Raw genomic sequence first — 70,673 nt, forward strand, 5'->3', positions numbered from 1 at the left:
GGAGGGAGGAGAAGCAGGCCAGGCTCCACACGGCCAGCGCTACGACGTGCGCCTGCTGCACGGTTCTCCTTTGCGAGCGAATAGGGTGGACGATGGCGTGGTACCGGTCCAAACTCATGCAGGTGATGAAAAATATACTCGCAAACATGTTCAGGCACAGGATGGAGCTGGAGATTTTGCACATGAGAGATCCGAAGAGCCAGTTGTATCCGTGTGCGTAATAGGCGGCCCAGAAGGGCAGGGTGACAAGGCACAGCAAGTCTGCCACGGCCAGGTTGAAAATGTAGATATTTGCAACCGTTTTGGGGCCGCTCTGACGGCAGAGGACCGCCACCACCACGCTGTTGCCAACCAACCCCAGGACAAAAACTACAGAGAAGAGTGTGGGGATTAAGGAGAATTGGTAGGCGGAGGAGGTGAGTGGGCAGGGAGGTGGCACGTGTAGGGTCCCCGATGCGTTGGTCAACGCTGCGTAGGGCACCTGGAGGGTCTCACCAGCGCTGAGGACCAGGGAGTGGTTGCTCCGCATGGTGGCACCGGCGGCAAGGAACGTCCCGCTGGGAATCGCCGCGCTAGCAGCGCTCTTCCATCGCGTCCCGCCTGCGGAGCACAAACCACGCGTTAGAGACGCACACAAACAGTGTCTTAGGTCTGGCCCCGCACTGCCCCGAGGCAATAAAATCACTTAAAACGATGCTGGTAACGGGGGCTGCAATAGCGGACGCTCACGCGTCCCTCCGTCCTGCTGGCAGGACACGTCTAGCCCCAGGGAGGTCACGGCAGGGTTTAATTAGCCTGGCAGAGCAGCGAGCGCCCGGGCTCTAGTAATTTCTGTGGGCAGCAGAGCAGAAAGATTATCCATCCAGGAAGGGCAGATTCCTCAAGGGGCTGCTGAGACCCAAAGGCAACACCTGGGCTCCCCACGAGCCTTTTTCTCAGCTTTCTCAGCCTATTTCCAGCATTCTTTGTGGTCAAAATAAAGCAGAGGCAGCACTTGCCAGCAGGGATCAAGCACTTCACACCCTCAGATCTCCTGGCACTTCATAGGCACCAACATAACCTTTTAATAGGGCTATTAGGAAGCAAGCTGTGGCTTCTTTAATTCACGGGGCTGGACACAGAGACACTGAACAGTCTTTGCACGATATCACTCCTGGACCAATTTCTTCTCAAAGCAACCTGCATTTCCTGCCCTCTTAATGGCTTTTAATCAGAAGAGCAAAATATTTTTTTTTTCAATGTAGATATAAGCATCAAATGCTCATCTACCTCATCCTTGCAGGGGCTGGTTTTACCAGTGGTATTTGTCATCCACTTGGAAAGATCAGGAGTTGGCTTCAATACGGGGAAATACAGCAACCTTACAGCACAAAAAAGACGGTCCTTGGTCACTTTGTTCCATTGCTCAGCACTCGAAGCTGAGATTTTTTCAAACTTCCAGACTTTATAGCTAATAAAAAAGACAGCATATCCAAATATTTCATTGTAAGCAACGGAAAGGCAATTCCTTTTTAATTAGGTCCTTATGGCACCAGCTTGTCTTTTAAGCATTCTCAGGGGACTCTAAAACAGCAGGAATTTTGACCAAGTAAAGACAGCAACGTTGAGGAACGCTCCCTCGTTTAACAGAGGGCAACTGATCATTTCAGAAGTATTTTTCTGTATTAACAGTTTAGTGTACAATCTCTTACCGTCTGCTCCGTGCAAAATACTCCTCACACGGCTTTGAATAGCGTGATAAAATTGAATATATGGTCTCAGCACAATGAAAATTCAAGAGGAGAATAGGAATGCACGTTTCTGCCCGTGTTTCAAGTCCCATGTACTGGATCCTAAGCCCTCCTGCTATGATTAGACAGATCTCAAACCAAAGGAAGGGTTATTTGGGGAGAAAGGAAGGGATTCCCAGGAGTATCTAGAGTCTCCTTTCTCCCTCAACTCTTATACCTTGAACCCCTCACTTTAACCACAGATGCTGAAATTTTAGAAATAATTGCAAAGTATTATGTATTTGACTTAACTCTAAATAGAGGGACCATGCTATATTTAATGCTCATTATATTCTCAGGAACTTCTCCCCTCCTCTGCACAGGAATAACGAACGCGTTAGCTTTGTATCTGCTCCCAGGAGATGGTCACACAAGTCATTTTATTACAAAGCAAAGCAGATAGAAAACCTTTAAGTCCTCACCTGTACCCGGCCAGAGTTCTGGAATTACTCGCTCCTTTTCTCTGCTTTCCTTCTAGCGAGCATCACCCCCAGCTCGCTTGCACGCTCCATTTTCCCGCTGAGAGACTTTATCCTACATAACTTGAGGGCTGAAATGTGAACGCCTGCCAGCGTCTTTTCCTTTTGGAAGCAAAGCAGTTGGAGAGCCCCCCTTCCCCAGGCCACGTGAGCACATGCGGTAAATCAGGAGAGGAACGAGACAAGCAGAAGGAGAGAAAGAAAGAGGAAATTCGCTCCAATATCACTCGGCTCCGGGGAAGCGCAGGGTTAGAGCCCGTGCTCTCCGGCTGACATCCCGTTTGCAGGGCTGAGCTTTTCCATCTGCTGCCCCGGCTGCAGCCTTCCTCCCTCACACTCCTCCTCCTCCTCCTCCTCTTGGGCTGAGCTGCTGCCTTGCCCGGGGGCTGCTGCAGAGCAGTTGCTGGTGCAAAGAAGCAGCAGACCCTGTGCCTGCCCTTGCTCTGGGGTCTGTGACCTGCGCTAGCCTTAACGCATCCCTTGGTGGCCAGCACCCCTGGGCTCTCCACGCAGCCCAGGATGGCAGTTCCTGCTCCCACTTGCAGCCTTCAACTTTTTATTAAGAAACTGCAAGGAGCCGTGCCCAGACAGGAGCTCTTGCTGCTGGCTTTGCATGCAGATGGCTGCATCAAGGATACTGCTCCATCCTTCACCAAATGCCCAGGATGCTCCCTAAGCAGGGAAAAGGGTCAAGAGCATGAGAATGTTTATTTTGCAATGATAACAAACGCAAACTGTTGTTTAGATTTGAAGTTTTCCCTTCCGGATGCACTTCTGAGCCTTATGGATGCTTGTGGTAGCTACTCTGCTCCGGCAGCGCCCGAGAGCTGCTCAGATCCTCGTGCTGGCTCCATGTCTCCTGGCAGGAGAGATGGACCCAGTGCAGTGAGACAAGTGTCACACCTTGGGCTGATCCCCTTCTCCCTGACGGACTCTAGTGCCAATTCCCTATCTCATCCCATGTTCTCACTCCAAAGCCCCAGTTAACCATGTACAGATATTTTCCCCCTCCTATTTCCATTGGCACGTTGTCAGCATGGAAAATGGCTGGGAAATGGAAGCCAACACGGATGCCCAAGCTGTCCATGCACGAGCCTCCTCATGCTGCACGCCGCTGCTGCTGCGCTATTGCCCTGGTTTGTCCTGTTTCCAGTGCCCGACTCCGAAATCCAACAAATCCACCGTGCATTTGCTGCATCGGGGCAGACGTTGCACAGAAACAGGATCCTCAGGCTTTTTACAGTTGCTCTGCTTGGGACTTTTCTCTGCAAAAAGATGCGATGGGTGTTAAACTGGGATGAGGTGCTGCTTTCTGGGATGCACATATTTAGAGAGGGATTTTATGCATGTCTTTTATACTCCCACTGGAGTGCTGGTGCCAAGGCATTGCCTTGGTGTGCTGGGGTCTTCACAGCATCCCACAGACCTCTGTGCACCATCAGTTTTGACAGCGGGTCTCTTTATCAGCCAAATGTTGCAACCAGGACACAGAACTGTTGGGATTTCCCAGCTATTTTGCCTTCTTTCCTGGATCCATGATTTCAGCTGGAAGCAGCTATGGGGGATCCCTGGTTTTCCACCCTGGGGTGCAGAGCAGGGCAGAGGGATGTCCCGTCCGCATACAGCGCAGAGCAGAGGTTTTCCAAGGCATTTACTTTACAAGTTGTTTTTGCCGAGCTGACAGCACTGCCAAGACCGTGATTATCCGCCACAACGTCACTTGTTCAAATAATTGGCCTTAAGCATTTTACAAGTTACTAAAAGTAGTAAGGGAAACAAGAGCATAAAGTGACTCGGGAAGTGTTCTGCGCACGCTGCTATTAAAGCACCCAGCGCCTCCGACATCTGTGGCACTCAGCCCAATCCTGGTGGAAAACCAGCAGGCATCAGGGCTCTTCCTGCAGTGGATGCACAGGGTTTCCAGCACTTGAAACCTCCTTTTGATGCACAACACGAATCACATTCAGTTTTCATGAGAGTTTCCTTTCTTGCCCGCCACGGGACCGTGCTCCAGGGAGCAGCTGGACTTGCCAAGCCTACAATAAGCTGTAAAAATCTGACCGGTTTGGTACTTCCAGGCTCTTGGCCCTACAGGACATACTGAACCAAGGAGACACTGAGCAGCTGCGCGTTCGTGCTGCACCGCTGCGTTTCGGGGATGTTGAGCAATATCTGGCAACAAGAAATTCTGCGAACCGCAGGCTTTTGGTCTCTGGAAGTCTCCAGGGTGAAACCAGCTGCAAACCAAGCAGAATTAGTGACAGAGCTGGGCTGAAACATGGCACTGCTGCTGGATTTATGGCTATAAATAAAGCTTGCTTTGGACAAAAATGACAAGAGAGCAAGCAATCTGTCTTCTTCAGGCTGAGCTCTGGAGGTTTAGCTAGAAGAGACACAGACTGTTCCTGACGGGGGATGCGGAGCAGCTCGCTCATCCCTGCAGGGACTGGTGGAGACCAGGCTGCTCCGCAGGGACACGGGAGCAATGACAGGGAGAGCTGGTGTCCTCTGCTTGGACACAGCAGGAAGCGGTGGAGATACCAGCCATGGGAAAGGCCGCTCCAACACGGCATTCCTGGGACAACTTTCCCATCCGAGGTGGGAGCAGAGACCAGGCTTTGTGGTGGCCCCATCCTGTACATTGCCACCCTCCCTCAGGACACAAGCCACCAGCTTGCCGCCTGCCAAAGCCACAGCACTGCTGCTCTCGGGGTGACAAGCAGAGCTTGGGCCCCAGTTTCCTCGTGGCAAAGCCTGTCTAGCTAAATAAATGATGTTGTTTACAGCTGCAGGATGATCCCCGTTACACAACACTGTGGTCCCAGCCAAGCTTCCAGGGAGAAGCTATTCTTCAGGGGGTCATTGCTTGAAAAAATGAAGAGGAAAACAGAACTAGTTGAAGCCAATACAGTGATCTAACGGCACAGGAAAACCCAAGCTGCTTTTGCAGAGAAAACAATGGATTTGCGAGTAAACTTGTCCAATTCTTACTTCCCTTTGGGTGCAGGGCATGTTGGCAGAACTGGCAGACAGTGCCATGGTAAGATGCAACAAGGAGGAAGAGGAAATCCAAATTTGGAAAACATTAAAAGAAAACAATGAGGTAGCACAAGAAATTAAGAGCAAGGAAATGCACTTGAAGGAGAGTCAGGGCTGGGAAAAGGTTTTTAAGACATGTGAAAAATTTGAGATCTCCAATATGGAAATGAAGGGCAGAAACAGAATGTTGAAGGGGAGGTTGGGAAAGCAAGAGCCATAACTGTGCCAGCAGTTCCTCTCATGACACATGGGCTGCAAGGGCTGGGTCTACTTCTCTTGGAGCTATAAGCAAAATAATCAGATTGCTGATTTCCAGGTACATTAGCGAGCCCAGAGGCTCCTCATACCTCGTGCAGGATGAAGGCAGTGAGGGAGCAAGGAGAGCATGGGAATCTGAGGAGGACACAGCAATGTCCTCTCATAGATCTAGTCACTTGCTCCTTTCCAGGAGGCAATACCTACATGGGAATCACAGAATCCTAGAATCCTAGAGGTTGAAAGAGACAGAGTGAATACACACTGGGTCTTGTAAATGAAAACGGATGATTTCCTTTATGCCCTAGATGTGAGATGAAAACCAAGCAGGGGACCAAGGACATGAGGGTTTAGAGCCCCAAGGCTGGCGCTGGCTGTTTGATGGCACCATCAGACCTGATGCCCGCGTGGCCCTGGTGGTCTCGTGTGCTCCGTTACTGTCGTGGGGAAGGGGATGCCTGCTTTCCCTGGATCCAAAGCCCTTCCCAAAGGAGACAGAGAGCCTGGCCTGGAGGAGCTGCCCCTGGACATTTAAAGCCCACAGACTCAGGGGAAGGTTTCTCGCCGCACACGGGAATCCTGCCGAGAATCCTGCCCGTCTCCCAGCAATGCTCTTTACAGCACAGCGGTGCTTAATCAGCTTTTATCCGCCTAAAGGCTTTATCCCCCTTGGTCTGCAGCGGATGCAACCGGCTAAACTCAACCTCCGTGTGTTAAAAACAACCCGGCTCTCCTTGCTTTGCTTGCGGCCCACCTACCCAAAAGGTAGGAGTTCTTTTTCTTGCCTCCTTCTCTAGCGCCTCTCAGGTATTAGATGTGGGCTCTGGCTCCTGGTTGGTCATGTTCCTCCTTGTTACGTTGGTATTTACCTGTGCGGCGGAGGCTGCGCTGAGCGCCAACGTCTCCTCTTCATGCCCACGCGTGTGCAAATGCGTGTCCGACACGGTGACGCGCTGCAGCCGAGCGGGGCTCAGCGCCCTGCCTGCAGAACTGGCCGCCTCCACCGTGTCCCTGAACCTCTCGCACAACCACCTGCGCGTGCTGAGCCCCAACGCCTTCGGGAACCTGACCTCCCTCCACCGCCTCTGGTTAGACGGGAACAGCCTGACGTTCCTGGCGCCGGGAACCTTCCTGGCTCTGGGGCAGCTGCGGGAGCTGCACCTCGGCGGCAACGCGCGCCTCACCTCCCTGCACCCCAACGCCTTCCGCGGGCTGCGAAACCTCACCAGCCTCGACCTGTCCCGCTGCAACATCTTCGAAATCCACCCGCTGCTCTTTTCCCACCTGCCCTCCCTGGAAAACCTCGACTTGGCCTCCAACAACATGCGCTACGTCCCGCAGGCCTTCGGGAACCTCTCCAACCTCGCCACGCTGTCGCTGGAGGGAAACCACATCGAAGCGGTGGGACGAGACTCCCTGCGGGACCTGGGCACCCTGCAGGAGCTCAACCTCAGGAGGAATCGCATCTGGACCATCCAGGCGGGCGCCTTCGCCACGCTCCTCCGGCTGGGCGTGTTGAATCTAGGCCACAACCACATCGCCCATTTGCCTAATCGGCTTTTCGACGGCTTGCTCCAGCTCAGGACCCTGCACCTGGAAGCCAACAGGCTCACGGGCATCGGCTGCGCCTTGGGCCAGCTGCCCAACCTGAGGAGCCTCTACCTCAACAACAACCAGCTCTCCTCCCTGGCCCGCTCGGCCTTCGCGCGCTCGGCCAAGCTGCACTTGCTCCACCTCAGCAAGAACAACCTCAGCTCCCTCCCCGCCGGCCTCCTGGCCAAGCTGCCGCGCTTGAAGCACCTCTTCTTGTCCCGCAACCCCTGGCGCTGCGACTGCAGCCTCTTCTGGGCCTCGCGGCGGCCCGTGGCCTCCATGGAGGGCCTGCCCTGCGCCTTCCCGCCGCCCGGCCGCCTCCGTGCCGACGGCTCCGCCGGCTGCCCCAAGCCACCGCCGCCAGAACCGGCCACCGACGACGAGTGCGGGGTGGCCAGCGGGGCCGCGGGGCCATGGGGACACCCAGCCCGGCTGCTGCCCGCCGCGCTGGCCGGCCTGGCCTGGGGCCTGGCGGGCAGGAGCGGCGCCGCGCCGGCCACGCTATGACAGCACCCGAGGGTTTGAGCGGGGTGAACCCCCTTGTTTATTTTATTGCTAAATTACTATTATTATTATTATTTTAATATGTGCATTTAGGAAGTTTGTGTAGATTTACAAATGCTTGCATTCGCACGCTTTCCTTAAGTACAAATGACAAACCTTTTCCTATTACTGAAAACAAAAGAAAAGGCAATGAAAAATCGTGAAAATTTTTTCATTTTGGCAATGAAAAATTGCTGGTAAGGCAGAATAAGAGCAACCTTTGCTGTCACTGCAAGGCTGGTGAAGAGGAACCACGAAGCCACAAACATCACGTCTTGTGCTACAAGATTTGCCATTAGGTTTGTGCCAGGCATCAAACAGGCAATGCTTTCTTTGTATACTTTTCTTTAGGCTTTATAGACTATAATACTTTCATTACATCTTATCTGTGCTGTTTCAGTCTTCATTGCATTCCCCACCAACTTTGCTTTCCTCTATCTTGAATTGCTTCAGGAAGCAGTGAAAAAAGATACCCCCCCTTCTTGCTGTCCAGTCCTCTCTTCTAGCTACTCTGTAAGAGAAAAGAAAGGCAGAAATAAAAACAAACAAAACCCACATTTGACATTTTTTTAAAGTCTCTGCAACATTGCATTTTTCCACTGAACAACACAAATTGGTGAACATTTTAAACGAAAGAGAGACTTGTCTCTACTGGAGACTTGCAGAAAATATTCCTGACATTTTTAAACCGCCACCTCATTAAACACGGAACAGGAGCATGACTCTAAATTGCTCCTTTGAGCTACGATGAAGAAGTGATTGAAAGACTTGGTGAGATGTATGCAACACACTCTGATTGCAAGAACATGTGGTTGCATTTTTTATCCACGAAAGAATGAAGCTGTTGAGGAACATGACAGAACATCCATCAAAATCCAGAGGCTCCAAAGATATTTAGACTTAAAAGATGCTTGGGAGAGATCTTGGAGACGAAGGAGAAAACACAGAACCTTTTGCAAGATGTGGACCCATACGAGGGCGGAATCACTGCAAGATGCAGAAAAGCTAAGAAGTCTTTCCACCTACTTAATAAAAAAGGTTAATTCCAAGCACAAAGATGACAAGGACTAAAATTGGGGAGAAAAATGCAGAAAGAAGCTAGTGAGGCACAACCCCATCTTCTGCCATTTCACCTTGGCAGCTGGAATTCTGCTGCAATAAAAACTGTAACCATATTTGTTGCACAAAAATTACAAAAATGCTAAGGAAAAATATTTTTATAGGAAACCTGTCAGGCAGGGGCATGCCCATTTTAAAGAAATAGAGGCAGAAATATTTTCTTCAGCCTGCAAGATTTTCATTTGCCCTCCTTTTAGAACAGGGCAAAAATGCCAGAGTATCAGAAGATGTTAATGAACATCTGCCCTTTCCCAAAATACATACGTTTTAGTTAGACTTTCGGCTGAGGTGGGGTCTCAGGAAGCGCTGGGACAATCCCGTATGACCTGCATGGACAACATATTTCTTAAATATGTTCTGCATAAGTATTAGACCACTTTTCTTATTCGGCAATTGTTAAGGGTAAGAGTTCCACCTATTTAGAGGGCAAAGGTAAAAATCAAAGTTTTTCTAAGCAGTTGGATCTCCTCGCTGTCTCGTCCCAATGTTGCAGTTCCTGGAGCACTGAGGCCCTCCAGCATTTGCAATTCCCAGGCCTCCAGTACACGACCTGCTCCAGACCCTTCCAGATGTTGAGGAGATCGCCCAAATACCAACGCGACCCATGCCCAGCTCCGGGCGATGCTCACTGCAATACCCAGCGTTTGCCCCTGGATGGCACCAAATTCCAGGCTAAGGGCTGGGATGGCGCGGAAAAGGGAGCCCTTCTGCAACTCTCCATGGCGTGAAGAGCATCCCTATGCGTTGGACACGGGGAAAATCGCCAAGCAGCAACAGCGATTCCTACCCCTCTGCACCAGGCAGGCCGCCAGCACCTCGGGGCTCCGGAGGGAGCCTGCGGATAGCGGAGTCAAGGCACGTTCCTCACCAGCTGCTGCTCAAGAGGCTCCGTGGCCTCCAACAGCCAAGACCTGGCTCCGGTGCAGCAGGAGCTCCTGCTTTACGAGCTGCACGAGCAGCGCATCGAGGAGCAGCGGGGCTCGTGCCTGCAGCACAGGTAACTCCACGAGCGGCCACAAGATGCCTGGTATCTCCTGCCCACACCACCAAGCAAGAGCCCGATGACTGCGCCGAAATGACCGCATTCAACGACCCAAAATATCCAACGGGAGGAAAGGAAGAGGTGCGATGCTTGGCAGCAGCTCCAGCCCTTCTAGCTAACGCCTGCTTCAATGGAAAGCGTTTTCTGCTCCCGTTCCAGCTGTGGTTTCTCCTGGAGGAAAAGATCATGGAAAGAGGTGCCCCCTATTTTTTGCTGCATTAATTACTTTATTAAATCGTACGCAACACGGTTCAAGGACACCGACAGCTTCACTACCAAAAGAGAGCTCCTTCACAGCAGCAACATGGCAGGATGATCTGGAGATGGGATGGAGAAATTGGTAACTTGGTTCCTGCAATCTCCACTGAGCATTTCACCCAGAGCAGGTAAGAAGCTTCAAAATGATTGAACCTAGAGGTGCTCCACCTCTTTCACTATTGGCACGACGTTGGGCAACGTGCAACCTGCGTCAATAACCAAGCTCATCCCGGTCCTGGCAGCAGACAAGCTGCAGCCTGTCTCTTGGGCAACACACACCTACTTGTTTTCACTGCCAAAAACATCATCACTGTAGCTGCAGACAGGGCAGGAAGAGGGGGCCGACCAAGCGGTGAAGGTCACTGAGGTCTGTTTGCATGACACCAAACCCGCAGAAGTTGTCCCAATGGTCCTGTGCTTTCCAGGCACGAGGCTGAATTGCAGCTCCACGGTGCTGCAGTTTTCCCTCCTGCGCTCCCAGGTTTTGCTGCAACCAGGACACCCTCCATGGGCAACCTATGAGGCACTTGGGGACACCAACATAAGCAGCAATGACTTCAGGAAGCCGTTATAAAAGCCAGCCAAAAACACGAGCTGAGAATAACTGCACCGCAGCACCCGTTTTAATAGTCACCTTTGCAGACTACTTGTGTAACTGCAACTAGTCTGCAAAGGTGACTATTAAAAGGTGACTTGTGCATGACACAACTAGAGGCAATTACACAGCTCAGTACACCCAGTGCAAAAAAATCAAGATCAAGCCAAGTTCAGCCAAAAGCAAATGAGCTTCGACCTAGAAGTATTTGCTAAGTCAATGTAAATAAGGAGGAAAACTTGTATTTAAATGTTCTTTTATTTCAACTAATGCTTTGCCACCATATTACATCACTTGGAATAGCTCAGAATAGCAATATGATCTCAAAATATAGCAAACAGCTTGCCAAAGCAAGATAATATTAACTCCTAAGGATACAGCATCTTCCTTCTTTGGCGACAACACTTCCTTTTATCTGTAAAAATAGTCTTATGTTCCACCACATTTGCTGTTCAGTTTATTGAACCCTGCTGTTTACAACATTTGTCTCTTCCCCACACTAAACCTCCCCACAATGGATTATGGTTTTTTATCCAGCAGTATTTTAAATAAAAAAGTTATAGTTTTCATGCAGATTTTTGTAAAAATTATTTTCTAGGTGCACACAACTGAACCAAGATGCATACAAAAATGCATTCACTTCCATTCCCAGGTGCAACTGTGCCATCAGCAACATGATACCACGAGTTACCGCGAGAGGTCCAAGGATGGTGGTATTCTTGTATATAGTCTAACTTAAAAAAAATATTTTATATAAGCAGTAAGAGAAAAAAACTGCCATGCTTTATCTGTAATCAAAATAGTTAGGTTTATAAAAAAAAGCACCATGTACAGAGAATACCGTAAGAAGATCCATCTTCAAATTTATACACGCTTCTCATTTAACATCATGAGCTGGCCTGCAGGTCCCAACTGCTACTGTAGCTTTGCTTGCAAAAGTAAGGAAGTAGTCAAACCTAGACTATGCTTGAGCCATATAATACAAATTAAACTGTATTGCAGACAGAAATAAGATGTTTCCATTACAACTCATACCAACCACCTTAAAGCCCCTTCGGGGAAAAAAAAGAAACAAACAAACAAAAAAAAAACACCCACGCACCAAGCATCTGAGAAATAACAAGGTGAAAACAGCTCCAGAGCAGTACTGCAAGATGCTGGTCTGTTATGAATGCATTTCTGTGAGCTCTTGATAAGTTAAACTTTCCTTTGGGAAAAGAGCGTGTCTGTTGGTTAAAACTCCTCTCCCTGAGAATTTGATAAGAGTTTGTCTTGCAAAGCAAAACAAAGTCCTTTAAACTTCAGCAGTTCCTAGGCCAACAGCATTTCAACGTGGACACAGCTGATCTGCTACTCATGCACCCAGGGTGGCAGGTTGGGTTTTTTTGTTGCTTTTTTTTTAAAATTTTATTTTTACATGTATCAGCCCCTTTATACTCGCTTCATTCCTCTGCCCATCAAGCAGGCAAACACGGTCATGACCATCTTCGGTTTCACCTCCACGAGATCTTCTGGAAGGGCATAAACTCTGGCACCAATTCTTCTCGCCATGGACACAGCATACCTGTTTGCCATGAAAAGATGAGTGCGTCAGCGCTTGCAGACTGCTGTTTTTAAATAAAAAGTCAACTCCTCCTCTGTCCAACAGAATTTCTCTTCCCATTACTCTCTGTTAAGGCTCAGAGAAGGATTCTAGACGTGCAATAGTCCAATCACACCAAACCTATTTGTTTTATAACATATATTTTGACCCTTTGTAACGTTCTTTCCCCGAGTACAGGGAAGTGTCTTTAATAGGTGAACAAATTCACCTCTGAATGTCAAGTCCGTTTTATCAACACTTAAAAACCCTAATTAATGTTTGCTAGGGGTAATAGTTAACATGCGTAACCAAGGATTAATCAGCTAATATTTACATTTTTCACTGCTTTTTTTGGAATAATCAAGACATACTGCTATTTGCCAGAAAAAATGCTGTTATTCTGCTACTGCAGAGCAAACACAGAAAACACATACCAAAGGTCTGTTTAAATAGTCATCTTTGAAACTTAAAAGCCTGTGATGCTTCAGCAAGACAAGAGATGGACAAACCCAACTCAGGGTTCAATTTCAAAACCCCGAGCTATGGCTGAGCACTGCACACGCCAGAACAGAAAGATAAAAAGCAGAATACCATCACCAAGAACCACCTGGGCTCTTCTGCATCTCCCTCTGCAGCCTGAAGAGCACAACTACTCCCCCAGGGTTACCAACAAGGAGAGGAATTTGGTATCAAGAAGTGCTGCCTGTCTCAAAGGCACTGGCTTAACAGAGCCTGAAAGCCACAGTAATGTAGTAAAAACACCTGCAGCTTAAAGCCAGGGCACAGAAGTTACACCCTCTTGATGCAATGCAGCTTTCAAGCTAGCAGACTTACTTAGCATTATTTTGTTTGTCATCTTCTGATAGATGACCAGTCTTTACAAGGTCATAGTTGATACAACCAGGCTGTATAGCATCAATTAAATCCACAACTGCCAAGCTCGTGCTGATAGTCTTGTCCTAGAAAAAAAAAACATATACATATATAAGGAGACAAGTAAAGATACATGTCTAATCCTTAGCACACTTCTCACCTTCATCAGTCTGCTCTGGAATGTGTAATAAAGACTTAAATGAGCTGTTTCGAAGCAGTGCTGTCAGGGATTATTCCCAGCTGGACCACAGGCAAACCAAACTGCTGCTTCTCCTTCAGCAGCACTACAAGATCATTGCTCCAGCTTGTCACAAGGATTGTGAAAAGGCAAAGCAATTTGGCAGGTCTGTCCCACTGCCCAGACCCCCAGGGACTTCCCACCCACCAAGGCTCAGCAGCTCCAGCACAGCCTGATCACCCCCTCTCTGCTCTCCCCATCAGCTGGGCCACCCTGCTGCTCTTTCCCAACATGGGTGGTCCCACACATCTCTTCTGCAGTAGCTTGAAGCCACTTTGCTGCCAGCACAGGCTGAATCCTGTCTTTTTACACCCATTTCTCATGTGCTCCAGCTGCAGTGGACATGGCTGTGGGGCCTGTTCCTTGCAAATGCAAGAGGGGAACCTGCACCTTGAAGTTCTGGATGGAGGTGGACTTGCCAGCTTCTTTCAGGGTCCTGTTTACCCAGTTGACTATAATGTCATCATTTGCTTTTTGACCATCGCCGAGGTCCTCAAGCACATTCAGTGTGTACCTGAGAAGCAGAAGGCAGAAACAAGACTAGGCAGAGCTTCAAAAAGTCCTATCTAGCATGCAATAATGAACCACCGTGTGTATGTATATAATAAATATACATACATGTGCATCCTATCATAATTTTTCAGAACAACGTAAGAGAAAGGGGTATCAATTCCATGATCTTTCATTCAGTCGTTCTCCTCTCTCTCATTTCAATGGGGATGGTATTAGAAAGCCACCCTTAAATGCTTCTCTTCATAATTTCCGATTAAAACTACATAAGTTTGGCCATTTTCCTGCTTTGTGTATCAGCACAAGAATCAGCTCTGCATGGGCTGGACAGGCAGGATGTGCAGAGTGCCACAAAAGGGCTCTCCTTTTTGGAGAGTTGCTGGTCCAACTCTCACATGCAACAGGGTCATCGTAGCCAAAGTTTTGTCTGGCAAAGCCTTGGAAACACCCAAGGATGGAGGTTTTGCAGCCTCTCCAAGAGCCCTGTTCCAACACAGCACTGCAAATCTTCCCAACCATCACACTCCCTTCCCAAGTGCTGTGTGCTGGAGATGGGTCTCACCTTCTCATCAACTGCCAGACTAAGGCTAGCGTCAACGTCGGGTTTCCATCATTCAGATCCTGTCCTCCAATGCCAACCAGGGAGAATTTAGCTGGATGCCTCCCCAAATCTACAGCATAGTTGCAGTTTTCTAGCTACACAGGAAAAGAGTTCGAACAAACAAAATGTCACTGAGATACATTCATCTAGAAGTCTCAAAGAGAAATTTCTAAATACCACACATTGAGGACTTCTAAAGCCTTTTGAAGCGCTTACCTTTTTCATATTTGCACCAAGCTTAGGGTATGGAGGCTTGTTAACCTTATTCCAGTCAACGGGAACTTTAATCTTTTCGTATAATTGCAGTATTACGAGCGCATCTTGCAGATCACTAAAAAGGAAAACATCAATTAACCTTAATGTTTCAAAACATCAGTACACTTTGACTTTGTTGCTCTATGGGTAATTAATACTGTTTACAGCTGTTGCAACCTCAACAACCTCAAAAAGGACTTTTTTCAAAACGCCTTGTACCTTCTGGAGTAGAAGGACTCCGTGTTTAACATAGCTGGCTGCTAAACTAGAGCAGATTTTAGGACAGACGTCAGCAACGCAGCCAAACAACAACACGTCGCCCAAAATCCAAAGGGTGTCCATCTCTCTCCACTGACTATGGGGTTCACTTTGTACCCAGGGAGCTTTGCCTGCATATAGGAGGGCTCAGTTGAGCCCTAAAATTAGGCAACATGAAATTGAGGTTCAGTTACTCGAACAGCCATGCAAGCAGATCCTCCAGCCCCTAAAGGCCAATTGCTGTAAGGCTGCACTGCCCGAACTGGCTCAGAAACCCCTAAGCTAAAGGCTGCAGGGAAGGTGCAATAAGCTTGGCTCTCTCCCTGCTAAAAACTTCCCAAGCTCTTCCCTTGGCTGCTGTGGAATACGGGACACTCGGTCAGAAGTCATTGGGTTTCTGCAGGGAGAGGCACCTACCCATAGAGGTGATTTACGTGCGGGTTCACACCAAGGGAGTTCATCCAGTTGCGGAAGGTTCGTTCTTCCCGTGTCTCTCCTAAGGGGAAGGAAACGGGTAACGTGAACTTCCCGAAAGTCAGAGGGCTGCGTGGGGCTTTCCGCCTTGCGAGACGGATTGCTCCGAGTGGCACAGAGTCTCATTTACGTTTGCAAGAGGAAAAAGGCCCTCCTGCAAGCTCGGAGCCCACAGCAGCACTGGGGCAGCTGAACAAGCCCTCAGACACGTTATTCAGCTGCACACAGAGGGTAAACAGGCTGCCCAGAGAGGTTGTGGAGTCTCCTTCTCTGGAGATCTTCAAATCCGCTTGGACGCAGTCCTGTGCCACGTGCTCTAGGTGACCCTGCGTGTGCAGGGGTTGGACTGGATGATCCCTAGAGGTCCCTTCCAGCCTTCAGCATTCTGTAATTCTATGATTCTATGATAAACAGCCACTTCAGCCCCAACACCACACATCCCTCCAGCACAGCCTCTTGCCATACCCCCAATTTGCTAATTTTGCGACTGACACGGCCATCACCTTCCAGCAGAGTCCAGTCGATGTCCTGGTTTTCGGGCTTGGTCAGCGCCGGGTACTTGTTGAAGAGGTTGGCCACGAAGGCCAGGTTGAGCTTGGGGTTGCCGCTGACCACGTCGGCAGGCGTGACAAACTGCCGGCAGCCCAGGCGGTCGGCCTGCTGCAGCATGTACTCCGCTCTCCGCAGGTCGTCCTTCTCCTGCAGGGGACACAAAGCCATCAGGACACGGAGCAAGGAAGCTCCTGGCCTGGAGCAACATCAGCTCTGCCAAAAAAAGCTTTTTTTTTTTTTTTTTTTCTCTCCTTAATGTTGTGCTTTCAAAGCGCATAGGATGGTTGCTCAAGGGCAGAATCCTGCATGCAAAATGCAAAGGATTTCCCAACCGCGCGTGTTGTTAATTGCAACAAACGCTCGTTTAGCACATACCAAGGTGTGCACATACCCACTGACACTGCGTATGGCCTTGAAATCAGGATACCAGGTTATCTAGAGGCCACGGGGCACCTATAGGGTCACACAGCTTGCAGTGGCACCACATGGGGATAAGAGCTCGAATACTCACATTGAAACCCGACATGTTAATGTCAATCTGAGGCTCTCCTTCTTTCTGCCCCTTGGGTGCAATTTGATTGAGAAGGTGGAAATAAGCTCTAGAGTCCTAAAAGGAGAAAAAAAATATATAAAAAACCCTCAGGTCTTGCTTACAGGATTGAGTAACACCATAGCAATCCAATTCAGTCTCCTCTTAAGCAAGTCCCTGTGCACAATTGGCTTATGTACCTTTACTGAATTACCAAAATCAGTAAGCTTGACAGACAATGAAAAGAAAAGAGCACGATGGCAGAAATCCAGGCAGCAGGAAAGGAAACAGAAAGAGAGGATGTTAGAAACAGTTAAGTCAGATATACATATATATATATATATATACACACAAATATATTAATTTGTCAGCTATAAATCCTTTTGCTTCCCAGCACTGCGCAGCACCCCAGGGTATGCTGGCAGCTTATGGGCTGCACGGGGCAAGCCAGCAGCTATCAGCAGCACTGCAAGAGCTTGTGAAGCTGGAAGCAAGTTGTGCGTGTGCTGCACATAGCCCTGGCCTTCCCACGCATCTCAAATGTCATTTTTTTCCCCCCCCAACAGTCCTTTACACTGAATGAGGTCTACAACCTGCTTCAGTCTTGTTTCTCATGCTCCAGACTGCTGGTCGTGCAGAGAGACTCTGAGCAACCTGCTGTAGTCAGTACACCCTTCTTCCCCTTCCAGATCTTAATCCAAAAACCTCCCTCATTAAAAAAAAAATAATAATAATAATACATGAGCTGGCCTTTCCCCATGGACCACATGAGATTAGGAGAGCTCCCACTACCTTGATATCTGAACTGAAGTTATTGATTTTGTGCCAGCCTGCGTTTTCCAAGTGGAAGTTTGCCCATCTTAGGAGCAGCTCTTCTGGGGACAGTTTCATAAGGTCCTCCAGGTTTTCACCGTCACGAAGTAAGGCAGCCAGCGCTAGAAGAAAAAAATCACTCATGAGCACAAGGAAGGAATTTTCAAAAGACACAAACCTCCAAAACAGGACTAGAGCTGCAGTAACATCTCACTGAGCAAAATGGGACAGGACCAACCACATTCGCCTCCAGTTTGATAAAGTCAGAATAACCTGGGTGGGTTTAAGCCAAGTTAATTGTCCTTTGGGCTATAGGGCACTTCTCATGCCATGGACTTTGAAGGTGTAAGCCAAACTGTATTAACTGGTCATAACAGGGAAGTTAAAATAAAAGATCCTGATGATCCTCCATCCGTCTGCATGCTCTTCTTAGTGCAATGAAGAATAGCAGAGCTCTCTGAATGGTTCCAAAAGCTCCAAATTTGGAGGCTGTTGCCCAGGTCCAAGCATACATGGTGGGGAAGGGCTCCATTGCCCAGGGAAGCTGGAGCTCCACTGCTCCACCAACAGTCACAAGGAAACCAAATCAGTGCAGCTGCACTCCCAGAGACGGAGCCCTCCTCTGCTGAGAGCGGCCACTTCCCTATGATCGGAAAACGATGCAGGCAGCTCTGGAAATGCCACCCAGGACTCAACGACACCAGCTGAACTGAGCCCAAGCCCTGGAGGCAACAGCACAGGGATGGTCCCTACCCAAGGGCTAGGCAGAAGATGGCCTGTGCAGGGTCAGGAAGGGAGAGGAGAAAGGGGCTGATGAAATGAAGCCACAGCACCCTTGTCAAGCCACCCTAACCAAGAAATTCTGATGAAAACAAAGTTGAAAAGCACGTGCCTTTTGACCAGATCCTAAAAAAAAATTAATTGGCTAAATACTACTGCCAACATCGTTCTACATTCAGAGCTAAAGGACACTCACGAGCACCTCTTCCCAGCCAGGGGTTAGGCAAGAAAACATGCTCATTTGTGCCATGAAGCTTGACCCCAGATGCATCTTGACTTACCAACATGTCTGGGGCTAGTTCTACAATGCAGATATTGCTACAGTCCACCCACTCAAACCAACCTGCAGCTGAAGCAAGGGAGCAGGGTGACATGCATGCTCCACTAGGATTAAATTAATCAATAAAATGCACTTACCTTCATTCCTGCTGAGCTCGATGTCTGCAAACAGGCCGATCTTGATGATCTGCCAGAGCAGCCCTAGCACCAGGTGGGGCTTCCCTTCCCGCAGGTCCTCGGCGCCGATGTTGACCACATGGCAGCCGATGGCCGAGGCCGAATTCAGCGCCAGGTTCAGGTTCTCCTGGAGGGGACACGGACGCGTGAGCGGCACCCGGGACGCTCATCCGTTGGCCCCGTCTCGCTGCCCGTGTTTTAACGGTGCTGCCGGCGCGGACACGAGCCGTGAGAGGCTGCTGGGTTTAATTTCAGCCTCCGGTGTTTGGTTTCAGCTGGAGGGGTGTTAAGTTATACGCACGCCCACGTGCGGGCGGCTCTGCAAAAGCAGCCCATAGTACTGGGAAGCCATTCATAGGGAGCCCAATGCAATAACTTGGGAAAAAGACCGTGTCACGGGTGATATTGCAGCAACATCAGCTGTGCTCAGGCTCTCTGCTGTTTTATGCATGTCCCCAATACTAAACACTCACTCCTGTCCTTCAAGCTGTACCCGTAGCATCAGGATTGCCAACCAGGTGCACTGCAAAACTGCCTTTTTCTTGCAGTTGGTGACCAAAAACTCACTCCTTCCCGGAGCCCAGTGGCAATTCCGTAAGTCACCATGCTGATTCTTCTGCTATCCTGTCTTAACGTGAATTGCAGTAAAGGCACAAAAGGGCATCATACCTGAATTATGAACGGCGTGAGCTTCTTCTTGTTAATTGCTCTTTCATCGATCGTGTCCGGAACAGAAAGATTGATCATTTTGCTGGCAGGAGGAAAACCAACAATATTTAAACAGCCTTGAGTATTTCATTTCAACAAAAGCCATTCCGCTGCCACAACCTTCATTACTGCCTATTTTCTTCGGTCCATTCATTTTCCGTGGGGGCTTTTAAATCAAGGTTGTGTAAATCGGAAGTTAATATTTACGTTATCGAGAATGTATATGTAATTAATAGCTAAGCCTGAAACCTTAAACATGTCACTGGCCACCAGTGATCTCGGCGGCCGGAGCAAGAGCAGCGTGTGAATTATTCATGACGCAGGGGACGAACCAGCGCAGCCACCGCTCTGCAGGGACAACGTGTCCCCTCCTGAGGAAAAGGTGTCCCCAGGCCAGTGGGAAAATTATTTTAAAATTCTTCACTAAAGAAAAAATAAAGCGTAAACACTAAAGGCTTGGAGGGAAGCACGTGGATATTAGGACATTATTTTTTAGCCAGTGGAAATCATTGCAAGTTTTTCCTTTATTCTGTGAAGCGCTTCCTATTTGGTTTAGTTGTCATCTGAGCAATCAAATTACTTGAAGTTGTGCGAATTACAAAAGAAAAAAAATCCACAGGTTAAACAAAAGTGACTATTTTGCCCACTAGCACTCCGTGCCTACTGATAGGGCAATACAGAAATCCCGAGGAGATCCAGTTTGCCCCAATATTCATTCAGTGGCACCAAAAGAAAACAAAACCTCCCTCAAGCAGAAAACTGGCTGTGAAGCAGCCCTGGCTTCGTCCCAGCTTTGAGCACGCAGCAAAACAGATGACATCATTAGCTGACAGCAGCTACCAGCAGAGCAAGGAGAGGATTCCCACACACCCGTCTCTGGTTAACTTGTGTAGTCGCTAATATTTCCACATAGATTACTGCAATAACTGCTTGCAACCCCAACAGAAGGAAGAGTTTAAACAGTTTCCTTCTCCCCTTCAGCAAACTGTCTCAAACACGAACAAAAGCCTTGGACAAAGTACCCGCTAGGGAAGGTGGCATCAAAGCAGAAGCATCACAAAAGACAGCAAAAGCCCCTGCAATTAAGCCCCTCTTTATGTATGCAAAAACGTTCCACACACACAAAGAAAATACCCTTAACTGAGGAGTTTTAGGGTTGGGTTTTTTTTGAATTCAGGAGCTATTGGGACTTACCACAGCACAATCCCATCTCCCACGGCTTTGAACAGGTCATCTGTGTTGGGGTTCATTGGAATAACATGTCTGCAGTCGGGATCGCTTTCCAGGGCTTTGTTTATCCAGTTTACAAAGGCGTATTTTTCTTCCTCTAGGATAACCAAGTGCAAATTTAATACATGCTTCCTCAGAACACAGCAAATTCCCCAAGAGCACATCCGAGCACCAGAGGAATACCTGAATACGAGTGCTGCGTCCCTTCGCTGGAGAGCTCCGACGTGCCACCAATGGCACAGATGCCTTCCTTGCGGTTAATTGCTTTTCTGAAAGTTTTAGCAATATCACTGCTCTTCACCTCTTGGAAAATCTAGAAATCAAAGTGCTTTGTCAGACAAAAATAGGAGGAATGCAAAACGATGAGGCTTGCTATCTCTCCTCAGCTTCAAAGCAAACTTTGCAAGAAGATCAGCAAAGGTGAGTGGCCTGGCAAAGTTACAGTGGTGTTAAGTTTAACAGAGGTGAGGTGTCAAGAGCTGTCCCACTCTCTCTAACAAGCCAAATATTGCAAATATTGCTCCTGAAACAAAAGCATTTGGTACAAAGTCACTTGCACACCGTTATCCTTCCAGTACCACCCAAAAAATGTGCAGTACAAGAGCAGGTCACATGCAGCAGCTTCCAGAGCTGTTGTGCATCTTCAACGTTTCTGTGAAAGCCTGGTGCTCACGTGAATGTGACTTTAGTTCACACAGAAGACTGGCCATGACCACAGGAGACAAAAAATGATTCTCCTTAAGCAGGTAATGACTTAATCTCCTAATCTGTAGCAGTAAATGCTTCAGGTAAGGCTGTTCTCAACAGCAAATGTCCTGCTGTCCTCATGCCTGGGGGCAGAAGAGATTCTTTAACGCAGAAAGGTTCAATTATTTTAACCTTTGCTGGACTACAACTATGTAAACTAAGGTACTTCTAACTCACGTCATCCTTCATACCATGAAGCCCACCAAAAATACTCAGTTAGAAAACAACAGCAATTCTTTCTGCAAAATCTTACCACTTTCTACTGGGTAATCTGGCTGTCTGTAGGCTATTTCAGGTTTAATTGACCATCCCTACCACAGAACATGATGGAAGGGATTTTTACTTTCTCTCCAGTGCAAGTGAGACGTACGGACCAGTTCAAACCACCAGCTGAAACATGCACCCAGCATGCAAGTGTTCACAAACTGCAAACAAACTCCAACTTACTAGCTGGCTCCGAACTCAAAAGTTCAGAGGGTCTGAAAACAATTGAGGAACAGGAAAAGGTGAAGAGAAATTAAGAAATACCAAGAAAAGTAGTTGACATGAAAATAGTTCCCTTAATGCATTCCATTTTAGTTTATGCTATTACTCTTCTAACATTCATTCAGAGTGTAAAAAAGGAGGGAGTTCCTCAGAAATGTTATGCTTTTATTAAAGAAAGGAAACAAACAGAAAAACTTTCTGACTTATTTCTAAAAGAAAACATCAGAGGGTAGATCCAGCTTTCAGCACTTTCTTCCACTTCCTTATTAACAGTTCTTCCTTTTATAGGCAACAAATGGACTTGAGTTTTCCTAAAAAAGTATCTAGGAGTAACTTCCAAAGGTACCTCTAACGAATACTAGTAGTCCAATGGAATTGAGAAAGGAAGTTATACTCATATTGCTTTCATTGGGAAAACAAGCATTTGAGTGCCTGGAAAAAACTGAGCAGCTTGCAGTCAATAGCGTAAGACAGGAGATCTGAAAGTCTTTCTTTTTTCCAGTTGTTCCCTAACATGGAAATGGACTTTCAGCCTCCGATGGATTTTTCACATAGGAGAAAAAAATCTAGGGGCAGGGAGGGGAAGAGGAGAGAAAAGAAAAATCACATACAGGGGTCTGTCAAAGAGCTGGTTTTTAGATCTCAAATCTTTAAAAGCAATCAGTTTGTAGAAAGATGATCGGGACGAGGGCGAGTGGCTAAGGCCCAAGGTTCAGCCCCTTTTCTAAGGGCTGCTTAAAACGACTCCCCCAGGGCCATCTACCTGACAACCAGCAGGTACAGCACAACCAGACCGCTGCAAATTCAGCAATACCACTTACATAGACAAACTCCTCAAAGCTAATCTTCCCATCTTTATTCTTGTCACCGTCGATCATGAGCTTCTGGATGATCTCCCTCACTTTGTACCCGGGGAGAGGCAGGTTGGCTTCCTTGAAGAGCTCGTGCAACTCGTAGTCGCAGATGAAGCCATTGCTGTTGAGGTCTGAGGAGGAAAAGGAAGAGGAGAAGAGTCTTTAGCAATGGTCCCATCACCCAGAAGAACAAACCCTAGACAGCGAGGTGGAAACACAGTTCCTGATGCTCCAATGGGCTTTATGGAGCAACGCATGCCGCCCAACTCGGAGCCACATCACATGGAAGAGGAACGCACTCAAAGTGGGACATCCACACTGCAGACAACTGCACTACCCAATGGCTATAACACAGAATAAGCCAAGAATCAAATGCCAAGCGCACAAACTAAATATACAGCATGCTTCCCTGGGGAAGGATCAGCAAAAGCCAAGAAATCCCCCTGGCTTGCTGCAACGGGAGCTTTGAACTAGAGTTGGGGATGACCCTCAGTGCATCTGAGCAAGCCTAGTGTAGGAAAAAAGCATCTGCATTTCCACAAGCTATTTTCATCATTTTGTAACTTTTTCTGCATTTATACACTTTTATACGTGCATTACTTTACACATCTAACTACACCACAGCTGTGGTGTGTGTTAAAAATAGGAGGTAATGAAACAGCGCTTTTTGCATTCTGAACAAAAGCAAAAAGCACTAACTCAGCTCTGCATTTACATTTCTTAAATCATGTTGATCATGATGTTAGTCACCACTGACAGATATTTTAATGCTGCTCCAAAACGCTCTGCAATGGCATTTGCTTATACATGGAGACCCAGCAGCCCTGCCTGCTTAGCAGGACATTATCACCCCCAGGCACGACTGCTCCAGAACAGGGACAGCCCAGGGACAGCCCAGGGACAGCCCAGGGACGTAGCTCAGTGCCTGGGCAGCCCCCTGCCCACCCCAGGCCAGGGGAGATGCCCAGCTGGGATTACGGCTCTTGATGGGAATCAAACTTGATGGCAAACGCCATCCACCTCCCCTGCTTGTCACTTGACCACAGGCCAGGCAAAGGCGAAGCATGTGTCTCCCCAAGCCACCCAGCAGCAATTTCTCTCTAAAGTTGTAAAAAAATGACTTTTGCTCCTGCATCATCTCCCATTGCCCAGCATCGCTGCCCATGGAGCACCGCTAGAACAGGAGCTGCAAGGACGGAGCAGACACCAGTTCGCTCGCGAGTCTGGAAAGTCGACTTCCTATTAACGAGGTGTCGGCAGCGGGTTTTAGGTTTTATTTCACGATGCTCCAGCAAACAGCTTGTTCTCGCCACCGCTCCAAGCCGCTTTATGTTCCAGCTCCGTATGGGATTTTAAAGCTGCTTTCGTAAGTTAGTGAGAAAGTGAAATGAAAACGGTTAGTGGCCAGTGTCCAAGGAAACACAGGATCAGCCGGGGCTCCCGCCGGCACCCTCGTCTTGGGGCTCGTACTAGGAGGATTATTAACCATGTTAAAATTCTTTATGAAATGTCAATGTTTACAGTAATGCTGATGAAAAAATGGCCGGGGCCAGCGGTTAATGATAGCAACAGGCTGCTGTCTGGCCCTCAGTTTGAGGCTTTTAGCTCAAAAAATATAAGCTTACAAAGCAAGCTTTATTAAACAGTCCAGTCTGAGATGTCATCAGCAAACTATTTCCCCTGTAGATAAATCATCGCTTCTTCCGTTACAGTTTTCTTAGAAAAAAATCTAGCTCCATAATATGCAGCTTTTCCCTGCCTCAAAGCCAAAGGGAGAAGAAGGAAAGGCAGGCAGCACTTAATAATAATAAAAAAGTCAAGATAAAGAAGGTATTTGCCTCTCTACAAGGCCCATGGACTTGAAGTACAGCTTCATTTTCCCTTTCGGTATGCCCAGGGCCACCACCCAGCACGTTAGGCTCTGCTCAGCTGACCCGACCACAATCTTTTGCCATGCTGCCAAATCCAGGGGATAAATCCAGGCACGCCTGTTCACCACTGAATCCAGTCTATCCACCACTTAAAAAAAAAAGAAATTAAGCTCAGCATCTACCCAGACATTTAGTAGGGATTCCTGCAAAGGAGGCAGAAGGACATGCTAAGACTTCAAAATATATATCACAGCTTAGCAGAGCTCATCTCTGCCTGCATGCAATGTCGGATCAGGAGTTTGCTACAGTCTGGGTGAATATCTGCCTGTTATGAAGGTTCATCCAACCCTACAGCATCTTCCCAGTCTTTGGGCTGGACCTCATTCAGAAAAGCTTTCCCGTTGTTTATGGAGGAAAAATGATTTAGCAACTGTCCAGCATGAAGAGCCTTGGCTTGATCCTGGCTGCCCATAGCACCTCCCGGGGGCTCAGACAGCCCATAATCAAGTTTGAGGGACAAAAATGGTTGCGAATTGCACTTTAACCCACTTACTGTTACCACTGCACCTTAAACTCATTCAATCTCAGGAATCAAAGTTGAAACGACTTTCAGCAAAGCTTTATGCCGATAGCAAGATAGGAAGCAGCATTGTGAGGCTGCATGCGATAAGAAACAAAAGCACTGCTGGAGCAAATTACTTACATATCTTACCCTAGCTCTGCTTCTGTTACACCATTGCCAAATCTCAACTGCTGCCTAAACTCCCAGCTGCAAGATTTGCTCTTTTGCAGCATCCTGAGAAGACCCTACCATTGATTGACTTCAGCTTAGGAGGGTAGCCCCGGGACAGGCACTTTGGGAGCAGGATCCCAGACAGATCCGCTGGGATCCATGGGATAGCCCCGGAGAGGTGATGGATAGACCTAACCCCCATCCCAAAGGGCAGCTGCTTTCCTGGGGGCTGTCTCTGTTTCCTCCAGAATAGCAGTAAAATATCCAAGGTAGCAGCACGGAGAGTGGAAAAAAAAATGTCACCTTTCCAACACCAACAAATTTCATAATTGATTTCAGCCACCCTGTAGGTCTCCATATGGGAACCTTAATGGGGTCTCCTGCATCAAGACCAGGTTTTAGCCAGGAGATGGTCTAAATTCTCCATCACTAGCTAACCCCAAAGTGGTATTCAACAGTTGAGGAGGCTGTCAAAACAGAGGCTATCCCAAAAGAAATCCTTAGACCCGAGGCCCAGAATTACTAATGGAATAGGGCAAAATTGTTTTAACAGACAAGCTGCAGCCTGGACTCAGTACAAGCTGCCCAATGGAAAGGAAACTACAGCACAGCTAAAGTTTCCTATTTCTCCTGAAAAATGCATGCACGCCAGGACTCTAAACCTGCAGAAAGGTCACTGCAGTGATATATGGCACCATCTCCTGCCCATATGCAGGTGGCGCAGCAAAGCCACAATCAACACAACCCGAAAGCTGCCTCAGCTCTGGCTCAGCTTCCTCCAGACGAGTACTTAAAATAGCTTAAATAACAGGATGCAAGAGGGGAAAGTAACCCACACATTGCCTTTTAAGGATATATGCTCTCAGCAGGACACATTCTAGCAGGAGCACGGATCCCTATTTGCCTTAAGCTAACATTTTAGAGCATTGTTTTACCACCTTGCAGCAGCGAACAAAGTGTTCGAGCAGGCTATGATTTTAGGTACTTAGTGTTTTCGGAGATGTTTATCTTGGCTATTGTGACTGGGAAGAAGGAAAACAAATAATCAGAGCAAGTTTGCAGATTTTGTTCTGCCTGCTTTCTGTATGAAGTCCAAGTACGTGCAGGGACATACAGCACATACACCCAGTTCTACAGTCCAGATTCACAGACTCATTGAGATTTGGAGCAAGATGCTCTTCCCCCACTATTGTGCAGGTCATTCAAAGCCTGGATGCTTCTTATTCCCTGATTAATCCCCTTTTTGAGATGCTAGGATGCTTTTTACTACATGGATCACTTCCAACAGTAGAACCTGTTTGAGGACACTGGAAGTTGCACACCTGAGCTATAGCTAACTTTAGTATTAACCTTGAACTGTGGTTTTCCCACCTGTGAGCATCTTATTACAAGCATAGCTAATCTACAGGACTCTCCTACCTTTTGCTGGCTGTCAGAAAAGCTACACACCGGTTGCAAGTGGCACAGGCAGCAAGAAGTGACAGGGCACACACTAACACCCTTGACAGGCCTCAAGTGCTAAGGAATGCCTTTATGCAGGGTCACCAGTCCAGCAACGTGCACCAGGGCTGGTCAAACACCTGCAAAGTCCCCTCCGTGCAATGCTCAGCTCCTAGACCAAGAGTCCTCCTCTCGGGAGCCTGCTGCATGCGCCCCCAGAAGCTCCAAGTGAAGGGCAGACACCCAGTTAGCAACTTGTTATATATCCCCAGGCAAAGACACCTCTTCTTAGGCAAAAGGAAGGGGCATGGGAGCAATGAAGACGCTCTGGACAGGCAGAGGTCCTCCCACAGCAGTGCTTGTGGGCCACACCATACCTAAAACACACAAAACCCTCCAAGGAAGGTAAGTACTAGCAGATGCCTCCACACCTGGTGGGGATGCGCAGGGCCCATCACAGGGCTCAAGATGATGAGAGTTTTGATGTTTCCTTTATATTTGTATAACTGACCAGGGACAGCCTCCTGAGCAGAGCGAGCTGCTCTCCCAGGATGGTCACTATATGACTTGGATTACTTAGCCTGTTGCCAGTGCAAAGGCAGCTACCCTGCTTAGTCAGGTCACACTAAATAACAAAAAGCCACTACAGTCCATCCAAGTTAATCATTTTAAAGCTATTCAAAGACAGGAGAGGCTGCCTACACCTCTATCCTTATTATTACACACATTCAGAACCACTCCAAGTGGGAATCAAGATTGTCCTAGTCTCCCTCCACTTCATCCGAATTCTGCCTGCTGGAAAAGTCATGGGCAAAGCCAGGCACAGCAGGGAGCTGCCTACAAAGCAATCTGCTTTAAGTACTGATTTGCAGCACTTCCTGAAAACTGGCTACCTTGAAATTCATTCTTCCACCTGCAGATCAGGAATTCATGGCAAGCTACAGCTAAGAGACCCCCTATCCTACTTAGAGGGTAGTTCAGTTAATAAAGACGTGGGGCAACTATAGATACACACTGTGACCTGCTTTAGCAGACACCACACCATGCCCATGGAGCAGAGACTGCAGATACCAGCAGAGGTTAAAGATTTATGTCCCACTTGGAAATATTAGTGGAGTCTGCATAAAGATCGTCCCCACCAGCAGGAAATTGGGGTCGACCTTCCACAGTGGCCAAATGCCAGTTCTCCAGCGGTCGCAATGTGCAAGAAGGGAGAGCAGCCCGCGCTGATCCGGGCGCTCACGGGACTGATCCAGGTCCGTGCCAGGCGCCGGGTGCGGTTTCCCCGGCGCTGCGCTGAGCTCAGCCTGCGCCACAGCGATCCCTCCCTCCCGTCCCACCTCCTCCCTTGCATTTTACGTTCCTCCAAACAAACCCATATCAGGAAAATAGTCCAGCAGAAAATCGTTTTCCCCATGATGTCAGTTTTCTGCCCATTTAAGCTTCCTGCACCGAGTGCCAGCATGGGGAATGAGCAGGAAGGTGGAGTTGGAGGCCACAGGGCACGACCCGTGGCCCATGTGCAGCCCACGGAGCCAGGCTGGCTGTTACGGAGGGGAGAACCAGAGGGGAACGGAGCCACCGGAGGGCAATGCAAATAAATGCCAGCAGCCGCCAAGCATTTCCATCGCCACCACAAGTCGCTCCTTAACGGCCAGGTACACAACCGCTAATTAGGCTTGCCTGCAAGCTCGTCAGACGCGGCGCCTCAAACGCACCTGCACAAACCAGAAATGTTTGTGCACCATCCACCATCTGCCAGGCCCAGCCAAACTGCCAACGCCGGCAGAGACGAAGCGGATGCACGCTCGGGGAGAGCTTCCAAGCGGGAATATTTATCCTGCAGGAGCCATCGTGTGCCGGGCCCTGCTGAGACGGCAGGGCCTCTTGACAGGTGGTGAGAAAGTCCTGGGATTGCATGGGAAAGGGCTCCTTGCCAGCCCACCGGTGCCCTGGGGCTGCTGCCAGCCTGGAAAGCAACGAGTTCTCCTATTCCCAAGGAACCAGGCCCATGTCCGAGCCCCGAGAGGTGCTCCCTGGGCTACAGCAGTGCAATGCCCGGGGGGATAGTTCTTCCATCCTTCCCATGGAAAGGGAGCAAAGCCCATTGCCGAGCGGCAAGGCATGCACGAGCCCCATGCCCACGTCCTCTTTTTCTTAGTGGTTAAAGGGAGAAGTTGGCAGCACCAAGGCTGCTGAGGGGCTCCAGAACAGGGGGAGGAAGACGAGAGCAGCAGGAGACTGTCCATACCCTGCTACCTGCAAGGGCAGGAGAAACCCACAGCACGGAGCAACACAGGGACAAGGAGCCTTCCCTGCTGCTGGCTGGGACAACGGGCAACTTACCGACTTTGGCAAAGGCCTCCTTGAGCTCCTCCAGCTCATCCTTGGAGATCTGGGTGGTGATGGCCATCTCATGAACTTAGGGAGTACCTAAAGAGAGAAGAGGACATTGTGTGAGACCCAGCTGCATCCAAACACACACGATTTCCAACAGCAATATAACAATAACAGAGCACCAATATCGCTGGAGCGCTTGAAGCCGTATTTGTCTTCCTGCTAAGAAAAGAGGTGTGAAACTCAGAAGACCATAAGGAGCACATTTCCCAAGTCAGAAATCCCATTAGTCTTGTTAATATTTAGCTCCATGTGTTTATTTTACGGGCTGCGCTGTTCTGCACGCATTAAGGTACCCGCTACAAGTATGTTTTGTAGAGTCAAAAAAAAAAAAAATTCAAAAACACTTATATCTCTAGGGATTTCCCCCAGCTTTGAAGAGATTAGAAGTCCAAAGGTGCCAAAAGCTCTGCCTGCGTGCCCGTGCCCCGGAGCACAGCCGTCTTGGACACGAGGGAAGGATTCTCACTGGTATCCAAAGGAAGCCTTTCCGCAGGAGGTGGTAAACACCGTGTGGAAAAGCAGTTTGCTTTCCTACTGGAAAACCACTGAACAAACAACCACCTATTTCCCAGAATCGGCCTCGCAGGAAGACACGCGAACAACGGGATAATTTCCCTGCCCACGCTCCCGTGCGGGACGGAACGGGAACACCGGCGTGAACCGGGAGCGCACAGAAACCCCGCTGGGATCCCACCAGCATTTTGACCAGCATGAAGTGCAGAAATCAGTGATCCACAGGACACACAGGATGCTCCCTATGCGGTGACTTTCCACGCAGAAGGTTGTGGACAGCAATAAGTAAGCTCAGGAGCGACAGGATCGTGGCTTTCAAGAGACTGGGTACAACCCTTTGCAGCCTTGATATAACCAGCAGCCTGTACCCACACTGGCCTGTAGCTCAGGGTCTTTGCAAAAGGGCATCTGGGCAGGCTCACATCAACTCTAAATGGGAATTCACATCCCAAGATCTTTCGCCTTTCAGTTAATTAGCTAAAGTTGCTAAAACTGGGAAATTAGAGGTTTCCTCCTCTGCTTATGAGAATGGACTTTGTAAGCAAAGGGTACTCCTTTGTAAGCAAAGGGCTGAATTCTGCCTTCCAGACTGCTGAATTCAGGCTTCAGGACCATCACAAGGCAGGATCCCAAACAGCCCACTCGCCGCTTGAAATGACAACCATGGCTCATCCTCCTCAGTGTCAGCGAGCCTCCCTCACCTAAAGCTCCGAGCCATCTTCACAAGCACTTGTTAGGATCACAACAAGTCTGTGGCGGAATATGTTAGTTTTCTATAATACATGATTTGTTTTGACCAGCACAAAGCTGTTTGAGAAGGCGGCGGATGGACAGAGAGGTTGTGGAGTCTCCTTCTCTGGAGATCTTCAAACCCGCTTGGTCGCAGTCCTGTGCCACGTGCTCTAGGTGACCCTGCGTGTGCAGGGGTTGGACTAGATGTCCCTTGAGGTCCCTTCCAACCTTCAGCATTCTGGGATTCTGTGATTCTATGACAGAGGTAGTGCTCTGGGACAGCAGCACAGGCAACAAGAAGTTGCATCACAGGGCGCTGCAGGAAACTGGAGCAGACCTCGCTCCCGAGCAATGCAAGAAATGTCACCGTGCAGCGCACTGCAAGACGCAGGGACGTCACGTGCAACAGGAGGCTGGGGCCACAACTGGCAGAAACACTCAGATAACAAGAGCAGAGGCACTGGCTGCACGACCCGCCAGGCAGGAGAGCTAAGAGATCTCCAGCAAGGGGCAAAGAGGGATGCTCAGATCATCCCACCTGGCACAAGGACGAATCGCCTGGCTCTAACAAGCAGAAAACGGTTCCTCTACAGGCTACTCTCAGGCAAGGAAATTCAGTCAATCTCCCTTCACAAATACTTTTTTCCTAATCCCCACTCCTACTGCTTCGCTTTCAAACCCTTAGGACTTCCCTTAAAGACAAGTTTCCAAGAATGTAATTACCTAACCAACTCACTGAGATTTAAGTCGCTGGTACCCGTCTCTAGCATCTTTAACCCCATAAGGGGCAGCCAAGACCGCTATAAGCCAAGAGCTTTAAAGAAAGCTGCTGTTCAAGTGCTTTCATAGCACAAAATACACTGTCGCCCCTATGCTTGTCAGCTCAGGTGGAAAGTCTATAAAACAGACCGGGCATCCTCCAGAGAAGCAACCTCAGTGACTCTGGAATGAGCTGGGACAGCATCTTCGAGTCCATGCTGCAAAAGTTCCGCTTCTCCCCGAGGGCAAGAATCTTCCAATATCAGATTTTCCAATATGAACTGCCTCCCCAGACACAGGCTGCATCATGTTTGCATGTAAAAAAAAATCCCCTGAACACGGTGCAATGCTGGATTGGGGGGGATTATTTGCTCCCTCCTGCAGTAGCGGGAGGTCACGCGACGCTGGCGCCGTCCCCGTGTTTTAACAGCTGTGAAGCAGCCGGGGATGAGCAATAAGCACCAACAAACCCCTCTCGGCGCCTGCGTCCTCAGGGGCTTCATAAGCTTCTAGGAACAAGTGAACTGCAGGAGCAAAAAACACACACACGAATCTCCCCAAACAAACTGCAAAATGCAGCATTTGAGCATTTGCAAGTCACCCTGAAAGCTGGCAGATTCATTCCATTTTGAAAACACACGGCAACCAAGTATTTCCCAACAGGGAGTCGAGCACTTCCAACAGAAACAGGGCTGGAATTTGCTGCCGGTCCAGGCGCTCCGTCGCTCTCGGACCCCTCCCAGTCCAATATCGCAACGACTGACTGATTAACAGCAGCCGTGCATTAGACAAACAGAGACATGTCAAAATGTGAACACAACATGTATTAAAATACCTTTTCTCATCATATATATATATATAAATAAATATAAATAAAAAGAATGATAGGGCTAGTCAAGAAACTGTGACTCACTCAGGACGTATTTCTCTTTTTGGAGGAACTTGTGGTTTCGTTGCCTTTTCATGACAAGGGCTCCAGACATGAGAGGGCAAGTCAGTCAACATGAGGAAATTAAAAGCACTTTAAAATCCGCATGTCTTTGCTAACCCAGCAAAGAGCCGCCTCCCTTGCGGAGCAGCAGGGATCTGAGCTCACCCTGTGCCCGCGGGAACACCGTGGCCTGCTGCACGTGCCTCAGCAATGCCTGATTTGGGGGAGAATCCCTGTAATTTGTCCCAAATCGGATGCACCTAGGACACCTGAGAGCTCAGCCCACAGGGAGCACCGTGCTTGGAAGCATTTGCAGACAGGAGACACGGACTGACAGACACACCACCCATTCGAGTGCTCCCGCTCCAGCCCAATTTTGGTCCAAGAGTGACCAGGATAGGCACTAGATGCTGCTTTGGGAGATGGGGAAGTTCAGGGATTGATGGCCACAAAACTGTTTTTTTGCAAACCTATCAAGCACCTCCTTTAAGCTGTCAAAACCACCACTACTGAGCATTCCTGGTATCCATGCGAATCCCTCGTGCTCCCTGCTCCACATTCTCACTTGGGAGCAGCCCGAGCGCTTTCGCTGCTGCAGTTACACAGCTCCAAGCCACGGCTAGGGAAAAAACCTGTCAAATTCATTAGAGGCAGGGACGTGGCCTGGTGTTAGTCACTGCACTTGGCCGGTCAGCGGCTCTCTCCGGATTTGGAGACATGCCTCCATGGAATATCCACCTTCCTGCAGCAGGTTGAGACTGAAAACCACAGTTCTCCTCACTAGAGGACCCAGAAACAAGCTGCAACCCTGTTGCAGACACCTGCAAAGCGCCGGGGTGCAGCAGGACCAGATAAAATACCCAAGACACCCACAAAATCACCCCCAAAAGCCTGTTGGTCAAATCGTTCTCCTAAACGCTGCACTTGGGCAAATGCATCTTTTAGCAAAGGGAGCACTCCAGCATTTGCACACATTTAAGACAATAACCTGCTAGATCAGTTTAACTTGCTCCTGAATTTCAACAGTTTGCTCCCGTCGGCGCATGGAGAATGGCAATATTCCCCATGAAGCAACACTTGGATAATAAAGCAGGTGATGCCGTGAATATCCTTTTGGAGAGGAAGAGCTGAATACTCAATCTGTCCTAAACCTGCATAAGCTAATAATATTCCTAAGAGAATTCTAACCAAAGAGCAAGAAAATAGAGAAAATGGGGTGGTCTCATGTAAGCTGGTGGACTAAGACTTAGAAGGCTTGATTTGAATTCCTGGCTCTGGCACAAACAGGAAAAGAAAAGCGGGGAGAAAAAAAGAAATCGTGCTCGCCTCTCAGGAAATTCTTATTCTCATAGTAATTCTTATTCTTGTGTAGTCCACCAAATAAAGCCTTATTTAAATTCCTGGCTCTGGAACAGAAAGAAAGCCATGCTCGCCTCTCAGGAAATTCTTACTCTCATAGTAATTCTTATTCTCTTGAAGACCCCCCGAAGTAGAGGATTAACCTTCTGCTTGCTCCATTTCTCTACCAAGGGAAACTTGAAAGGAGCCACCATGCCCATTTCCATAGGCATTTCCATAGGCATGCTTGAAGCACGCAAGCCTCAGTTTCCTAAAACGCTGCCCAAGGAAAGCCCAGCTCTTCAGGATGCTGAGAGGGGACCTTGGCCTATACTCTGGCCTCTTGCAGTTGGAAAAAGCTTGAAGTCAAGGCCAGGTTCAAACCCACCTCAGCCATGGGGGATGCTGCAGCTCGAGGACCTTCCTCCCGTGAGCTTCACAGCAGCAGCTACAGCCTCCATTCCCATTGCTTCATAGGTGAAGTCATCGATATTCAATACTCAGTGATAAAGCAAGGAGTGTTGCTCATTCTCCCACTTGTCCAGGCAGGGAAGCCAACCCGACTACTAAATTAAATCACCTTCCAGTCACAGCTCACTCAGTGCCAGCAAACAAGCTGCCACAAGCTGGACAGGTCACGGGAAGCTCCCGCTGCTCCTGGCATTTGGGTGAGTTTTGTACAGCCTTTTTTGCAAGAAATAACCATGATCCAACACCTTTGCAGGCTGTTTTATCAGCTTGAGAACAAATGGAACCATCTTGAAATTGCACGGCCAGGACTGAAATTCCAGCAGCCCGGAGCCTGCTGCTCCTGAAGGCCAGAAGAGCAGTGTGGCAACGAGCACCTTCTTAAATGGGAAACAAACCACTTCAAATCCATGAACCATACCTTAAAACACTCAAATTATGTTTTAAAAGTCTCTTAAAAAACAGGAACTCACCTAACAAATCACTTGCTAAGAGCTACTGATACGCAGAGAAAAATATTTTTCTGCCGTTTCTTAGCTGCTAGAATTCTTGTTTAGGAGGTATTAAAAAAAAAAAAGAAAAAGGTAAAGAAATCAAAATAACTTGATTCAGAGCAAGAATGCAACATTGGAGGGCAATAAATCAGTGCTGCAGCATAGTTGTTCTAGCAGCTGTTGGAAGCAGAGAACCTCTGTCATTTCAACATTGACTTTTTCTAGAGAAGGTGGCAAATTTGGCCCCTTTCTCCCCTGACCAAGGGCAGAGTGTTAATCTTCCCAATTAAGGCGAGAAGCCTGGAAGAGCAGCCGCAAGCTGCTATCAGGTGTATCCGGCCAGCACTTTTCCCTATAATTTACCCTGCTATGAGGAGAGAGGAGCGGAGGCGACGGCATCGGGCGAGCTCCACGTGGCCACTCCATGTGCTTAGACCAGCATCGAAAACAGCTCCTGAACAGCAGATTTCGAGGCCGGGCAGAATCGATGCAACATGTTCACTATAAGCAATATCCCCACGCGAAGAAGCTGCCCAAATTTTGCTTTACAGGAAAAGGGCTTCGAGCCCAGCAGTCCAAGGTGTCCAGCTCAGCACGTCGTCCTAGGAGCTCGCGTGCTAAAGGCATCTCAGCATCTCCCCTTTGCAACCTGCAAGCTAAAGCAGTTCTGATGTTAAATGAAGCCCCTGAGGTTGGAAAGATGGGTCACAGATGGCGATTTCTGGGAAAATCCACCCCAAGATTTCTTAGGAAAGCAAAAATACCCCATGGCTGGGGCCGCTCATGGCTCTCACTGATGCTTTTTGTGTGCACAGCTCCTCTAACCAGGTGCGCAGCTGAGTTCCCACTTAAAGCACAGCCCAAGCTGAACTGTTCTGCTTTGCCTAGCGCTGTTTTTTTTTTCTGTCATCTATAGCACTGCATTTTGCAGAAAGAAGGTGGAAAAAAAAATAAGAGGCGAGATGAGTTATAAGGAAGCTCTCAGGCGCACGCTCATGTTTGCACAGGTGCAAAAGAGCAGGAATGGGGTGAGACTGCTTAAAACACCCTAAATCAGGTGTTCTGAAGGGATGGCGAATATTACTGTCAGGGCTGGTCCATACAGCAATGCATTTTACCACCTCTTCAATTAACCGGTTCTGTGACAGGGGAAACCTGGACAGGCATCTGATATCAACCAGAATGACACAAATAAACAACAATTCCAATAATTCCAGGATAAGTCGCAAACAGGGCAAAACAGGATATCCAGACAATAAATATTTGTGAAATATGGAATTATCTTTAACTAAGTCTGCAACATTTGAGGCCTCTTATAACCAGGAGAGGATATCACTTACCAGCACATACAGGGGCACTAGTGAAGAACTTGGAAAATCTATGACCATGCTAAAAAATAAAAATACTTGAACTGAGTCATTGCCCCCACTTTTTTTTTTTTTTTTTTAAATTACCTCAGCTAGGAAAGTGAGTCATCACCTGGGCATCATCTGGAAATGCAACTCCGGCTGTTTAAGTTTTAAAAAAGGTACCAAAGAAAAAAGGAGAAAAAAATACACTAAAATGTGCAATGCGCCAGCTTCCTCAGAATGGTAAATATAATAAAAACCCCAAAATGGATTTGCTATGCCCAAGACTGCAGATGTGGTTTAAAAGCAGTAAAGTTGGCTCCAAAAGCACCGGGCGAGGGCGGGCGGCCGGGCACGGCGCTGAGTCACCGGCAGGCGGTTTCGGCAGCGCGTTGGGTGTAACGAGTCCCATCATCACCGCTCGCATCGCGACGGGAGCCGGAGCCTCCCGGCAAACGCAGCGGGGTGGAAGGAACACGTTACTGAAAGCCCTCGGCTCTGTGCTTGGCAGCACGTCCCACGGCACGAACCCACGTGCCCCAGCTTTTGGGGAAGCGCTAAGGCTTTGGAGAGGGCAAAACGCATCCCTCAAACCTCCTATCAAGACCTAAAGTGCCAGGGGAAGAGCTGTGACAGGGCTGATAGATGCTTTGAGGAGGAAAACGAAGAAATTTCCAGCTTTGCAAAGGCAACTCTCCTCCTCTTGCCTCCAAATGCTGGGAAAGAGCAGCCCCAAGGGTGGAAGATCCCCACAGCAGGGCTGGGCAACTAAAAGCCACCAACGCACAGGTCTGCAGAGCCTCTCTGTTTCTTTCCTTCTCCTGGGTATATTGTTGTCCTTAGACAACTAACAGTGATTACGGAAAGGCGAAGGGCATCTCCAGCCACCGCAGCCCCGAGGCAATGCCTGGCCAAGCGGAGCAGCACGGAAAAGCACCTGGCACAAAGAGGGCTGGCCATAGCCAGCTTTGGGGCGGCTTTAGCAGCTCTTTGCTCTTCAAACACCTCCAAACGCAGCCGCGTTGATGCAACCTGCAATTCCTCTCGGAGCTAGAACGGCCTCCGCGCCAGCAGCACTCGTGGGCACGCACGCGTGGCCGAGCCACGGTGGCTCCCTGGGCACTCCATCCTGCCTCCCAGGGCCAATACGGCTTCCAAAATAGGAGTTTTGGAGATGACTTGATATGCCAGCTCATTTGCCTCTTCCTCTCTCCCAAAGGAAGCCTTTTAGGGAAGCACGAGATGACACTGCTGGGAAGATCCTCTGGTGAGGTGACCTCCACCAGCACCGTGCTGCAAAACCATCTGGTCACCTGCCAAAAGCCAAAGCCACCTGCACGAGCAGGCAAGGATGCAACATAAGGATGTATGGGATGTATATACGATAGAAGCCAGGCATTCCCTAGTCGCAGCCAGCAAGACCAGAGCGCACTAACCACGTCCAAGACTCCCGCTTGCGACACGCCAAAACGAACCCAGCTCCAAAACAGCAAAACCTCCCCATGAGACAAGACTGGGGTGAGGATCCCTCGGGCCCGGCGTTGCACAAGGAGGCGGCTCCTCCTGGGCGCTGCCAGGTTTCGCCGGGAGGCCGCGGTATCGCCTGCCCTCCAGACGTTGCCCAACGCAGAGCCTGGCAGCATTAAGGGCTCTCCAGATCCCTGGAGAACATGTGGGACTCGCGGGGAGGAAGGAGCACCAAAAGCCACCCAAAAGCCACCCCCGAGGGTGAGAGCCCCCAGCTCTGCCAGCTTGGCATGAAGTCGCACCATCCAGGAGAGGACAAGGCCTCCAGCTTACCTGCCTGCTCCAGGGCCAAGAGACCTCGCGCCAGTGACGGCCACAGCGCAACGTAAGTGATGAAACCCGAGCGATGAACAAGCCCCGGGCACGGTGCCCCGGCCCATGCCAAGGGCTGGGCCACATCCAGCCCGAGGGACCCAGAAGTCAGCCCAGCCCTGGCCGTCCCGCTCCGTCACCAGAGGAGGAGGAGCAGGAGGAAGAGGAGAGCAGCCCCAGAGGTTACACCCAGGTCCCCTTGCCGCAGGTCATCGCTGCTGCCTGCAGAGGGGGAAGATGAGGACGAAGAAGCAGGATAGCAGCTTTCTAAGGCAAACTTTCTAGCTTACATCACCTGCCCTGCGGCGCCGCACAGAGGCATCTTGCTTTTTTAACCATTTCAGGGCAGTTCGGGGCAGCCAGGCCTTCAAGAGCTCCCGCGGCCACCGCAGCATGCCCGGCCGGGGCTGTTGTGTCTACGGTGCCCACGGCTTCCCAGGCAGCGCTACCCAGGGCTTCAGATAAGGAAGCAGCTCTGCTCAGCCTAACGGGCCTTCTGCAGCAAAAGTGCCATCCTGTTCCACCCCGTAGGAGCCTGGAGTGTCCGAGCCCCTCTCGCCCTCCTTGCAGTTGCACCAGATAACACCAATGGTCTATCCTTTTCCAAAGGGAAACCCACCGCTTTGCCGGCCAGGGCTCGAGAGCACCCTGGTGACTGCTCAGTTGTCTCTACAGGACCTCAAGATCCTCAGTTACCGAATCTACCGCTTGCCAGACTCTCCCCGCTTCCACTTCTGTCCACATCCTCTTTTTTAAAGAGAAGGTTTTTAAACAGGAATTGTGCCTCGGTGGGTAGACACGCTCTCCTCTGCACCTTTTTAAGCAAATTGAGGTTTTAGGCACTTCTTGATTGACCACAGTATGCGTTCCCTCAACGCGAGTGGCTGTGGAAGGGCTGGACATCCCAGGAGCAGGCAGTTTGTACCTTAGATTCCCAGTTTATCCCTTGTCTTCAAGAAGAGCGATCCAAGCTTGCTAGATTTCTACCTTAAAAGCCCCAGGTTGCTCCTCCAGAGAGACCAGCAGTGGCAGGAAAGCAAGACATTAGCCAGGTCCATGCTTATTTAATAAAAATAAATTAATAAGCACACATATGCATTAGGGGCCAAAATTTAGTCTGCATTTAAAAGAAAAAGCTTGCAACCTGGAGAACGGTGGCAGAGCCAGGCAGAGCCCTCCCAATTCACCCCATGTCTGTGCACAGGGGGCAACTCCCGGCGCTCCGCTTCGTTCCTTAGGAAATCAGAGGCTCTGCTGATGTCAGCCGCAGGAAATGAGCCACCGGCAGATGATGCCGGAAGCAGCCTTTATATTTAGTACTGAGTCACCCGCGTTATTAAATTCTGGAGGCACAAAGGTGGCTCTGGGGAGAGGAGACTTGGGGAGGAACTAAGGAACACTTTTTCCCTTGAGATCACCCATTGTCTAGGGCTTTTTTAAAAAAATAGAAAAACTAAGGTGACCTGGGAACCACATGGTTGCTCCCTGAGGATACAGATGCTGGCAGCAGTATCCTTGGGGAATAAACTTCAGAATTATTCATAAAAGGTTCAGAAACGAATATCAGTGCAATCCTGTAAGATCAAGATCTTTTGGCATCTAGCAAAATTAAAGAAATACAACTGTAAAAAAAATACTAAGAAACTATACCACAATACGAATTAGAGGAGCAGACACTTGCACATGGACCATTTTCATGCAAGTCTCTGTTAGAAGCTTTTCCACTCGAGAAGAAGGCTGCAGCTTGAGCAGCAGCAGCAACAGCCTTGCAAGGTTTTTAGCTGGTCTTTTCCACTTTTTCAAGCCCCAAAGGACAGAAACGGTTGTCAAAGCCAAATACTCTACCTAGCGTTGATTTAGAAAGTCAACAGCAAACAAGCGTCATCTCTAAGGCCAAACACCATCAGTGATTTGACTACAGAAGCAGTCTATTAGATTACCAAGCAGAAAGTAAATTGCTCTAATCTCCAAAATAAGATTACAACAGCAAAAAGGATGTGGCTCTCCAAATAAATCTCGACTGCAGCAGGACTGGCAATTACGCCAAAGCAGAGGTCAAGGGCTGCTTAATAACATATTCCACCTATATGCAAGTAGAGGGGATGCGACTGCAGTTACAGGCGGCTTGGACTAGCTGTGGACCAGGATCCTGCAGGATAACCCAGCTGGCTGCAAGGATGTGGGAGGTGGCACGGGTGGCATGCAAGGCATCCATGGGTGATGTCCCCATTTCTGGAAGCAGGTTTGCTGTTGGGGAAATCAAGGCAAGCCCCAAAGGTGGAGTCCCAGGGTCGTTCTGGGGAGCATCTCCAGGTGCAACCCAGTGAGCAGGTCATTAAGGAGCCCCTGGTGCCACAGTCAAGAATCCTACCAGGTGCTGGAGGTCACCAGGAGCCACCAGACTTTAAGACTTTGGCACATGGCTAATAGTGTTGTGCAAGCGAGCCTGTTAGTTCAGCTATTTTGGACTAAGCACAGATCTCATCTCAAGAGACCTTGAAGCTTTTCCTAGTATTCAGCTTGAAACTGGATTTGTTAGCTTCCCCCAGAGCCGCTCCTTTCATCCCAGACACCAGCAGGAAAACTTCTGCACGCTGGATGTGCCAGAGAGGTTGACTCTGCGCTGCTCCGATGGCCGCAGCGTCCTTCACAGATGCTTGGGAAGACGAGATTATTTGCAGTGTATGTGTGAGTGCCAAGTGCGCTGCTGTAAAGCAGCTTTATGAATTTATGCAAATAAAAAGCTTGTTTCTCCAAATAAAAAAGACATTGCCAAACTCTGCAAAGCCCAGGAAACACCAGTTAAGAGAAGGCACAGAACATCTTTATTCCCCAGATAGGAGGGGAAGATCTGGCTGTGAGGAATAACAGCACGAGGTGCAATATTGACCAGACCAACGAGATCCAAGCGCTGATCATCTCCATGAGCAGTGCATGTGAAAGGGCAATGCACTAAGGAAGTGCAAGATGCTGCTATCTGCCGAGCTGTCTTCAATCCAACGATCAAAGCCCTAATCACTAAAGTGAATTATTGACTGATGCCGGTCATAAAAGCTCTTGCACAGCACCTGGTTTCAAGGCCGTTTGTACCTGGCTGCAGGGCTGAGTCTTACCTCACTTCATGGGTTTACAAGATTTTTTTATAGAGACCTTCAAAGGAAAGGAAACAAGAGGACAGACCCCTACACAACCTAGAAAGAAGGTGTATATGGCTCCACGAGAAGACAGCAGTGGGCAAGGAGGGCTGCAGGACCTTCCCATCATTGCCATAGGCTGGGAACTGCAATGACCATCCACCCAGGAGGAATTTCCAAGAGCTTCATAGCCAGGCAAAATGCAAGTTTTTCAACAAGAAGTCTGAACACGCTGCCTTTGCTACAGCATTTGGTTTATATTAAACAGTGGCAAGAGCCCAGCCTGAAATTAGATCAACAAGAATGCTAAGGGGTGGGCAAGAACAGGGCAGAGGCAGGATTGCACTGGAACCTCCCATCCATGTCCCCGAGGAAAGCTCAGTCCCAACCTTGGCCAGACAGTGCAGAAAGAAACAGGCTAATGTTTAGGTCAGACAATTGGGCTGTTCAACTCAAAATATTTTCAGTTTTCAGAAGGTCCAGTTCCCCCTCTCCCTGTGCAGAAAACTGAATTCAACTGAAGTCAAGACTCAGAAATTTGCTTAGTGCTCCCAGGAACACAGAAACACACATGCATTTGCATCTGTGCTGCCGTTTCTTCACTATCCCCTTCCACCAAAGTATTGCTATCAAAGAATAAGTTCTTAAAAACAAGGATTAACCCCCCTTCTCCCTGACTGTCTGCACAGGATCGAACCTAACAAGGCTACTCTACCCCTCAAACATGCCCTAATACAAAATCCTTGTGATCTGTTTTTGGAAACGAAACATTTTGTTCAGGATGTAGGAAGAAAATTGCAATTTTGCTTGCAAACGCTCTTTCTTTGCTTTTAGGAGCAGCTGGAAGCCAACACCTTATTCTATGCTGGGTCAAGGAAACGTTTAACTTCAGGATTTATGGTGGAACACGTGTGTGTATATATATACACACTCTGTTATTATACACTTTAAATATATACATACACACTTGCACTCTGCTGCAGCACTGCAGCTTCCAAGCATTTATAGCAAAATGCAAACACAGCTTTAACCCCAGAAAAACAGCAGCACATTCGAATATCAGCCTGCTCATCAGCATCTACAACACAGCCTCCAGCAGGGAGAGCATCCAAGCCTGTCCCTGGAACGACACTCGGCATCCTGGAATCTCAAAACCGCAGCCCTGCTCCAAACCCAAACAACATCCCCACTCCCTTCCCAGCAGATTAGCAGGAGTTAGCATGAGATTACGATGGCAGCGTAAACAAGGACCCGGGATTAATATTCCTTCGGATGTTCCTCAGATGGGGTCCTTAACACCGAGTCACTGAGTGCCACCGATGCCACACAGCTGGCAGCTCCGCTGCCTTTCTCCATACGCCCCCCATGAAGAGACTTTCAGCAGAAGGAGCCTGCTTTTCTTCTAGCAGAATACTCACTTACGTTGTTATAGTGCTTTCAGCTGCTGACATTGAGACCCAGTCATAAATTCTTCACAAGCAGGAGTCAAGCTGCAAACCCTTTGCACCAGGAAAATGCACTTAAACCAGCAGCACCACTGGGGCAAAGACCAACACAAACAGCAATAAAGAACACACAATCACCCAATCAAACTTACGAAAAGCAAGACACATTGCAACAAATGCGGGGAACGCCAACCTCTAATTTCCCTTTAGGAGCTAGTGGGTGTACCAGAAGTAGGACGCTGTTGCAAAGCAGGAACTCTCAGTTCCCCGCTCAGTTTCCACACGCCCTGCGTTGCTCGTAGCCATTATTTCTGCCACTAACAATTCACATTGTCCCATGGCAGTTTGAGCATACAAAGTCAAGATAACGCCTCGCTCGCCCTTTCTGCTCTTGTGATGCCAAGCTGGAAAGATAGTATAAAAAATGGGCATAGGAAGGGGGGAAAAAATAAATAAAAAAAGCACACACCACAGGGCTCTAACTTTGCACTTTTCCAATGCAACATGCAGGGAAGAACATGTAAATGGGTCACATTAATGGCAAGATCCTGTTTGCTAAGAACTGCACATCACCTTCTATCTAATCCAGAAAGGATGCAAGTTTCTTATCCGTTGTCTCCAACCTGCGTTTCAAAGACCTAGGGCACTCAGCTTTGGAGAGCCCTTATTTAATGCCTAACATATTGGCAAAGAAACAGTGCCATACATATAAGTTCACTACAGCGTCATCTGCTTTCCTATTTTCCTTCTAGTATCAAAATACTTCTCATATGTTTGCCTTCACAGAGGATTAAAAAAAGAGAGAGATGGAAGACAAAAGGAATTTCTTTTAACCTTCATTTCCCCCCGCCTCAAAAAGGAGGCCCTAATTCTGCAGGAATGTCCCTAGAAGCGTGCAATTAATTATTTTCTTCTCAAAGCAAGACAGTCTCCCCCATCATCTGGAGCCAGGCAACAGAAGCAGTTTTATCAAACCAAACTCAGCCACGAGCCACGCTAATGGGAACCAGGCCCTGGGCAGCGCTACCTACTGCATTCTGGAGCAGAACACCCTCTGCTCCTGTGCCAGCACCCACCAGCATCACCTTGGACCACAGCCTCCATCGCTGTAGCACCCAATGCTGGAGAACTGAGAGCTAGAGAAAGGCCGAAGGCTCCGCACCTAGATTTTGGGAGAGAAGAAAAAGAACTCCTTCCTCGCTCCCTTCTAAAGCCAGTTTTACGGTGTCTGCCCAGGTTGTTACAAAAGTGAAAAATCTCCTATTTGGAAGCCTTTTGCCCTTTAGTCTGGAAGAACCAGAACTGGCCACAGCAGGGTCCACAAAACTTGTGGAGAAAAAGGCCTTTCAGAGAGACATTTGGTCAACAAGGCCAAGTGAACCACTCCCAGCCGACGAAGCCCAAGTCAGAAGTAGGCACGATACAGGCCAAGCCTGTCTGCTCTGCCCTCACAATCATTTATTTAAACCTGATCTCCAGCCCTAAACAGCCTTAGAGGACTCCAGCAAAGTTCAAGGCCCTTATTCCCAGGCAGAGGGGACACACTTGCCCACCCCAGATGGGTTGCAGGCCATCACCTTCCCCCTGAGCAGAAGACAGGGGCTGGTGAGTCGCCAGCATTCGTCACCGCTCTGTAAAACAAGTCGTTGCCTCACAAAAGCACAGCCAAAGACAAGAGAAAGCAAAATAAAATGAGAAAAATAAATCAACAACTGGGATTTACAAGACAGAGAACAGATGCCCAAGGCAAGGAGCAGCTCATCTCTCCCCCTACCCTACGCCAGGGCCAACCACTCTGACTCGCCCATAGAGTCTTGGCTTTGAGGCTTGGCTTTTCTAACACGCAGTGGGGAGATGAGATCACCACACCAGACAGTGGCCAACCTCTTCCTTAATTTGTTTTTTCCCTTTAAAAGAAGGAGGAAGTATGAGCCTCAAATGCAGACAGATGAGAGCGAGAGGAGGGCTCCGGGGAAGGACAAGGCTCCCAACTCCTGTGACTCGGCCTGCAGGACTTGACGTGCTGCTGCCAGCTGAAGTAACTCCCCATCCAAGAGTCCCTTCTGACCCCAAACTCTGCCAGCCTCCCTGCTCTACCCTCAGGGCCCTCCTGAAACCTACAGGAGGCCTTGCCTTTGCCCCAAGATGTTAGCCTAGTGGAAGCAACATAAAAACCCCCACTTAAAAAGCAGAAAGCTAATGAGCTTTTGCCAATGTTTTCTTAATAGCAGCTTCAGCTGAAGCAAAAATTTAAGGAAGAAAAAGGGACTCAATTTCTTCCTGTCCCAGAGCTTCAGCAACCCCACATCCATTCGCCTCTCCATCCCTGTCCAGCCAACTCGTCCCGCTAATAGAAGACAGACCACAGGCTCTGTCCAAGCAGGGTCTGTGGTCACCAGCCTACAGTTTTAAACTCCTCTAGGCCCTGCAAGACGCACAGCTAAAATTTTAATCAAGTCTCTCTGAGAAGTACGTGGCTGGCAGCCAGACACTTGGCTAGACACCGTCCTGACACGGGTCAGCTTAGAACTTTCTGCTGAATTAGCAATAAATGTATTTTTTGAGGCATTTTACAGCTGAAGGGCTTCCTACGGCTGCCAGTGCCCCAGAAGCCATCCAAGCCATGAACACGTTGCGCACAGCTTGCTGAGAAGAAAGGCTATTTTTAATCCAAGCCTACATAGGGTGGAGTTCAGTGTCCAACCAGGCTAAAAAGCCACTATAATCCACAAGACCAACGTCTGGCAACCTTTGCTTACAGGCTGATGTCTGTTCTATTTAGGGGTTGGGAGGAGTTTAGAGGGGGGAAAAATACAAATTAAAAAACAAAGGAGGCTATGAAAAGTGAATAGAGGGAAGGGCCACACTTATCCTGTGGGTTTTTTTCTAAAGAAAAGGACTCTAAAAGAATGAAGATCAGAATACTTTATTTTCTGCTTCCTAGAGTGGTTTCTAAGGTATCATTTACCACCTGGACTGGGAAGGGAAGCACAAGCCCAGTATATCCATGCAACAGAGAAGAGGAGGAGGGCAGCGACACCCGAGGACAAAGCAGAGAAATGGAAACCAACCACAGATGTGCAACCAGGATCCCCAACGGGAAGGTTTCCTATCTGTCCGACACCAATACAGCTCCTGCTGGGACACCTTTCTCTTTCACACGGCTGCAAAAATGGCAAAGATGAGCTGGGTAGTATTCAGAGCAAAGCTAGAGCGACCCAAGGACTGGACAATATGGAAAATTCATCATCATGGTTTATGGCAAACAAGCTATCCTTAAGCAGCAGGGATGTGTGGTGTGCTCTCAGTATTTAAATGACCTCGAGATCACACAGACTTCCTACATAAACAAACCTGCAGGTTTTATTCATTACAGACACAGCCCAACAACTCATTAGGTTAAAGACATTCAATTCAACCCAACCCAACGCAGCCTTATTTCAGCCCGTTATCCTCACTTTCCTAACAGGACACAGAGGGGTTGTCTAAAGGACACAGTTTCTCTCAGCATCTTCAGATGCTCCTTTAGCATCCACCCATAAACTGGAAAGCATGTGCATACAAGAGGAATCAGCATTCAAGAGGAATCAGCATCTCTAGAGCCCTTTCTCTGCCTGAACCCAGCCAGATTTTTAACCCCACTACGGAAGGCTGCAATCATTTATACCACTGGCAGTGGTATAAAGCAAAGAGAGCAGAATGGAAAAGAGTATACTGAGCTAAGTGCCCTTCTTCTTCCCCACACTCTGCTTAATTGACTTGCTTAGCCACACTTGTGATTTAGGTCCCCTAGAAAATTGAATATTTAGTGGGAAAGAGATTACTTATGAGCAGTCAGATTCCCACGAACAGGAACAAAGCTGAGGACCAGCACTGATGTACCACAAGTACAACTATCATTTCAGTCAAGGGTCACCTGGGCAGGGAAAGAAGTCTATAACTAAGCAGCACAACAAACTTCAACCCAGATTTCAGGAGCATAACAGCAAAACTGCGTGCTGAACAGCGCTATTACACTAGGTCGTACATTCACATCTTGCATCTCTCCTTCTCCTCGACTCCATCCATGAGTGATAGCTTCCCACCTCCTATACACTCACTTCCCAACCCAAGCAAGTGAATGAGAGCAGCAAACTGTTTTCAGCTTTAAAAAGAATAAACCAAAAAAAAAGGCTTACTTCAATACATCAGAAATTAGGCCTCCTGCAGAGACAATACACCTTATCTTCTCTTGAAGATCACAGTGAGAGTCTGTCTTCAGGACGATGCAGCAGGGACTCTCAGGAGCATCTGTGAGCTGTCAGTCTCTTTGCAGGAACAAAAACCTACTGAAGAGGCAGGAGAAACAGCTGTGAGCATTTCAGAGGAGGAAATGAGACAAGGAGACTGCTTAGAAGCATATGGTCCATATGGATTGACGTGAGCAGTCGTCAGCAGACCTAACCAAAACTTCCCATTTCAGACAGTTGTCCTGCTTCCCACATCCTCCAACGTGTGCCAAACTGATAATCACATCTTCCCTATCAATTCAAAACCCACTTGGACGCAGTCCTGTGCCACGTGCTCTAGGTGACCCTGCATGTGCTGGGAGGTTGGACTAGATGACCTCTAGAGGTCCCTTCCATCCTTGAGCATTCTGTGATTCTATGAATTCCCAAATGCCTGTACCACACTGGGACAACAAGAACTTCACAGGAGGAGCGGACTTGCTCCGCAGGGAGCACCCAGAGCATCCCACAGCGCCCCAGATCACAGGCCCTTCTAGCCCAGAGGGACACGAGGAAGGAGACCCAGGGCAGCCCCCTCGCCAGGGACGCCCAAGGCAGCAGCCACCCTCGTGACTCACAGCTGCTGAAGGGCGGAGGTCTGATTACACTGAGATAGACTAACAGGAGTCAACCAGCAAAACAGGCAAAGTAGAAAGAGGAGCTCTGGATAAGCCCCTTCCCGCTGATAGCCACTCTCCTGGTGACATGGAGGCTTCATTTTTCATCATTATGTCAGCTACAAACCCAACGACAAAGCTATTTTGGGTAGGCCAAGAGTTAAACAGCAAAACACAGGCCTGAAGCGCTAATTGCTAGGCAAGCACACGCAATATAACTCTGCTATGACACCCAAGCGGGCCAGACAGGATGGACTTGTCATTCATCTCATTTAAACTATGTTACCAAAATGCCACCTGATTGCAGAGTTCCAGGATAGCGTCTGACTCCACAGAGACCAACCAAAGTGGCCGTGCATGGTACTGGGCACCAACCACCAGCATCCAAAGGGACCAAAGAGGTCCACGCCCCTCTAATGGGAATAGACCCATCAGAAGATGGAGGCAAAGCAGGTGGCCCTTCATTCATAATATCCACTGTTAATGGCAGTGATATTATCAGTGCCTGCTACAGGAAAGGGCTGAGACATCAACCCCACAACCAATAATTCCTCTGGATTGAGCAGCAGAGTTATAACAGAGGAAAAATCAGCATGTCCTTCCCTCCTGTCCTGCTCTCCCAGCCTTTGGGGTGGAGACTCCTGCCTCCTTGCTCCATTGGTTCATCGGGTTTTCTTGTTCAGCCACTGCGAGAGGGCAGTTTGCTCTTTACACAGCTGAAGGATCACACCGAGGACACTACACCTTGTTACAAGGAGACTTGCTCAACACCAGGAGAGCTCCTGACTGCACAACGTGCCACACCTGGGATCGCCAACCAGCAGAGGCTCAGGAGTCCCATCCTTCAGCTGGAGCCAAACCACCTCTCGGAGCGTCCCCCCAACAGGTGGACATCAATCCCACCTCCACAGGCATGGACCTCCTGACGAGCCTGTTGGTGTGACACGCTAGAGGAGGCTAAGAATAGAGCACCACATGCCACCAAGGCAGCTGAGGTGGCAGGTGGGGACCACCAAGAGGGGCTTTGCTGGCAGCTGGGATCCCCTAACAAATGGGGCAATGTGGCAATACCACAAAGCCAGTTGCTGCTCAACCGGAGGAAAATTAAACCTACCCAAAATGAGCTTTTTGGGCAAGTTCACATGGGATAACAGGAGCATGCACATTGGTGCAGGGGCGAGCTGATGTAAGCAGGACCATCTCTTTGGAATTATCCAAGTCTCCACCACAGGCAAAACCTTATGTAAAGGCAGGAAGAACATCCAGGACAAGAAACTCCAGTGAGCACTGACAGAACAAGCCTGACCATCACCTACAACTTCAGCATTATGCACAAACTCTGGCAGGATTCAACTCTCACCTTTCTGGAGCAGAAAATTTGTGTTTTGCTCTTACAGGCCAAGGAAAAAGAAACTAAGACAGCAGCTGTGCTAAATGCTGGCGTTTCTTTACAAGCACCATCTATTCACCATGCACACCCTATGCATGCCATGCAGCTGAGCCCTCCTGGTGCAGACACACACCTGGCAGGAACAGAGCACACACAAGCATGGCACAAATGCATTCCTTGTCAAGGCCCATGAAAGGAGCCACCACTGAGTGAATTGCATGTAGGAATTCAAGTCTTCTGTGCACAGGCCACCTTTGTGCCATCAAAGGTCTCTCCCACCTTCAGCTTGGGGAACCCCCTCAACTAGGCCCCAAGCTACATGACATGAGCACCATCCATGCATCCCCTTGCAGCAGGACATGGGATCCTCTGAAGGGCACCCGCATCTCCCCTTGGTTTAAGACACCCTCTGCTAACCCGCTGCCATCCAATACAGTCAACAACAGCCGCGTGTGCCGATGCATCCCGCAACCCGAGCCTGCGGAGCAGAGGCTGTAACAGAGGCACATTCATGGGGAACGGTCACATGTCGGACAGCGATGACCACAGCGCAATTAGTAACCGTCAGCTGAGCTGCTCCTGCTCAAGCCACCTCCAGGACGGACAGGCAGCATCGCCCGTCACCCAAGCACAACAGGCGGCTGTCGGAGCCGGGCACTCGGGTGTCCGGCAATATCAGGTACCTCGGGGCTGCAGGGTGCTGCAAAAGCAAGTAAAGCTCACGTTGGATGGAACGATGATCGTGGGGTGGAGAGTCCCTCAAGGCACCGCTGAGGATGCTCACACACAGATTTCCCCCCTGAGCGAGTCACAACAAATGCAAACACAGTTGCTTCTGCAATAATCCTACTCCCAAAGTGTCAACAGCAACATATGTGCAAAGATGACAACAACAGATGCCGATCTGAGCACTTGGGGAGCCAGGGAAGGCAGAGAGAGCAAGGGGATACTGTGCCATTCATTAAAGTAGCTTAACAAAAACTGATTTAATACATCCTTGCATCACCCTCATTAAAAAAAGTTGATCTTATTTATGCAGTCAGCTCAAAATAAACAGATATTCAGGATATTCTGCTCTGCATATGTATTAAGATTGTTGGATGAACTTATTTCCAGTTCTGCATTTAACTCTACCTTGCACACAGATATAGTAGGAGCAGTTTCTGATTTATGATTGTTTTTTGCCATGTGGTTATCAGCTTTCTGTGCTCCACGAGCTCAGTATCCACAGAGCATGCCCCCTCACACACGACAGTGCTTAGCACACAAAGGTCAGAAATTTGTTCAGATATTACAGCCTCACTCTGAGGTCGTTTCTAATATTGGTTGGAATGGAGAAGTTAAAAATAGTTAAAAATTAATACCTGTTATTGCACCATTCTGGTTGATAACCTGTCACGCGTTCAGCAGGCGGCCCCAAACCCGGCACTGCCTTTGCCAAACTGGTGTCCAGCACCCGCGCAGGTAAAAGCAAAACAGCAACATTTGGAGCCTGAATATAGTTAATCTGAGCATGTTTCCTCTGCTGTTTATTGCTGCTCTGTGCTGCACAGAGATAAAACCAAGCGGCGGCCAAACAAAACAAAGTTCACAGCGCCTCGGCCTCCCTGCAAGCCGCAGAGCCGCGACGTTGCGCGAGCAATGGGAGCGTGCTGCGCTCTCCATGCGGCTTCCCAGCTCCGTGTCCCGGCGGTGGGACAACCCACGGGCCAACCCCGCAACTTGCCGGCCAAAAGCGCTTAAACGCGCGGCGCGAAGCCGCCGGCGCCGCAGGGCCCGGAGCCGCGTGCCGCAGGGCGCTGCGTGCGATGCAGCCGGGCTGCAAAAACACAACCGGGCCAGCGCCGCTTCCTTCAGCGCGGGCCGTTTGCTCACAACACCCTTCTCTTCCCTCTGAGAACAGTCCTACATCACTCAGCACTTTGGAAAGGAAGCAGAGATGCACAAGGTAGCAAACTGTTCCGATTTTGAAGAAACACTAAAACACAGAGCTAACAAGGTGTCTTGGCTTCTACATGGCCTCTTCTATGTTTTTCCCCACTTATTCAGTTAACCCTGGGGAAAAGAGGTTGCTTAGATCACAGATAGGGAACACCTGGGCAGCTTCACCATATAAATCATTACCAGCTGAAATCCAAGACGCCCTCAAGTGCAAAACGAGGATGTCCTAAGTGAGCAACCAAGCACATTTCTACTAATTAGATAACTACCAGCAGCTCTGATGAAGCAATGGACTAAATAGTTTAAAAAAGTAAAAATCATAGGCATTTGCTCCTCTCTAACTCACATCCAATCACATATAGAGAAAAGTATTTCTCTTCTGCTAAAGGAGTAGCTACACACATAAGCAAAAAAAAATACAACTTGGACTTGGGGCACAAAGCAAACACAGGGAAAGGTCCTTAGGAGATGCCAGCAGCGACCCCGCCGTTCCCTGGCTGCAATTCCTCCACAGAGCATCTTAATCCCGGCACAAGCGGCGGAGGCAGCCAGGAGCCCCAGGGGAAGGAACATTAGCCTCGAGCTCCGCATCCATCAGCCAGATCCCTAATGACCACTTCAGTCCCCCCCAGCCCTCCCCGCTGCTAAACTAATCTAGGCAAAACTAGTAACTAGGTTTCTGCAGTTTAATCCGGGTAGATATTTGTCTGTTTTATAGGTGGGGAAACTTTGGGAGCTTAGCGCCGATAAGAGAACAAAGAGCCTGGGTAAATTTAGCTCTTCCTATCTAGCACCAAATAACCAAATTCAATAATCGCGTTAGGATCTTTTCACCGAGACAAAGAGGGAGCAATTCATCTTTCCTGGGGAGCGCATTCCTCCCGAGGAGCTCAGCCACCGCGAGGCAACATCCTCAAATTGTTAAGCGCTTGGCAAGATCTCCAGGCTGCGATAAGAGCGGCGTTCCGAGACTTCTCTTAGCAAGTTATTCTCTAAGAGGTTTTTTTTTTTTTTAAAGAAAAAAAGTCGCTCACATTTGCACCAGCAGATCCGACATCCAAGCTCTGCACGCGGACACCCGGCACCCCCGCGGCCACTGCAGGATCCTGCCCTCAGGGGAGGCTGCGTGTGCCCATCAGCCCTTAAGAAATGCTGCCTGGACAGACAGACAGGCTCCCCCCAGCTCCCCTTTGAGCAAGATTTCTTTGCAACACAGATTGGGTTTCTCCACATCGTTATGCGCAGCACTAACATATGTTGATCTCTGGAACTATTCCCCCTTTATATCCAGCTTCCAGCTGTTACCTTTAAAGCTACCCTGGATGAGGCTGCGGGCATTGCTGAGTTTTTCTTCTCCGGTTACGGCACTGCCAGAAGCCACAAGTGTTACTGGTTGAACAATGGCTCCGAGCGCTCGTTCAAGAGCGGTTTAGCCAAGATGTCTGTTATCTTTTATAGCCTCTTCCCGGGCTGCCCCGGACCAGGAAGGCGCTCGGGGCCGCGCACGCACATTCCACCGGGCTTGTGTAAGGGGCGGCTGCGCTCGCCGCAGCCGCTCTGCTGCAAAAGCCGGGCCGAGGGATGCTCAAACTGAGGGCGCTCACCTAAAAGTTGGCACAGAGCGACCAAACGCATCCTCCGGTGGGGAGGCACCGATGGGAGCTGGAGGTCGAACCCCCTTGCGCTGCTTCCCCGCAGGTAGAAACCCGAACCTGGCAGCAGGGCCCCGCAATACGAGGGACTCGTTGCCGTTGCGAGCGCCAAAACTCGGGGCTATCGCTTAAAAACACGGGGGCAGCGAAGCCAGGAGCGCCGCGCCCCGCGGCCACCAAGCGCCCATTGTTCGGGGCATCGCGGCGGCGGCCGAGCCCCTTCGACCCCGAGCCCCCCCCCCCAGCCTTGCACCCGCTTCGACGCCGCGAGCGGCCACGCTGTTTTTATTATTATTACCTTCCCCATAACAAAAAGAGAGAAATAACGCAAAAGTTAAAGTTGCGCGCGGGCTCCGCGCCCCTTCGGGCGCTTCTGGGCGGCGCGGGAAGCGGCGGCTCCCTCCCCCCTCCCTCCCTAGCCCGGGGCTGCACGAGCCGCAGCCGGGCGCCCGCTCCGCTCCGCGGCCGAGCCCCGACGGGGCGGCCCCGCCGGCGGCACCGGCGGCAGCAGCCGGGACGCTGAGGCCGGAGCCGCTCGCCCCGCGCCCGGAGCCGCTCGCCACCCGCTCGCCACACTCACCCGCCGCGCTCCGCGCCGCGCTCCGTGCCCCGCTGCCCGCGCTCCGCCCGGCCCCGCCGCCCCGGCCCGATTGGGCGGCGCGGCCGCGCATCACGGTGCCTCGGCGCGGTCATTAGGCACCAGGGTAGTCACTCAGGGCGGGGAGAAGTCGCGGGCCGCCCTCCTCCTGCCGCCTGCTCCGCCCGGCTCCGCCCGGCCCGGCCCGCGCCCCTCTCCGCCGCCTCGGGGCTGCCGCCGGGCTGGGCGCAGCCCTCCCGGCCCCACATCCCAACCCGCCGTCCTGCGGGTACCCCTGTCCCTGCACCCAACCCTGCTGCCTGGAGCATCCCTGCTGTGACGGGACCCCTGTCCCCTCTCCTGCGTGTGTCCCTACTGTGCGGGGACCCCTGTCCCCTCTCCCGCGTGTGTCCCTGCTGTGCGGGGACCCCTGTCCCCTCTCCCGCGTGTGTCCCAGCTGTGATGGGACCCCTGTCCCCTCTCCTGCGTGTGTCCCTACTGTGCGGGGACGCCTGTCCCCTCTCCTGCGTGCATCCCTCCCACCCTGCAAGGATCCCTCGTTTTTCCCCACCATGCATTCCCTATCCCTAGGGGACAGGGTCCCCAAGAGGGGCTGGCTCCCTCGGGGACATGCTGGATGCACCCCCTCCTCTGTGCCCTGCAGCAGGGACATTGCCACTGCCCCTCTCCTGCCCCCGCTGCCCACTTTGGGACCGGTGGCCTCGTAGCTGTCCTCATTTCTACGCTTGGTGCACAGGGAAGCGCTCGGGAAGCCACGGGCCTCAGGGATGCTTCTGCACAGAAGCTCTGGAGACCAGAAATCCAACAGGGAGGCCTTAGACTCCAAGAGAAAAAAAGCGAAAAACACCCTGGAGAAGTAGGAAGAAGGCAGGACGGGAATGGGGTTTCCCACCGCGAGGCCAGACCATGTACCTGCCGCCACCGCAAGCCACCGGTGCCACATGGAACCGCTCCGGCCCCTGCTTTCCTCTTGCAAAGCTCACGAGACGGGGTGCAGGCCACAGCTCTTGTGCGTGCCGTGCTCAGATTTAAAACAGGATCATTAATGCAAGGTGCTGGGGCTTTTATAGAGTAATAGCACATGCCCCATTTTTGGTGTGTTTAACTATTTTCCATTACCTGGAAATTAAAACTGTAAAAAAAAGGCGACAGTTACCTAACAAACTATAAATAGATACAACGCACACCAGACTTAGAACACTCACTTTTTTCTATTTAAAAATGAAATAAATGAAGGGCATATTTAGCTAGAACTGCCCAGCAAAATCGATTGCAGAGCTTCTGCCACCCTCCTGCTTGCAAATACCAGCGTTTCTGAGCCCGCTGCGCTCGCTCACACATCCTGCACCTTCGAACACGTTGCATGCAGCAAGAGCCATCGCTCTGCATTCAGGGACCCTTCGTTGTCACCACATCAGGAAAAATCCTTTCGCAGTCAATTTTCCCAAGCTGCAATATGAAAAGGCCTCCCGGTGCAGGCCGGCACGAGGGATGCGACGCAGTCGCAGCGGGAGCTTCCTCGTCTCACTAGCAGGAACAGGATTCCTGATGGGAATTAGACCCTCTTCTCTCATCCTTTTATTTCCGATATGCAGCTGAGTTTTCTCATTAGGTGTCAGAAGCTCTTTCATATTCATCAGTTTATTAGAGTAGCTCTGTGGAGACAGGGGTAATAATTTTATGCTGATTGAAAGGATTAGTGCAATTTGACACTCGATAATGGTATTTTTGTGTCCCTGTTAGGCAAAAGATTTGCTTTATAAACACCAAAAAATCGCATATATTGTTGGGACTGGTTATGAATTTCAGCCAAAAAATGTATTTTAGATTCTTTCTGGTCAGATCTTGCTGGCATGCAGACATAAAGGAGCTAGAGACATGAAATCATCGTCGTAGATCTTGACTATTCAGAAAATGCAGATTACACGTTTCCGTGCCCCGCTTTTGTCCCAGCCGCTCATCTCACACAGGCAACTCTTTGTTCTCCAAATGAGGGAGCAAAGTATTAAACATATTGAACATTTACTAGTTGCTTCTCTATTAGGATTTTTCCTTGCATCTTCATGCACAAAGAAAGTTAAGATACAGTATCCATTAATTCAACTATAACCACCGTTTAGTAGCCTAATGTAGTCATTATGCTCCATATAAAATTTTTATCACAATTACTATATGCTGAGTGTGATGCCAGAATGTGTCAAGAAGAGATTCATTTATATGTAACTAACAAGTGTCTTCTTTCCAAAAATAGGAGAAAAAAGGCGTATTCTTAGGTGATTATTTCTGGTTAAAAGCACTCATTAACACAGCTCCTCGCTTCCCATCCGCTCCAAACACAAACACGAGTCGCGGTGGTTGCGGCTTTGTGAAACGCTGGGTGAAGGTTTCCCGGAGCACCGAGGATGTGCAGCCCCGTTCCCCATCCCGGTACCAACACGGATGATGCAGACGGATGAGGAGAGGTGGATTTTTGGCACGGCTCGCTGAGGGAAACCAACACCCTTAAAGAAAGTCCCAGGGGAATCATGGAGCAGAGACGGAAGCACAGGGTGGATCTGCGATATCTGTGTTGGCCACTGTCCTAAATAATGTCGGGGCTTTTTAAAAGGTCCTTTCAGGACTGCTGTGTAGAAAAAGCCTGGGGACATTATTTGTACATGGGATGTTCCTTGTAATTCACACATGACCTGAGGGCTTGGGGCCTGGTTGACACTGGGTACTTCTATACCACGAGGGAGCTTTGTTGCATACGACTTGTAAATGAAGTCAAATCAAGTTTAAATAAAGCAATATTTCTGAGGAATACACGCACTTATAAACCATTGACTCCATAAACCACTAGCTTATAGGAATTTAGGAGTGGGAAATAGGATGTATATTTTTGAAGATGAGCTTAAATTACATTAATTTCCTCCTGCAGCAGAGTATTATGAATTTAACTGGTATCAGAAACCACCTGGCTGTAGAGCAGCAATAGGAGGATTTTCTCCTGGGTTATTTTTCCTGGGCGTTTGCTAAGTCTCTGAATTCCCATTAATACAGTTTATTGGCATGCTCCCTGCCAGCCCGTTGCCTCCCACGCAGCTTTGCCGTCGACTTCGGTGGGAGCTGGACCAGTCCCTTAACAGGCTTGGCCAGTGCCGGATTAATATTAGTGCCCCTCTGTGCCTGCAGAAGGGAGCTCCATGGATTCTCATCACATCTGTCTAAACATAAGCCCTTAGCCGGCAGCTTAGCGATACGTCTCCCGTGCCACTCTTGTCACATTTAGAAGTTCTCCCCGCTCTGCTCTCGCCTGGTTTATGCAATCATATGTGTTTGTGTGCTCAGCAGGTCATTATGGTCATGGCCCAGGGCCTCGTGCTGTCCCTGCTCTTCATGGTGTGACACGGTGGCTTTGGGGACAAGGGGAGGTTTTAGGGGTTACCCCTGCCGCTGTGACAAGCCAGAGTCCCTCATGCTGCGGCTCGGGACAGCCCATAACTGCTGCCTTCATGGGCAGGACTCGCCAGGGACTCGTGACCTTCGGAGTGTGCAGGAGAGCGGCTGCCCTGAACCTTTATTTGCAGTTCCTATCAACACGGGAACTTCCCTCCTTTATGGCCGTGCACCAGAAGACTGTGACAGGGCCGCCAGGAGCTGCCTGTGCCTCTTCTCTTTACTTAATTTATGAGTCCACCACAGTGTCAACAGCTACTGAACATGCACTCACTTTCCCTTTGCTAAGACACAAACGGCTGTCTCCAAGGTGTATGTTCCTGAAATCCCATTTCCAGAGAGCACCTGGTGCTGATATATATAGGCATCTAGGCATGTCTCTAAGTGCTAAAGTCACCACTAAAAGAGCTTGTCCCCAAATCCTAGCGACCTCCAGGTTGCTCTCAGTGCATCCCTAGTATTTCCCCACCCGTTCCCCTGGCCCCATGGAACGTTGCACAACCCACATTCCCACCCCGGGCTCCCAAATCCCCGCGGAGCCGAGCGGAGGCGGAGCAGGGCTCTCCGCATTCCCACGAGCCTTGGTTGGGAGCCGGCATGGATAGGTGCCAGCGCTAATAAATAGGAAACTGGTAGTGACTGTGGAAAGCAGGAAAATTGCAGAACGAGATAAGCCTCGCCGCATTCCCGTACGCTGATTTTCGGATAAGGGTATTTGTCAAAGGGAAGAAAATAGTTATCCTTAAAAGCCTATCTCTATATCCAGCTGTGTAGGACCCAGGGCTGAGCAAAGAAGTTGCCCTGCACTTTCAGAGCCCATTGGATTGGAGCTGCTCCCCCAGCATCCAGCATTTACCTATCAGTGCTTTGCATGGCCAAGTACTCTCACAATGCTCCCAGCAGATAAAGAGAGAATCAGCTGAGAGTAATTTGACTTTGGGGGTAATTTATGTGCTGGGCAGGGTAGAGAGCAGAGGAACAGCCTGTGACAGATGGGTAAAAAACATGAGGAACTGTTGAAGCCTGGTCTAGCAAAATCAGGTTCTTCAGGTGCTGAGAGGCATGGGGCAGACTAGCTGTCCTGCAAGGCCTTTCCAGCGCTCTATCCTGTGATCCTTGCTCCTGTTTCTTTGCAGGAGAGCCACATTGGTGCCTGTCACACCAGGATTTTTCTCCCTTTCTCATGCAGAGCACCAGGACCGAGCAGCAGCAAAACTTCCTCCATCCTCAGTCTGCTCCCTGCACTCAGCCCTCGCTATTCTATTTTCTGCTCCTCCAGACGTGCTAAAACGGGTTTTTCTCTCAGTGCCTGACTCTCGGCAAGGTTATTAGGTAGAGAGGTCATTGCAGTATGTGACTGTCACCTGCCAAAATAATTTGCATCAGACAGGGGGTTGGTAACCCTCTAAATGCCTCATTAGAAAAGGCAACTAATCAGAAGCAGAATTCCTGCAAGCTTTGTTTTAAAAACAAGGAATATTTTCTTCCTAAAGGATAAGCAAACTCCAGTTCTACATTGCAAAATGAGGCAGGAGCCCAGCTCATTTCCCCACTGGTTTACACTCTGGAATCTGTACTATATGTATTTCCAGCAGTGTATAAACTCTTTTTCCATATGGCACATCCTAAGCCAGTAATGTGTAGCTAATGGGAAGCTCTGCTTGATGTTTCCTAGATGGGAGGAGATGAGGACACGCCAACGGCTGTACTGTGGTGACAACCATCCCAGAAAATGCAAAACCTTCCTATAAAAGCAGGTCTGAGAGCAAGCCTGGTCCTGCAGATGATGCTTCGACATGTCCCAGCCATGGGGCACTGTATGGAAGGAGCTCACATCGGGGTCCCTTGTCCCAGGAAAAGCTCTCTGCCCGGAGCAGGACTGTGCCTTGTCCCTAATGAGGAATGAAGATGCTGCATAAGGATAAAAACTCATTTAGACAAGGAGCACTTTATGAATTCATAACCAATATGTGCTGCTCATGGATATTTTTGGCACCGGAGAGCCAGCCAGGGTTGGATAATTTGGGTGATCAGACACGTCGTCTTCTGGGCTCGCACAGCTCCCATCGCGGCACCCACCGGACTCTGGCCTGGCCTCCCGCATTCCAGCCTGCCGAGTCTGCAGGTCCTGACCAACAGGCTCTATTAAAAAATACCGTTTACTGGAAGAGGACAGTAAACAGCTCATAAAAAGTGTTTCTCAGCAGCAGCTAGGGAAAGGAATTCCTCCCAGAAGCCCGTTGAGCTCTTTGCACGAGCAGGAGGCAAGGGCATTGCTAGATGCAATGGGGCTCAAAACCAGCAGGAAGCAATATTCCTGCTGGGAAAAAAAAATAAAGCTTCTCTGGTGGGCTGAGCACAGCAGAATTAGGGCACAGGCTGTGTTGTCCTCGGGGTTTACCTTCTGGCCAGGGGGCTCACGGCTGTGTCCGCCTCTTCTTCCCTTTTTCCCATCAGATGCTCATCATGGAAGGCACCCAGGACATCTCAGCATGGTGAGTCTGGTCCTGCAGCAGCCCCAAGGGACAAGTCCCCCACTGTCCTCCCCATGGGACCTGGTGTGTGTGAGGCCAGCAGAGCTGTTGGCACAAGGTGGCCGAGCTTTCCCTTGGCTGCATCGCTGGCCTTGACCAGGGAGCTGCTGATGGGGCAGTTTTGTTATTTGTGCTATCTCTGGGCTGGCAGCATGGTTATCTGCACTGGTATCTACCAGCTCTGCCATAAAGATACCCGTGTATATAGACTTGTCACTTGTCACCCTCTGATGACAATTCCAATGTTGGCATTGGCAGGAGCTCCTTATGTCCCCGTAGTCAGGTGGAGGGTAGAGGGATGAGAGGAGGAAGAGAAAGCTGAGAAGAAGGTGTTAAATCCTTATCCCTGGAGGATTTGCTCAAGGAGAACAAGAGCACATGGTGGAGAAACACAGAAGGTGCTGGTGGCACTGAGGGGACGAGTGTCCCAGCTGCCCAAGATCAGGCAGGGGAATGGGAGAGCTTCTCAGCTCCATGGGCAGAGTACAAAAACAAAAACAAATTCAAAAGAGCAGGTCTGGGCAAGTTGGGGAGGGGAAAAAATATGTAATCTTGAGCAATCAAAAGCACTCAGTTCAACCTGAAATGTAATTGCTGGGTTTCCTCACCCTATATTTAACTCACCTTACATTTAAGGTCATTTTTGATGGAAAATTGTGTTTAAATTTTTCCGTTGGAAAGTGAAATAGTTACAGGAGTCATGAGGTGAAAAAAAGGGGAAAATAGTAGACGTTGAGACAACCATGTTCTTCAGTCATCCCTCCTTTCCCAGTAGGTCTGCTGACATGGACATGCTCTGCACCGGTGCAGGTGGGTCCTCCGCAGCGTGGTCAGCGCTGTCCTGGTTGCAGGGCAAGGGAAGCCGGGGCTCTTTCCCTGGCAGCCACCAAAGCTCTGGAATTCCCAGCCTTGGAGATGCTCCAAGGCCTCTGGAGATGCTCATGGTGCTCAAGGTGTCCTGCTTGAGCAGTGGGGTTGGAGGACATGGTCTTCCCACCTCATGCTGGATCCCACACCCAGCAGAAAAGCCGTGTAATTCCCAGGCCATCGACACTGAAGGCATCACATGAGTCGTGATACTTGTTTTTTTTTCTCATTTTTTTTCCATTCCTTCTTTTGTTTTGTTCCATTCACACCATATTGGCTGTCACCTTTTAAATACCAAGCACCATGTTACCCAGCCCAGCCAGGAAAACCAACCCCATGGGACCAAGAAGTGACAGCCTGGTCCCTCTCCAAGCCTTTTGGGCTCCGTCGCAGCGGTGTCTTCCTGGAGCAGGACCAGGCAGCAGCCCCTTTCAGCTGCCTCCGTGATTCCTTCGCCATGATTCACCTTCCACAAATATCCTAATAAACAACCCTGCTGGCAGGAAGATCCTGGTGAGAGGCGAAAAGCTGCCAGAAGTCACTGAACTCTCGTTTCAAGCAGCGAAAACCTCTCCTGAGCATCCGATCATCACGGATGGCCCGGCCTCCCTAGGGAAAGCCAAGCGAGGCTGGGCCCCAGCGGGAAGAAAACACTCTGGAGCAGACACGGAGACGGAAAAAGATGCTTGGAGCCAAGCTGGGAACAGAAACAAGCCCCCGTTAGAGAAATTCCCCTCTCTCGAGGGCAGACAGCGGCGTCCAGCCTCGGCACCCGCCTCTCCCAAGCCCAGTCCCACCGCAAATATTCGCGCCGCTCATTTGGCACCTCTCCAATGCATATTTTTTCCCCTCTGCTCTCTTTATGAGGCCTTGCTCAGAGAGGCATCAGTAAATGCTACTCCAAAATTCCCTTTATGTTTGCTGATCCTGAAATTTGAAGGAACTATCAGGACTCTCTCACTATCGTGGTGATTTCTCAGTCATCAGTGGTTTCTGCAGTGTCTTTTATGCCTTGCTGGTTATACATTCATAAGAAGGCAAATGATTTCCTCAGCTATAGTCTAACGTATCAGAGAATTCAGGAGCTTCATGGATATCCACTGTTGTTTTAATTCGTGATGCATTAAAAAATCCCTAGAACTTCTGTGCTCACCGCACAGCAGGGGGAAGGAAAGCTGAGAAGCCTCCCTCCCAAATCTGCAGCTGCTTTTTCCTCTTAAAAGAAGAATCCACGGAGTATTTCTGTGCTTGGGCTATTTGCATATTTGCAATAAAACTTTGCAAAGTTGCCCTGTAATAGATATTCCAGGAAAAGCAGAGAAATGAGAGGCCAAGGTATTCTTAAATGTACCCAACTGCCTAAATCCTTTCACTAAGGCTAAGCTCAAAATTAAAGCTCTCCCTTTATGTTTTCTCCAGACCGTTTGTGTTCTTAGGCTGCAGAAACAGCCTCCCCTCCCTTTTCAATAGTTTATGAGATGTCAATCGATGCTCCCTGCTCTCTGTGTTTAGAAACCAGCCGGAGCAGCAGGATATACGTACCGGGCCCGGGAAGGCTGTTTGTGTTTCGTCCGCAGTTATTGACCCCAGCTGCGCTCGGGGGGTTTCCTACAATTCCTGGTGTTGTGCAAAGAGCAGAAGGCACCAAAATGCTGCATTTCAGAAGGCTGCTGAATAGCGATGCTTGAAGTCACGCCGGCGTGGAAAAGCTTCTCCAATTGGCATCTCTAAAGCTTTTCCTGGAGCTGCATGGATATTTGGGGGGCATTGGAAGGGAGATGGCTCACTAGGGACCTTTGGCTCCAGGAGCACGAGCACAGAAGAAGGCACGGGGTGATAACTTTCCTCCTGGAGATACCTGTCCCTAGGACTGAGCTGGGGAGACCAGACTTTGTGGGGCCAGAGTGAGCAGAAAAACCCAGCCTGGCTCCAGCTGACGAGTGGCCCAAGGAGATAACGGGGAGAACAACGGCTGGGAGAGCAATGGGCAAAGGGACAGCAGCAGATAACGGGGAAGAACTGCTGGGCACCAGCCCTGCTCAGACCGGAGACGAGTCCGCATGGGAACACGCAGCTCGGAGCACACGCGTTGCCTGCTCCAGCAATGAGGAAATGGGGCTCTGCTGGCCCCAACGTAGGCAAAATGGTCCCAGGGTACAACCACCTCCCTGCAACATCATTAACTCTCACGGAGGGGGAATAAAGGAGTTCTTTACCCAGAATTACCAATATGTGTAAAATGGGAGCCAAGAGCAGGAAGAGATGACAAAAATATGACAGCCATCATCGTGGATGCACTCAGAAATCATCCGTTATTTACAGTCTTGGGTCCCCTCTTGAGATGTGCAGCTCCTTGTCGAAACCTTGCAGGAGCTATGTATTTTCATAAATATGCTTTGGCTCTTGTTGATCTTATTAGAGTGGCCAGGATTTTTCGCAAATTGGAAATTAAATTGTAGAGAAAGCTCAAAGAGCTGGCCTGCTTTCCTCTGCGTCTCTGGACTGGCTCTAACACAATCTGTTCTGTTTGGCCAGGCAAAGTCAAAAGGTTTTGATGAAAATCCAGAATTTCCCTAATCCCTGGCATTTAGGGGCTTGAAAGTTCCCCTGGCTTTCAAAGGAGCTCTGTTCCTTTTCCCCATCCTGCTTCTCCTCCAGGTTAGCTGCAAGGCTCTTTTCCTGTGTCTCTTGGCTTGATTTGTGGAGCATCCCCTGTGCAGAGAGAGGCTGATGTTGTGGAAGGACCAACTCGAGCCCGGGAAGGGACAAAGGGGAATGTGCTGTTATTGCTGGAGCTGCCCATCCTGAGGCTCCACTTTGTTTCACGTCTGCTTTAAATGCCCGGCTGTTGCTTTGCTCAGGGATCGCTGCTTCCCGCAGCCTGGTGCTTTTTCCCCGGTGTTTGGTGGTGCAGCCGTGTTGCACGGTGCAGAGGTGCTGTGCAGGGTGCAGATGCTGCAGCCAGCATGATCCTGGGGCTCGTGAACCCATGGCCACCCCTGCAAAACGCATCCGCATCCTCCTCAAATCGGTCCCAATGCAGAGCTGGGGAAGGCAGAGAAAGAGCCGTGGCACCCTCTAAGTGATCTGGGCTCTGAGTGCAGCACTCAGCGCTGCCTCCTTCCTGGTGCTGCTTCCAGAGGGAATTGGAGGAAGCTGCGGAGCTTCCTTGGCCACCTAATGACCGCTGAAGGCTCTTTGCTTCAGTGCCACCCTCACCGGTCCCTTAACTTTAATAGTGATGGAGGAAGCAGAGGCCAACCGAGGAGCGTGTCAGGTGCATAAATCCAGCTGGAAACCTCGCTCTGCCAGGTCACCTTGGTCCCCGTGCGCCTGTCCGGACACTGGCAGTGCACAACGGCAGCAGGGAAGAGGGATGGAAGAAGAGCTGCCCTTTGGAGCGCTGCTGCACTTCCCGCTTCCTCCCTGCACTCTGGGGAATGCGATTTCTGTCTGCTTCCCTGCACCAACTTGCATGTAACCAGCCTGAGCCCTGCTCTGCAGCACCTGGATGCACCAGCGTGGTGAAAACAAACGGGGAGGAATTTCAACTCTTTTCCTAGCAACCCCTCCATCTTATCATAGGGTTTCCCCAGTCGGTCTCGAACATTCGAGCAAGGATGTTAATATCCCTTGCGCTCACAGAGCAGATAAGATGATCAAGGCTCCGATAGGGAGCTGAGCACACGGCCACAGAGCACAGAGGGCTGTCCCACTTCACACTCCCATTGCACAGGGGTGCCTGTCAAATCCTCCTCCTCCAAGCACGGGCTCCAAACTGCAATACCAGTAGCAGCATTCCTTTAAATACAGCATCCCAACACTCATAGCATGGTGCTGGCCTGCTCATATGACCCCAGTAGAAACAGGCAATGAAAAACCTCGATGCCTTCGTGCAAGGCTCAGCACCTTCCCTTGATGTTAATGCAGGAGAGAAGCAGCAAAGCACCCGCTTCTTGCTCTCACTTGCAAGTTGGCTTGACAACGCGGTGCAGCCACTAGGACAGCTCATTTCCCGTCCCCTTTTATTAGCAAGTGCACTTTGGTGAGCTGAATTATTCATCTGAACCATTTGCCGGGCCACGTAAGGCCAGTTTCCCTCTGCCCGAGCCCCACGCAGAAGAACGTTTCTAACTGATGGACTTGCTGCTGGTAACTGCTCAGTGGGAAGCCAGCACGTATTAGAGACAGCAAGATGCTCAGCCTGGTCCTTCCCCAGGTTACCTGCAAGAGCAGAGCCAGGGCCAGAGGTCTCACCCCCTACATATATATATTCACACATAGATATGATCGTATATATGTAGATATATATATATATATCTACACACACCAAGAGACATTTAATAAGTCATCCCTTCTGTCTTGCTCATGCCCTAGTTTGTCAGAACTGCAGCCGCTGCAAACATCAGTGCTCACAAAAACCCCCCTCGCATAAAGGTTTGCACAAATCGAACGAGACAGGGTGACGTCCTCAGCTGAGCATAACACATCAAGCGAACGCTTTGCAGTGCTAGGACAGCCCAATTGCTCCTACAGGAGACGGAAGCGATATGAAACTCCCCCAAACTCCCACATTCCTCCAAAATGCACAGCTGAGATTTGCAGCAGCCCAAATTCATTATTGAATTAACTGGATTTCCTCCAGGCATCACACCTTTCCGGCAGCTCTCCCCTTTGCTGTGACACTTTTCAAGATGAGATTCAGTGCTGGCTGAGCAAAATATCTCCATGTCATCAGGCCTGGAGGCTCTCCGCACTCAAAAAGTGCGAGAAAGGCCGAGAATTGAGCAAAACTCAGCTCAAGGCAACCGAACATCACTGGTTTACCCCAGGGAAACCCTTCCAGGAGATACCACAGCATCAACTAGCTGTTTCTTCTGTGGTGATGCTGTAAGTATCTGGCTGGTTGCTGCAAAGAGCATTTCTCATCAAGAAGGGGCTGTGTTCCCAGAGCGCGAGACGGTGCATCCCACGGGAGCTGCTAGATCCACCTGCGCCACCGGAGCCGATCAGAAACCATCCGGGATGCTTGGCTGACTGATGGTCTGAGGACAGGCTGTGAACAGGAAAAACTAATTGAGAAGCGCTCTTTGCTATATGAGCTCAATATGTATATATGTAGCTCAAAATAATGGAATAATCCCTTTTTCTCCCCCCTTTTTTTCCTCTCTCCTATTCCCACTGCCTCTGTGCAGTCAGCAGGAGCACATGCTTGCTCCCTTCCCAGCTCTTGCAGGCTGCTATAAATCCTGCTGGACATAGTGTCTAATTCACAAATTCGGATCCGGGCTTGAGCATGAGGTTTTCATGGGCATTGCACATCTTGGCATCCACAAGAATCTCTGCTGGGCAAAGCCCTTCTGCAGGGGCTGAATTGGGGGTTCTCAATGCCCTAAGTTTGGGCTCCATGTCCTAGACACGGCAAAAGAAGAAAACTTTTAATTTTAGACCCTCTGAAGCCTCCTCCAGAGCTGGGGAACTACTGCAGAAAAGCACAGAGAAGGGGCCGTGCTACCAGCAGGTGCATTTTCTAGGGAGTTCTGGAGAGAAAAGAAAAAAAGAGAGATTTAGAAGTGAAAGATCAGCACTAGCTAATTCTGCAGATGCCGATATATCCTGCTTCTCATTAAGAGACTGAGAAGCTTCAAAATCCTCTGCTGAGCAGCTGGTACTTTTCTCAGGCAAGCCCTTTTCCAAACCTCATCAACCTCTAACTAGTTTCCATTTCTCCAAAGGAAAGGGAGGTCCTTTTGGGAAGGACCACACACGTCTCAAGCCAACACAAGACCTTGAGCTGCTTGGTTGCCCAGACCTTTATTTCATGGCCTGGTAGGCTGGCTGCCTCCACAGCTCCATCACATGCCTAATTGAGAAGGGCTATTAGTAAAGAGGAGAGTGACAGAGGAGCTGATGACACGTGAGGTTGTTAGACCTGGCTAACCTCATTGCTCCAGAATATTCCCCTAGGTAATAAGACCAAAACAGAGAGTCATAACCACACCATTGACAGCAGGGGACTTTTTCTGGTTTCAGGGCACGGTGCTTTCCAGGCTGCTGCAAGCCTAGACCTGGTCTTCAGGTGATTCAAGACTTCAGCATCGTGTCCCAGGTCTTAGTTTAAAACGAGAAAAGGCCTTCAAAAATAAAAATGACTCTTTGCTGGCCACGCATGTGAATCCAGCCATGCTCAGACTGCTGTTTTCTTATACAAGTTAATTTGTGGTGACTTGAACTTACCACATCTGCAGAGATGTCCCTTGTGCATGAAGCAGAAGGTTGCTCTACAGAGCTGAGAGGAAGGGAAGACGCAGACAAGATAAATCTGGCACTTATTCCAGTACTATCATATTCCAGAGTGGTGAATGCTTGAAAGAGGTTCAAGAAAGAGCCACAGAAGTTACTTGCAATCTCAAAAGGTACTTTAGAGTGAAAGCATCGAGCTGAGCGGTCTGTCTGTCCAAGAGAAGGAAGGAACGGGAGTTGACCACAGCTCATCTACACAGGGATGCCGTTACAAACTCTCCTTAGATTGGCCTAAGATGAACAAATTCAGGTTAAGATGCAAAGATCTAACAATGGAATTAAGCACTGAAACAATTCAGAAAGAAAATAGATTTCCCTATCACTTCAAGGGCTACTGAAAGCAAGGCCTTTTGCAAAATATTCTGCAGCAGGGGCAACAGGCTGAGTGCAGGAGCTGCTCCATGAGGTGGCACTGCCTGTATTAACGTCTTTCAAGAGATATCATCCTGCATCCTTTCCTTCTCCTTGGAATACACCCAAGCACACAGCAACAGCCCTAAGCGATGCTGCCTATTTGGCTCAGACAGGAGTTCTTGGACTTTCAGCAACCTCCTTTTAGCAGCAATGGAACTTGTGTAATTTATTATTAATATTGATGATGCTTTTCCTCACATGCCTCAGAGTGAGGAAGAGCTCCTGGCCCGATCTGGATTCTCTGGCACTGATGACAGATTTCCTTTAAATATTGTGCACAAACACTTCTCAGGAGCCAGACTGCCACAGGAAGGTTTGTGCTACAAGTCCATGCACATAATACCTATATCTGTGTACAAATGTGTCAAGTACAAGAGTGGGCAAAACTCACTGTGTTCATCAGAAGGTCCCAGAACTTCTGGAGTGGCTCCAGAGCCCATTTCCAGCAGGCCCAGTCTGATTTATAAAGCTGGAGCAAATCATGCAGAGCTGGGGGGAATATTATTCCAATAATGTTTCCAAGGTGGTTGTGCCAGCAGAATTTTTGCTGGAAATTCATCATTCTTGGGGGCTCAGAGCACAAATGTGAGATAGGGCAGGGGAAAGCAGGGGTAAAGTGGTACAAGTGGGACAAAATCATTCACATCTTATTGCAAAATACTGCAACCTCCCTAGCAACACCCAGCTGCGCTTCTGCTCCACAGCCCTGAATTTCTCCTCTAGCCACATCCTCTGGAAAATCTCTCTCATGCGTGCTGGCTCACAGCGACGCTCTTCCCTGGATCTGCGCAGTCTCTTCGGAGACGCGACGCAGGCCAGGGATTAATTGGTTGAGATGAATATTTGGTGTCTATCTTGGATCTCGGTAATGCGATTCCTCTTGGCCGAATGCGGCTCTGGCATTGACTTAATGCAGTAGCTATGAAGCCTTCTGAAGAAGCACAGGAGATGTCAGCAGCGCAGATTAAAGAGGCAGCAACGCCCCGGATGGCTGCAACAGGCTCCGAGGACCAGGCTGCAAGGCAGGCAGCGGCATCCTTGGATTCTCCCCCACGGTGGAGGATGGGGAGGGATGCTCAGCATCCCTAAGCATCCCTGAGCTTCAGGCTCCACAAGAGCCTCCGGCTGCTGCTCATCACGACAGCAGGAGTTTTTCCATGAGGAACTGGGATGCAAGGGATGCTGATGTGGCGGTTCAGGCTCCAAGCGCTGGGCACAGCGCTGGGCTCACAGCGGCCAGGTCATTTCCACTGCTGTGATTTATCTCCCATGGACCTGCCCGGAATCTTCCTGAGAAAAGGCAGAAGTGTTTTAGCACTTATGGACTTGGGATGTGCGAGCACTGTGATGGCAAAGGCATAAAGACAGTATTACTTTTATGTGTTATACAGACTCACACTGACCAAGTTACAGTAGTATTAAATACCAAGAACTACCTGTGCTAAAGCATTTGCCTGAAGAAAGATGCAGACACAAAAAGCTTCATATTTGTTTTTACACTATGAAATAAATTCTTTAGCTCACAGCTTGCTTTGTCCTCTCCAAACCCCTTCAAAGGGTGAAAAAGCAGTCCAGGATGCAAATAACACTGCTGCAGCTGGAGAGCTGAGAAACATCCTAGCAGTTTTCCAAGGACAACTGCAAGCTGCTTTTACACTATAGGGGGGATAATTAAGGAGTCAAAAGTTAGAGCCTCATCTATAGTTAGCCTCTTTGTGAATATACACACACATAAATATGTATTTTACACACACATTTTTATATATATATATACATACACAAAATCTTGTTGCTCTCCTGACCTCAAAAACATCCTGTCTGACCTTGATGGGACATTCTGGGTATTTGGTACTCTTACAACTTGGGCAGGTGGCTAAATATGGCCACAGGAGTCAAACTCCAAATGTGTTCAGGGAAAAAAAAAAAACAACACTCAATCAAAGTCTGACATTTTGAGCAATGAAACAACAGTAACCTATAGTTTTCCACATCATCATAAAAATGCAGAGTCTAAGTCTGTCCTGGCTGCCTTTTATTTACCTCACACACTCCTTCCTCTCAAAAGAGAAATGAGTTTCTGGATCCCAATGGCATTTAACTTAAAGCAGCAGGTGAAGCCAAGGGTCGAGGACCCTAGCAGGACTCTGCAAGGAGGACATTATTAAGAGCTCCCAGCAGTTGGTTACCATAACTCAGGCATTTTAACCCTGGCTTTTTCCCATCCACGTGCAGGGTGACAGCACCAGCAGGATCAGCAGTGCTCAGAGTGACCCCACATTGCATCAGCTTGAAGGAGACAGGGATGTCACACATCAGAGGTGGGTCGTGACATGTCCTGTAGACAAGTATGCATCAAAAATAAGCCCAGAACGTCAAAGCAGGGGTGTAAGCTCTTTGGGTGCTTTTGCTTGCCTGTGATCATCTTGAAATAGCCCAAGTTATTCCGAGGAAGCCCAAGCCACAGTCCCTCTCCCGCCAGCTCCCTGCCTGCCCATGCACTGCAGCCACAGACCCAACTGAACACTCCTGGGCTACGAGTAGAGGACATAAATAATTCAAAGGCAAATTATAGTCGCATCCTCCCTTAAGAGCAGCTGTTTTATCCTCTATATAGAGCTAAACCTCTCCCAGGTGCCATCCATGAGCTGCTGGAGGCAATTTGCATTGGACTCAAGGCAACACAGAGCCCCAGAGGAGAACCTCTGACCTCCCCACAACAGCCTCCATGGGAAGCACAGGATGAAGCCCTTCCATCACCTCTGCTAAACCAGAACCAAGCCCTCCGTCAAGAATTTCTCCACTCTTGCAGGCTCCCCAATAGCACAGGATACAGACAGGAGACTCCCCAAGGGGTCCTCAGCTCCCCTACCTGCTCAGCAACTTGCTGCAAGAAGATGGAACAGGAGCTAATACAGGAAAGCAGTGACTACCACACCAGCACCTGGGCCTCTCAGCTTGTAAATACTGCTCCTCGTTTGCATACTCTCATTTGCAGATCATTATAAAGCACCACAGGCCATGACCTTCTTTTTCCTCTCTACCTGTCCCAATCTGCTGGCCCTTCCCCAGGTATATGGTGCTAGAACAACTTCTCTGCACGGCTCCCCTGGAGCAGAACAGCAATGTGCTTGGGGGCAGATCTGCTATTTCCTCACCACATCTGGCAGGCAATAAGAGATTTGGGAGCTGTTTTGAATCTGGGCTAAAAAACCCCAGTATTATGGAAAAGCTTTAGGAGTAATGTTGGAGGAGAGCTCTTTGCAGCCTGCCTGGCTGACGGTGCTCCTGGGAAAACTGGTGGCTCCCAGGTTTTGTAGATAATCCTGTTATCATGTGCTGCCTCCTCTGACGTTATTCCGTGGCTCCTGCAGAAGCTGGTGTTGTCCCAGCAATCCCAGACACCCAGGCCCTGCAAGGACAGGCTGTCAGGGCTGTGATAGCCCGTGCATGTCCCCTTGCACTGCTGTTTACAGGTCCTTGGCCGGGAAATACTGTCCCAGTGTTCCCTGCAATTTGGAGGATGTTATGACTGCAAGTGTGCATTAACAACACGCTTTTGTGGGACTAATGTGTTCCTTAAGAAATCACATGTATATAAAAACAAATAAAGGATGAGGAATACTGTGTGGAGACCTGGCCTTGGCAGGACCTACAGTGAACTCCTGAGCAAATGACACTCCCAGGACACCTGGGATCACCACGGCTCAGGACTTTACAGGGATGATGCACTTCTCTGTGGGACTGCAGAATTAAATGTAACTATCATCCATGGAAAAAAAAAGAAAAAAATAGACTTTTACCAACTGAAGGAAAGTTTAGATTTATTTCCATGCAAATAAATGACAGGATTTGGTAACCATGACTGGAAAAAAAAGCAAAACATAAACCTAGGAGCAGCAGTTTTGTCAAGGAACTGTAAGCTTGGTTTGGCAAAGAAGTTCAGCAAAGAAATCTGAATCTCCTGCTCCAAAGCTTACATGATGTCTAGCAAGGCTATTGTTTAGAGTAATTACTTTTGCTTCCTTTTTAAGGGTAAACGTTAGCCAAGAGTGGGGGAAAGGGGTTTGTAAGGAAAGCAATGGGATAATTCAGTTATGGCCTCCTAGCAAAACACGTTCGTGTTTACTCAGGACAGGTGACATTTTGTGGATCAATTTTTGAACTCGATTCCATTATTGTTTAGGCTAAAAGGGGACAAATCCACTAAGAACTGTTATTTATTTAGAAATTGGTGCTGCTTATTATAAAGTAGATTGAACTGGCCCCAATTCAGCTTAAGATTTACTGTCTCATTCCGTCTCTGAGCTTTCGTAATCTCCTGAGTTCATTGAAACCTTTTCTTTGCAGCTTTTTCTGTCCATGGCCTTACCTGGTGCATCTTTTTCTGCCAGGTTTCTAGCAGCAATGGTGAGTGTTGCGTGACAGGGGCAGATCCTGGAGGAGCACACTTTAACGAGATCATGCCATTTTAGTGGTACTAGATTTTGCTTTCTGATTTCTTGGAGCAAAACATTATGGAAAACTCATTTCTGATCATTTAAATCAGCAGCAAATTTAAAGCAGCAGA

The 70,673-nt window shown here is 49.3% G+C and overlaps 3 protein-coding genes across 4 annotated transcripts in view; 1 reads left to right on the forward strand and 2 right to left on the reverse strand.

Annotated features, from left to right (window-relative positions):
* The window catches only part of AGTR2 (angiotensin II receptor type 2), a 2,927-nt gene extending 590 nt beyond the window's left edge, over positions 1-2,337 (reverse strand). The window contains exons 1-2 of the mRNA XM_010211708.2: positions 2,178-2,337; positions 1-600 (exon numbers count right to left, since the gene is read on the reverse strand). The exon at positions 1-600 is cut by the window's left edge and continues 590 nt beyond it. Coding sequence (XP_010210010.2) covers positions 1-529 — 529 coding nt within the window. The 5' untranslated portion in view covers positions 530-600; positions 2,178-2,337. The remainder of the gene's footprint in view (positions 601-2,177) is intronic.
* Positions 2,338-6,382: 4,045 nt separating this feature from the next.
* LOC104565055 (uncharacterized) lies at positions 6,383-7,642 on the forward strand. The gene has a single exon (XM_010211707.2). The coding sequence runs from the start codon at positions 6,383-6,385 to the stop codon at positions 7,640-7,642; it is 1,260 nt and encodes a 419-aa protein (XP_010210009.2).
* Positions 7,643-11,909: 4,267 nt separating this feature from the next.
* PLS3 (plastin 3) lies at positions 11,910-52,612 on the reverse strand. 2 transcript variants are annotated; one of them, XM_088538480.1, is made up of 18 exons: positions 52,533-52,612; positions 46,263-46,412; positions 29,029-29,115; positions 22,606-22,769; positions 20,735-20,864; positions 20,516-20,648; positions 19,283-19,364; positions 18,575-18,740; positions 17,357-17,499; positions 16,765-16,791; positions 16,547-16,642; positions 15,987-16,182; positions 15,427-15,505; positions 14,713-14,827; positions 14,458-14,591; positions 13,776-13,899; positions 13,109-13,233; positions 11,910-12,256 (listed from the first exon to the last, which is right to left on the reverse strand). In XM_088538480.1, exons 3-18 carry the CDS (start codon positions 29,093-29,095, stop codon positions 12,124-12,126), a joined length of 1,914 nt encoding a protein of 637 aa, XP_088394606.1. In that variant the 5' UTR covers positions 29,096-29,115; positions 46,263-46,412; positions 52,533-52,612; the 3' UTR covers positions 11,910-12,123. The 2 variants fall into 2 exon arrangements, with proteins under 2 accessions (XP_088394606.1, XP_088394607.1); XM_088538481.1 differs by lacking the exon at positions 16,765-16,791.
* Positions 52,613-70,673: the final 18,061 nt, after the last annotated feature.

The sequence above is a fragment of the Tinamus guttatus genome, unplaced genomic scaffold, assembly GCF_059628265.1.
Source record: "Tinamus guttatus ecotype Peru unplaced genomic scaffold, ASM5962826v1 Tinamus_guttatus_pri_ptg001087l, whole genome shotgun sequence".
Classification (NCBI taxonomy): domain Eukaryota; kingdom Metazoa; phylum Chordata; class Aves; order Tinamiformes; family Tinamidae; genus Tinamus; species Tinamus guttatus.

Coding starts and splice junctions, on each gene's coding strand:
- LOC104565055 (XM_010211707.2), top strand. CDS start 6,383: ATGTTCCTCCTTGTTACGTTGGTATTTACCTGTGCGGCGGAGGCTGCG.
- PLS3 (XM_088538480.1), bottom strand. CDS start 29,095: ATGGCCATCACCACCCAGATCTCCAAGGATGAGCTGGAGGAGCTCAAG. Junction 19,365..20,515: donor GGAGATGGGATTGTGCTGTG/GTAAGTCCCAAT, acceptor TCCTCCTGCCAG/CAAAATGATCAATCTTTCTG. Junction 17,500..18,574: donor CGAGCTCAGCAGGAATGAAG/GTAAGTGCATTT, acceptor TTTTTCTTCTAG/CGCTGGCTGCCTTACTTCGT.